Source organism: Salmo salar, chromosome 15 (assembly GCF_965601325.2).
Source record: "Salmo salar chromosome 15, fSalSal1, whole genome shotgun sequence".
NCBI lineage: Eukaryota > Metazoa > Chordata > Actinopteri > Salmoniformes > Salmonidae > Salmo > Salmo salar.
The window spans coordinates 72,239,217-72,305,413 of NC_138305.1; the positions used below are offsets into that span (position 1 = coordinate 72,239,217).

The 66,197-nt window shown below is 44.3% G+C and overlaps 3 protein-coding genes and 1 pseudogene across 5 annotated transcripts; 1 reads left to right on the forward strand and 3 right to left on the reverse strand.

The window, feature by feature from the left end:
• Nucleotides 1-15,024: 15,024 nt before the first annotated feature.
• apeh2 (acylaminoacyl-peptide hydrolase 2) lies at nucleotides 15,025-28,556 on the reverse strand. The gene is made up of 22 exons (XM_014146331.2): nucleotides 28,448-28,556; nucleotides 28,038-28,170; nucleotides 25,643-25,775; nucleotides 25,379-25,466; nucleotides 25,189-25,264; nucleotides 24,859-25,010; nucleotides 24,516-24,650; nucleotides 24,218-24,309; nucleotides 24,049-24,086; nucleotides 23,789-23,910; nucleotides 22,461-22,521; nucleotides 22,197-22,291; nucleotides 22,066-22,117; nucleotides 21,865-21,953; nucleotides 17,980-18,115; nucleotides 17,799-17,882; nucleotides 17,501-17,581; nucleotides 17,325-17,413; nucleotides 16,979-17,187; nucleotides 16,642-16,744; nucleotides 16,444-16,550; nucleotides 15,025-15,299 (listed from the first exon to the last, which is right to left on the reverse strand). Exons 1-22 carry the CDS (start codon nucleotides 28,457-28,459, stop codon nucleotides 15,191-15,193), a joined length of 2,196 nt encoding a protein of 731 aa, XP_014001806.1. The 5' UTR covers nucleotides 28,460-28,556; the 3' UTR covers nucleotides 15,025-15,190.
• Nucleotides 28,557-33,485: 4,929 nt separating this feature from the next.
• On the reverse strand, nucleotides 33,486-50,265 carry LOC106572274 (interferon-related developmental regulator 2). Of its 2 annotated transcripts, XM_014146328.3 has the most exons (13): nucleotides 49,821-50,265; nucleotides 48,435-48,497; nucleotides 43,020-43,136; nucleotides 42,827-42,917; nucleotides 40,464-40,588; nucleotides 39,950-40,107; nucleotides 39,787-39,840; nucleotides 39,447-39,625; nucleotides 39,120-39,228; nucleotides 38,752-38,886; nucleotides 38,454-38,582; nucleotides 38,169-38,261; nucleotides 33,486-34,310 (listed from the first exon to the last, which is right to left on the reverse strand). In XM_014146328.3, exons 1-13 carry the CDS (start codon nucleotides 49,858-49,860, stop codon nucleotides 34,230-34,232), a joined length of 1,374 nt encoding a protein of 457 aa, XP_014001803.1. In that variant the 5' UTR covers nucleotides 49,861-50,265; the 3' UTR covers nucleotides 33,486-34,229. The 2 variants fall into 2 exon arrangements, with proteins under 2 accessions (XP_014001803.1, XP_014001804.1); XM_014146329.3 differs by lacking the exon at nucleotides 48,435-48,497.
• Nucleotides 50,266-50,436: 171 nt separating this feature from the next.
• On the reverse strand, nucleotides 50,437-54,148 carry LOC106572273 (aminomethyltransferase, mitochondrial-like; annotated as a pseudogene). The gene is made up of 8 exons (XR_014380663.1): nucleotides 53,984-54,148; nucleotides 53,809-53,889; nucleotides 53,569-53,700; nucleotides 53,362-53,461; nucleotides 52,977-53,122; nucleotides 52,634-52,807; nucleotides 52,302-52,457; nucleotides 50,437-52,053 (listed from the first exon to the last, which is right to left on the reverse strand). The product of XR_014380663.1 is annotated as an aminomethyltransferase, mitochondrial-like (transcript).
• A 4,171-nt stretch (nucleotides 54,149-58,319) lies between these two features.
• LOC145860902 (uncharacterized) lies at nucleotides 58,320-60,616 on the forward strand. The gene is made up of 4 exons (XM_082962023.1): nucleotides 58,320-58,666; nucleotides 59,223-59,366; nucleotides 59,497-59,688; nucleotides 59,788-60,616. The coding sequence occupies exons 2-4, from the start codon at nucleotides 59,228-59,230 to the stop codon at nucleotides 59,922-59,924; spliced, it is 468 nt and encodes a 155-aa protein (XP_082818149.1). The 5' UTR covers nucleotides 58,320-58,666; nucleotides 59,223-59,227; the 3' UTR covers nucleotides 59,925-60,616.
• The last annotated feature ends 5,581 nt before the right edge of the window (nucleotides 60,617-66,197 follow it).

The following is a 66,197-nucleotide window of genomic DNA, read 5'->3' on the forward strand; positions in this document are numbered from 1 at the left end:
TACTGCCAAGGGATGAGTTGTAGGTGTATCTACCATAGGAGTCTCCTCAAAGCTTACCATTGACTATGTACAGACCCAGCGTGCGACAGAGCTGCAGGAGTTGTGACCCGTTTTTGTTTGTTGTTTTGTCATAGTTGTGTCTAGGGGGGCATATTGTGGGGGGAATACTGTCACCTCCATGTAGGTGTTTGTCCCCCTGTGTGCTGATAGTGCCAGTTTCTTGTTCAGTTCTGACATTTAGGTCGTGTCACGTCCTGACCAGTAAAAGGGGTTATTTGTTATAGTGGTTTGGTCAGGGTGTGGCAGAGGGGTGTTTGTTTTGTGTGTTTGGGGTTTTGATGTATGATCTATATTTTATATTTCTATGTTCATTCTATGTTCCCTATCGAGTTTTTGTATTTCTGTGTTTTGACCTGGTATGGCTCTCAATCAGGGACAGCTGTACTTCGTTGTCGCTGATTGGGAGCCATACTTAGGTAGCCCTTTTTCCACCTGTCTTTTGTGGGAAGTTGATTTTGCATAGCTGTGAGTAGCCTGCAATACTGTTCGTTCGTTGTGTTTTGTTTACTGTTTTGCTGGTTCACGTTAATTAAAATATGATGAACCCAACCCACGCTGCGCCTTGGTCTACTCCTTCAGACGGACGTTACAGGTCACCACAGACTACTGTAGTACATGTCCCTGGGCCTGGAAATGGTTGATCTCCCCCTCTAGGATGGAGAAGCTGTCATCGTTTAAGTATGGCGATTCTATTGGGAGGATATAGGTAGCACACGTGAGGACATTTTTCTCTGAGATAATTTCCTCATTAATTTCTAGCCAGATGTAAAATGTTCATGTTTTGACTAATTTAATAGAGTGGGTTAGGTTTGTTCTCTACCAAATTGGCATACCCCCTGAGTCTCTTCCCTGTTTCACACCTGTAGATTGGTGGATGGGACTACCAGCTCTCTGTAACCTAGAGGGCAACCAGTGGGTCTCGCTCGCTCTCTCATTGAATATCACTTATTGCGTCCTTCACTCTGATTGACTATTATTGCTTTTATCCACTTCACAGACCAACACATTTTTACATTACATTTACATTTTAGTCATTTAGAAGACGCTCTTATCCAGAGCAACTTAGCAAATGCATACATTTCATACATTTTTTCCCCCCGTACTAGTCCCCCGTGGGAATCGAACCCACAACCCTGGTGTTGCAAACACCATGCTCTACCAACTGAACCACACGGAACCACCTCATCACTGTGAAAGAGGAGAGAAAGACAGAAACGTGAGAAGAGCACATGTTTAGCTGTCTCTAACCTATTCCATTCCAGACAAGTGCCAGGTGCCAGGTTGATATACTGTCAGACCATAAACACACGCAAAACATACATACACACACACCAGTGGGTGAAGAATGTGCGAGGCAGCCTGGTGAGTGTGTATATGGTGCTGGAAGAGTGTTCCAGGGAAGGCAGAGATTCCCAAGAGTGACTTTTAAAATGGACATCTATCCATGTCCTGAGGACATTGGGAAATGCCTTCAAAACCAGGCACTAGGGGCAACGTCGGGGGCTATTCCCATCAAGTAGGCTTGGGGTTTGCTAGGGTGATGTGGACAGGGGCAGTGGATAGGTGTAATGCCATGACTCTTGTCCCATGACTCTGGATCAGAAGGTTGAGTGTCGACCCCAGTTCGATCCCAGTGGTGGACACTCGATTCTGGATCAGAAGAGTGTGTGTTCGATCCCAGGGGTGGACACTCGATTCTGGATCAGAAGGCTGTGTGTTCGATCCCGGTGGTGGACGCGCAATTCGTCTAATTCTGCAGTGAGACCGTGAGAGCTAGTTGGAGATTCCAGGGCCATAATGTACCACACATTTACACCCCCGCATCCCCTCTCTCTATCTGAGAAAACAATCATGGCTACTGGGTATTAAAAACCTTTCCCTAGGACTAGAGCCTTTAGTAACACACATAGCAGCTATCACAAATACTTACATAGCAGCTATCACAAATATTTACCATAAACACATAGTAGCTATCACAAATACTTACCACACACACACACACACACACACACAGTAGCTATGACAAATACGTACCACACACACAGTAGCTATGACAAATACGTACCATACACACATAGCAGCTATCACAAATACTTACCATACACACATAGCAGCTATCACAAATACTTAATGTCCACACATAGCAGCTATCACAAATACTTACCATACACACACAGTAGCGATCACAAATACTTACCATACACACATAGTAGCTATCACAAATACTTACCATACACACATAGTAGCTATCACAAATACTTACCATACAAACATAGTAACTATTACAAATACCTACCATACAAACATAGTAACTATTACAAATACTTACCATACACACATAGTAGCTATCACAAATACTTACCATACACACATAGTAGCTATCACAAATACTTACCATACACACATAGCAGCTATCACAAATACTTACCATACACACATAGTAGCTATCACAAATACTTACCATACACACATAGTAGCTATCACAAATACTTACCATACACACATAGTAGCTATCACAAACACTTACCATACAAACATAGTAACTATTACAAATACTTACCATACAAACATAGTAACTATTACAAATACTTACCATACACACATAGTAGCTATCACAAATACTTACCATACACACATAGTAGCTATCACAAATACTTACCATACACACATAGTAGCTATCACAAATACTTACCGTCCACACATAGCAGCTATCACAAATACTTAATGCCCACACATAGCAGCTATCACAAATACTAGAGCATTGCAGTAGTCCAGCCTAGAAGTAACAAAAGCATGGATTAATTTTTCTGCGTCATTTTTGGACAGAAAGTTTCTGATTTTTGCAATGTTACGTAGATGGAAAAAAGCTGTCCTTGAAACAGTCTTGATATGTTCTTCAAAAGAGAGATCAGGGTCCAGAGTAACGCCGAGGTCCTTCACAGTTTTATTTGAGACGACTGTACAACCATCCAGATTAATTGTCAGATTCAACAGAAGATCTCTTTGTTTCTTGGGACCTAGAACAAGCATCTCTGTTTTGTCCGAGTTTAAAAGTAGAAAGTTTGCAGCCATCCACTTCTTTATGTCTGAAACACAGGCTTCTAGCGAGGGCAATTTTGGGGCTTCACCATGTTTCATCACACAGGCAAACACACACACTCACTCACTTCCCTAAACCAGTCAGGAGGAAAGGTGGGGCAGGGTGTCTAAGATGTTTGAACTACGATTTGGCCTCTGTGGCAAAGTGCTGATGTGTTGTGATGTGTTCAAATGTGCTCTGCAGTTGGTTAGTTATTCCTCTCCTCATCTCTCAACACTTCCATCTCCTCCTGCTCTCTCCTTCCTAATATTTCCCTGATTTGTACCTCTTCACCCCATGGTACAGTAACAACCCTACCTTCCATACAGACCCAATCACTCCTGGCACTATTTTTTTTATTTTACCTTTATTTAACTAGTGAAGTCAGTTAAGAACAAATTCTTATTTTCAATGATGGCCTAGGAACAGTGAGTTAACTACCTTGTTCAGGGGCAGAACGACAGATTTTTACCTTGTCAGCTCAGGGATTTGATCTAGCAAGCTTTTGGTTACTGGCCTAACATTCTACCCACTAGGCTACCTGCCACTATAGAGTGCATTCAGAAAGTATTCAGACTCCTTGACTTTTTCCACATTTTGTTACATTACAGCCTTATTCTAAAATTGATTAAATAGTATTTTTTCCTCATCAGTCTACACACAATACCCCATAATGGCAAAGTAAAAGCAGGTTTTTAGAAATATCTGCAAAAAAAACGAAATATCACATTTACGTAAGTATTCAGAGCCTTTACTCAGTACTTTGTTGAAGCACCTTTGGAAGCGATTACAAGTCTTCTTGGGTATGACGCTGCAAGCTTGGCACACCTGTATTTGGGGAGTTTCTCTCATTCTTCTCTGCAGATCCTCTCAAGATCTGTCAGGTTGGATGGGGAGCATCGCTGCACAGCTATTTCAGGTCTCTCCAGAGATGTTCGATGGTGTTCAATTCCGGGCTCTGGCTGGGCCACTCAAGGACATTCAGAGACTTGTCCCAAAGCCACTCCTGCATTGTCTTGGCTATGTTCTTAGGGTTGTTGTCCTGTTGGAAGGTCAACCTTGGCCCCAGTCTGTGGTCCTGAGCGCTCTGGAGCAGGTTTTCATCAAGGATCTCTCTGTCTTTGCTCCATTCATCTTTCCCTCGATCCTGACCAGTCTCCCAGTCCCTGTTGCTGAAAAACATCCCCACAGCATGATGCTGCCACTACCATACTTCACCGTAGGGATGGTGCCTGGTTTACCCCAGACATGACACTTGGCATTCAGTCCAAAGAGTTCAATCTTAGTTTAATCAGACCAAAGAATATTGTTTTTCATGGGCTGAGAGTCCTTTAGGTGCCTTTTGGCAAACTCCAAGTGGGCTGTCATGTGCCTTTTACTGAGGAGTGGCTTCCGCCTGGCCACTCTACCATAAAGGCCATATTGGTGGAGTGCTGCAGAGATGGTTGTCCTTCTGGAAGGTTCTCCCATCTCCACAGAGGAACCCTGGAACTCTGTCAGAGTCACCATAAGGTTCTTGGTCACCTCCCTGACCAAGGCCCTTCTCCTCCAATTGCTCAGTTTGGCCGGTGCGGCCAGCTCTAGCAAGAGTCTTGGTGGTTCCAAACTTCTTCCATTTAATAATTATGGAGGCCACTGTATTCTTGGGGACCTTCAATGCTGCAGAAATGTTTTCGTCCCTTTCCCCAGATCTGTGCCTCAACACAAACCTGTCTCGGAGCTCTACCGACAATTCCTTTGACCTCATGGCTTGGTTTTTGCTCTGACATGCACTGTCAACTGTGGCTCTTGATATAGACAGGTGTGTGCTTTTCCAAATCGTGTCCAATCAAGTGAATTTACTACAGGTGGACTCCAGTCAAGTTGTAGAAACATCTCAAGGATGATCAATGGAAACAGGATGCTGAGCTCAATTACGAGTCTCATTGCAAAGGGTCTGAATACTTATGTAAATAAGGTATTTCTGTTATATTTAATACATTTGCAAAATATATAAAAACCCGTTTTTCTCTTTGTCATTATGGGTTATTGTGTGTAGATTGATGAGGGAAAATGTTGATTTAATCCATTTTAGAATAAGGCTGTAACGTAACAAAATGTGGAAAAATTTAAGGGGTCTGAATACTTTCAGAATGCACTGTATGTGCACAGGAAAATCCTGTCATCCCAAGCCAAACAAATCTAATCCCAAATAACCATTAACAGCTGGAAAATGCTTATGTACAGTAATTATGGAAAGACAGGAAGTAATAAGAGGAGCGAGAGAGAGAGAGAGAGCGAAAGAAAGGAGAGAGAGAGATGAAAAGGCAGTGGGTGAGTGAGAGAAGGAGTGAGAGATTTCTGGGCACCAGGCCGTGGTGAGGGAACCAGAGTTAAAACACAGCTCATCTCACATCTGAGCCCTGCAGCCGGCCTGAATTAAAGGCCATTAATGAAATCAAGACAAGAAAAATAATCAACTACTGCATATAATTACACAGAGTCCTTCCTGTTATAGTGCTGAACTGGCCTCCAACATAAAGAACAGTGGATCAGTGTTCTTATTAAACCTCTTCTGTTTGTTTTAACCCCGCGTGGCTCATTAAGGCCCAATGCTGAGGGATGACTAACAGTTAGCTGTGTTGGTCAGACCCAGAATCACAAGGCTGCTCCTCAAATCTACTGACGGAAACCTGGGAAGCAGCACAAACATTACAGACAGAGGGATGGATGTGTTGAGGGAGCTTCCTAAAGTCAGAGACGATGTGCTGTGTGTCTGTGTGTGTGTGTGTGTGTGTGTGTGTGTGTGTGTGTGTGTGTGTGTGTGTGTGTGTGTGTGTGTGTGTGTGTGTGTGTGTGTGTGTATGTATGTGTGTGTGTGTGTGTGTCTCTCTCTCTCTCACACACACACACACACACACCAGCTCCCAGTCTAAACTTGTCAGGGATACCTCAGGATCTTTTAAACATTTTTCTAACTTTATTCCCTGACCTGGAGACCTGGCAGTGATGAGAGAACGCACACAGCAAACCAAACCAGACCTGCTTCTCCCAGGGTTATATTTAAGATTCTGGCCCTGTATCGATGGGCGATCACGTTACCCAGGTTTGTTATTGTGGTCTCCTTTTGGTTTCCCACTTGGCACCATAACCCCAAGACCCGCGTTGCTCTCAGTACCTACTTTTACAAAACGCCCCGCTGCTGAAAGGAAATGTCAATTGTGTGTGTTGACAAAATATGCACGCTTATTTTCTTTCTCTGGTAAGTACAGTACTTCCCTGGAAAGAGGGAAAGAGAGATGGGTTGAAGGGGAGCCTCTGCACATTTCATCATGTGAATTGAGGATGCTCTTAGAGGCGTGAGAGGGGAACTTTTGGAACCCTTTTTACCTAGGGTTGTGTGTGAGAGATGGCCTCCCCCAATGGTAATGGACTTATGCATTGAGACACAGTCCAAGTGTGCGACACATTGTGTGTGTGTGTGTGTGTGTGTGTGTGTGTGTGTGTGTGTGTGTGTGTGTGTGTGTGTGTGTGTGTGTGTGTGTGTGTGTGTGTGTGTGTGTGTGGTGACTGACTGCCAAAGTGATGTGTCAGAGTATGTATGGTTGGATAAACGAGGTGAGTGGAGGTGGCGCTCAAGGTATAGCACCGAGAATAATCTGGAGTTTACTACAGCTGTTTCCCATACAGCTGTTTCCCATACAGCTGTTTCCTATTCCCCTGAGAGCGGTTACTCCTGCTAGCCTCAGTCTCTCACCCAGATACCCACTGTTATGTATGGTACGACATGCTATACGTCATACTGTACGTTGTTATGGTTATGTATGGTACGACGTGCTGTACGTCATACTGTACGTTGTTATGGTTATGTATGGTACGACGTGCTATATGTCATACTGTACGTTGTTATGGTTATGTATGGTACGACGTGCTGTACGTCATACTGTATGTTGTTATGGTTATGTATGGTACGACATGCTGTACGTCATACTGTACGTTGTTATGGTTATGTATGGTACGACGTGCTGTACGTCATACTGTACGTTATGGTTATGTATGGTACGACATGCTGTACGTCATACTGTACGTTGTTATGGTTATGTATGGTACGACGTGCTGTACGTCATACTGTACGTTGTTATGGTTATGTATGGTACGACATGCTGTACGTCATACTGTACGTTGTTATGGTTATGTATGGTACGACGTGCTGTACGTCATACTGTACGTTGTTATGGTTATGTATGGTACGACATGCTGTACGTCATAATGTACGTTGTTATGGTTATGTATGGTACGACGTGCTGTACGTCATACTGTACGTTGTTATGGTTTACGACAGTGTGCTGCTTTACGGATGAATGGGTTGTCAGAATGAGTTTCACATTGTATATCACTCTGTCGTTTAATGACATGTGCCACTCATTCTGACAACCCTTTCATCCGTAAAGCAGCACACTGTCGTAAACCATAACAACGTACAGTATGACGTACAGCACGTCGTACCATACATAACCATAACAACGTACAGTATGACGTACAGCACGTCGTACCATACATAACCATAACAACGTACAGTATGACGTATAGCATGTCGTACCATACATAACACCCACACCTACTCGTAATTACTATCATTGTCGCACATGAGGAACGAAAAACATTCCGCATTTGCATTTTGTTTTCTCCATCCACCATTTCCTCACGCATAACCAATCTCTGTAATAATTTCCACAATGCTCCATGCGCGAGAAATGCATAAGTCCACCACAGCAGTTGTAACTCATAAACTCATCCACATAAACAAGTGTGACTGGTCAAGGTCGAACCTCTGTTCTTATTTCCCCTCTTTGTCCCACTTCCAAACATAATTGCTGTTTACTGAGTATTCAGCCCACCACTCTACTGGTGGGAGAGGATAAGTGTTAATCCCCATACGCTGACAGTTTGACAGGAGGAAAGAGTCAGACAATCTCTGCATTCCAGCTCAACGTTTTCAACACTTCCCTATGGAACACTAGCCACTGGCCATAGACGTCGGTTCAATATCTAGCTTTGATTTACATTTGGTTGAGTTGTCAACTATGGTGAATTCAACCAAAAATGTCACAATGTCATTGGATTTCGGGTAAAAGTACGGTGAAAAAATACTAAACGCCCTAACATTGATTACTTTTTGTGAATCCAGGGAGTTTTCCATGTTGATTCAACATCATCACATTGATTTTATGGGGGGGGGTTGAAATGACGTGAAAACAACGTTGATTCAACCAGTTTTTTGCCCGGTGGGTACTGACGTCACTGACAATCTGACATTCGTATGTTGGCGGAGATCCCATGGAGTTCATGTCTTCAGAATACATGTGTGTGAGTGTCTGCGTGTGTGTATTCATCGACGCAACTTCACCTCCTTCGCAGGGGACTTGTCCTTTATGGACTGCGTGTCGCAGTCTCGTTGATGTGGACCTGGAGAGGGTAAGAAGAGGACTGAAGAACACAACCGGAGAGGAGTTGAGGGGACTGGGGCTTCTCTCAAACCTACAACTGCAGATTGTGTGCGAGAGCTTTCTTAAAACCCCTCCATCTTGTATGTATCCATTCCCCTTGGCTACTAGCATCGCCTTGAGGGCTGAAGCAGCCCTAGCTAGCACAAACTCCATATGGCCCCAGAGAGATAGAGAGAGTACAATAGACTATATGATTACAGACATTGACCCTTTCTCTCTCAGCTCATTCACTGTCAAGCCACTAACACCTCTGTCTGATCACAGCCAAATTACGTCGTTCCTCAAAAGAACAGACATGGAAACAACCACACATTCACAGCCCAGTAAGCTGTACAACATCAGAAATTCATACAGATGGGCCCAAAACAGCACCCGAAGAACACCAGAAAGCAACCTGTAACCAAAATATCCAAACACTCTTAGATAACTTTCTGGATACCACATTCACTCACAGTAAAGAAGGCATCAATCTAACAGTAAAAAACATCAACTATATATTCAGGCAAATGGCAAAAGAAGCACAATTGAAATTGATAAAAAACACACAAAAAAGACCACAGATGACAACTGGTTTGATGCAGATTGTAAAATTATAAGGAAAAAAACTTAGAACGCTATCTAACCAAAAGCACAGAGAGCCAAATAATGGTGAATTACGCCTTCATTACTGAGACTTTAAAACTATAAATGTACACTCAGAACCAAAAAAGCACAGTACAACAGCAAGCAGCTGACACAAACAACTTGTGGCAAAATTGTAAAAAGCTAAAAAAAATTGAAACGAGGAATTAGCGATACAAAATGGTGACATATGGACAACCAAATCAAATCAAATTTATATAGCCCTTCTTACATCAGCTGATATCTCAAAGTGCTGTACAGAAACCCAGCCTAAAACCCCAAACAGCAAGCAATGCAGGTGTAGAAGCACGGTGGCTAGGAAAAACTCCTTAGAAAGGCCAAAACCTAGGAAGAAACCTAGAGAGGAACCAGGCTATGAGGGGTGGCCAGTCCTCTTCTGGCTGTGCCGGGTGGAGATTATAACAGCACATGGCCAAGATGTTCAAATGTTCATAAATGACCAGCATGGTCAAATAATAATAATCATAGTAGTTGTCGAGGGTGTAAAAAGTCAGCAACTCAAGAGTAAGTGTCAGTTGGCTTTTTCATAGCCGATCTTTGAGAGTATCTCTACCGCTCCTGCTGTCTCTAGAGAGTTGAAAACAGCAGGTCTGGGACAGGTAGCACGTCCGGTGAACAGGTCAGGGTTCCAGCAGGTCTGGGACCGGTAGCACGTCCGGTGAACAGGTCAGGGTTCCATAGCCGCAGGCAGAACAGTTGAATCCATTTTAAAACACTCTACAACACCGTTCAAATTGATACAAACGCAGAACAACGCCAAATACAGGCTCAGTGAGCACAGCCTTGCCATTGAGAAGGGTAGACACAGGAAAGCCTGGCTCCCTGTAGAGGAAAGGCTGTGCAACCACTGAGACAGAGCTGCATTTCCTGACAAAATGTAAAAAATATAAAATAATTAGAGAGTGTCATTTCCCCAAATTTGAAACCCTTATTAAAGGTTTCAAAGACCTCTCTGATGAGAGTAGGCTACCCGTCCTGTTGGGGGAGGACGCAGAGAGCTGTGGGTTGGCAGCGCACTACATTGCTGCCTGCCATAAGATGAGGGACAGTGTCTGACAGACCAATCAACCTCCACATGTCATCTACTGTATGCTTATTGTTATTGTCCAATGTATGGTTATTTTGACTCTTGGTTATTGTTGTTACTGTTGTCCTGTTGACAATTTTGATTCTTATTATTTTCATATTGTAAATATCTAAAGTAAGCTTTGACAATATCTACATTGTTACATGATGCCAATAAAACAAATTGAATTGAAGAGAGAGAGAGAGAGAGAGAGAGAGAGATTCTTAACACATGGCTCTCGCTCCTGTTGTTAAAAACCTTATATGTTCCATCTATCCTCTATGTCCCTCAGATGAAAGATGCTACATTCAGGTCAGAGGTAACACAACAATCGTGAGGCTGGCACTCACTGGTCACAGGTCTTGCTGACCACCTGGTGACCCTGGTCAGCTGGACCAAAGGCTGTGTGGGTTCACAGGCATCCTGTTATGCATGACCTCTGACCTCACAGTGGGTTGGGCCTCAGATGTGTGGACGAGCTACAGGGAGCTGGTCAAAGGTCCAGTCTTCACAGAGCAGTGCTGTGAACCTGAATTAAATTAGGTAGCTGCTGCCCAGTTCCCATCACACTGGCCTTTAAGGCTTTATGGTCACACAGGCCCTTTGGCGAAGCCCACTCTCCCAGACACACACACAGGAGTGTCTGACTCTACAGTATCTCTGACAGTGCGGTTGGTGTATAAGTAGAGAATACAATGGAACAGATTACTGTGGTGTGGAGTTGTGTAGGGAGACCCTGTGGTCATTTCCACAGATTTCTGCCCAGCTGGCACATAACATTCTGAGAACCATATGTTTCTTAGGTGGGAATTTCAGATCATTTGCTACAGGTTTCCTTATGGTTGTATTTCAAGTCGTGTTCTCAAATTGTTCCGAGAACATTAAGAAACAAACAATGTTCTCCTGTGTGAATTTCAGTACTTCAGCACAATGTTTTTCTGCAGGATTCCTCCTGGTTCTAGTTAAAGTCATGTTCTCAGAACATTAAGACAACTTTCCATAAAAACCACAAGAAAACACTAGTAAGAATGTTGTACATCCTCATAGTTGTGTTGAGGTGTGTTGGCCGCGCCCACTAATTGGCCACACCTGATCTTAATGAGTATGTGTTTCTGTATTTGAATAGACTAAAATGAACAGCTTTGTATGAATAAAAATATTAAAAAACACAGAATGCTAGCTCTATCCTAGTGGCACAGTGGACTAATTCTATGAATAGAAAACAGAAAGTCATAGGTTCAAATCTCACTGCCTTAATACAAAAAGTGTTTGCATGATTAATGCCGAAGCAAATTAATTTCCAAGGGTCCCATCTGCGCTTGGAATTAAAAACAGTCAAACTAACCTAGCAGTGTTATTAAAATATGTTCTAAGTACGTTATTTAATTACCTTCAAATAACCTATCATTTCCATTCTCAGAAGGTTAATAAGACAACCCATGAAAATGTTCAGGGACCATAGTAAAACGTTCTCAGAACCTCCCTGCAACCTAAAGATGTACGTTCCCAGAACAGGAGAAATGTTCACTTCCGTTCTCAGAACATTTTTTTTAAAGTTCAGTTTACTCGTCAGGAAACGTATGGCTTTGTTCACAGAACCAATGGGAAACCAAAAATGTTGTTCCCACAATTTCCAAGGAACCAAATGTGTTAACTGGGTACAGACTAAGATTCTGATAAACAATGAGTAACATGCAGGGAGGTATACAAACAGACACTATGAATGACATCAACACATGACACACAACAGACAGTACAGAAACAGCCCTCACACAGGCCGCAGGCCACCATTGAAATACAGAACCGTAACACAAAGGCCAGCGCATAACAGAGCCATATTTCTACAAATCGGCCCACTTCTCTCGCTCTGGGTCCACTCTTGCCCTCCCGACAGTGCTCGTGTTTCCTTCCTTCCGCCTGCCTCTCTCTCTCTACTGGGTTCTGATCTTATGTTTTAGCCATCAGGGTACTACTGCTACCACTCTGCTCAGTATTGACACCAGCCAACATCAACAGCAGAGGTGAGGACACAATGATGACTTAGCCATGCTGCCATGGTCAAAGATAGAGTGGTCTCAGCCAACAGCACCCCCACCCCCTACTGCTCTCTGGTGGTGGATACCAGAACTGCACTGTACTCCACAGGATGGTAAATTGAGATCCGGTTGGATAGATCAGATTAACTAGAACCACATGTTTACAGATGACCATGAAATATGGTTAAGCGATGGCGGCTTGGGTTCAACCCATCATAAATGATAGTAATCTAGAGGTATTGCTGTTTTAGCCCTACAGTAACAGAAACATTCATATTCAAATAAATTTGTCACGAGGAATACATTTTAAACTGCATTTTTTCCCCTATCCTCAGATTCTGTCTCACATTGTTTTGGGTTCTTTCAATCTCACCAAAGGAGGGTTGAAGTATTGGATTCTACATCATCTGCCTGAAAAATACTACTTTACCATGGAGAGAGAGTCAGTGCTATCTTCATACCGAGTGTGAACGGTATCTATGAAGGTGTGGTTGTGCCCCCTGTGTATGTTACGTAATCTGTAGAGGTGCCATTGTTCCCTTGTGGGAGTGAGTGTTGTCTGAACACGGCAGGTATATGTTTTTGTCTGCAGTTGACTATGGTGTTTTGCAGTGTTGGGGAGTAGGGAACTAAATTCAGTAGTTAATGACTTGTGCCATGTAGTAGTGTAGCGAACTACAGAAGCTAACCTACTTTTTTCACAAAAATAAAATATGGGTAAAGTGTGCAATAATTGAGTTTCTTTTTCGGCATCAGACCTGCCGGTAACACCTTACTTGACACCTAGAGTCACAACACTGACAGTCATAACCATGTCATAACTGCAGTTATAACTGCAGACATAGTGTCAGAAGCTGTTATAACACCTTCGTGACACATTTAGACCTGTTGTGCCATATATTGCATTATTTTAGGTCTGGTTATGTCACCTACGTAAGAGTGTCAAACCCACAAAACCTACCACACAAGGAAAAACATTACATCATTATTTTTATTGACCATATTCAATTGTAATTGCGCACACGTCAGACATGCACCTACCCCAAAGCTCAGTTGCTGATGACCGGGATGAATGCAGGAGCAGATTTCAGGAGCTGACAAGACACTCTTTTTGACTGATGTCTGATAGAGGGCATGTACGCGATAGGCTTATATGATGGTCACAATGCTTCTTGACAGTGTCATAGTGTATTTTATTAGTCCAAGTGAAGTGACACAGGATGATCAATATGCTTCTTGAAAGTGTCAAAGTTGATTTCCTACAAGCTACTTAAAACATCAAGAATTCATTACAACAAAGGATTTAAGAAACAAACTTTCAAATTAAAAGAAACTTCATGGCAGGGAGAAAACTCATTTGAATAAATGTGGGTTGACACTTATGTAGGTGTCAGTAACAGCCACAAAACAACGCAATATATGTCACAACAGGTGTAAATATATTGGTCACGACTGTTGACCATATGACAAGTTGTCAGCTGTTATGACCATGTCATAAAGTGTTACGACACTGAGTGTCAAGTGTTAACGACCTGCCTAATTCTCACTTGAAACATTGTGTGTAATAGGATAAATAACACATTATTTTAACATATGACCACAACGTGATCAGTCTTGCAATAGACATTTCCGATTTTCTCATATGAACACACAAAATAATTTGGATGCAGTGAACTACCCAGCTATCACATAACGTTCTGAGAACCATATGTTTCTTAGAGCTTGGTGAGAATGTGGTTGTCCTATGGTTTATTTGTACACAACCTTCCCACAACTTTCTGGGAATGGTGCTGGATAGTTGCTTGGCTTTGGAACATTCTCAGCACATTTAAGGGACTTCACAAAAAAAAGTCATTACTTTAATAGAACGTTCCCTAAAAGTTCAAACAATGTTACATTTCATTTTTGGTAATGTTATAGGAACATTCTCCAACTGGTCTGACATTGGGAATGTTCAAATAGTTCAGAGAACGCTAAGAAACAACGTTGAGGACATTTCTGTATAATGTTTCCCACAGGTTTCCTCATGGTTCTATGTAAAGTCATGTTCTGAAATTGCTCCAAGATCATTAAGAAAACTTCCCATAAAAACTACAAGGAAACTTTAGTAACGTTCAGAGAACGTTAAAAAACGTTCCATAAAAACCACAAGGAAACTTCAGTAACGTTTAGGTGTGTTGGCTGTGCCGACTAATTGGCCACACCTAATCATAATGCGTGTTTGTTTCCTTTGAAATGGGGTTTGTTTGAATAGACAAATGAACAGCCTCGTATGAGTGAAAAAAAACATGGCACGCTAGCTCCATTCTGGTTGTGCAGTAGACTAATTCCATGGATAGGAAACAGAAGATCATAGATTTGAATCTCACTGACGCCGTGTCACAATAAAGAAATGTGTTTTACATGATTAATGCCTAAGCAAATTCATTTCCAAGGGTCCCATCTGTGCTTGGAATTAAAAAGTTATGTCTTGCTTAACTTCTTCCAGTGTGAAGTAATGGGTAGCATGGCAAACTAGATTTTTAGAGTATCGTCCCCAACACTGGTGTTTTGGATGTTTTCCAGACAAATCCACAGGAATCCCACATCTGCAGTTAAGTAAATCATCCATTGCCTCACGGAAGGTTGTACACAATTTACAATCAACGCAAAAGGTTGTCATATTTTCAACAAAACATTTATTGTTGGCATAATGCAACCATAGAAAACACCAGAAGGACCTGGTAACAACTGAAATGTACAAAGGAGTACAGTACACACAAGTGTGGATGTCTTAATTCCACAGTTCCCTGTGTGTGTCCCCAGTCATACCAGTAGAGGCTCAGTGCAGGTAGAGGTGCTGCTGGAACCACAGCACCACGTTGAGGAAGCAGTCAGCCTGAGTGTCCACACGAGCCAGAGAGTGGGCGTCCTCCGCAAACCAAAGCAACCTGCAAGGGCAAGCAGTTGTATTTATTAGCGGACAACGTAGGAAAACAAAAGCAAGCAATTTCTTATTGGACAAGTTCAGGTAGTCCCTCCCTGTTTCAGTTTGTTCCGCTTCCATTAGGTACCTAACAAATACGGCCCAGAGTTCACACAGGTCAACGAACCATCTAATAACAATGCTAAACTAGGACGGCGCTGCAGTGGATAGCTGCCGTCTTACCGGCTTCTGACCAAATTCTGCATCAGAACAGCAATCGCGAACCTCGATTCGCATAGAGATTTCTACTTCAACGAGTCGGCAGCTCTGGTCGTTTACCCCGGACCTGGCCCTGATCCCCGGGACTCGAAAGAGGAAGCAGCGGCGAAAGAGAGGCAAGCGAGGCGGCGTCATGATTAGTCTACGTCGGCGGGCATCTAGACCACTATTGCCGTCTGTTTTGTTGGCGAACGTACAATCACTAGAGAACAAACTGTTGGCGACTATCCTATCAACGGGACCTGAAGAACTGCAATATCCTACATTTCAAGAAGTCTTGCCTGAACAAGGACAATACACCTCACTGGTAAGATCAGAAGACAGCCTCGGGTAAGCTGAGAGGGGGAGGAGTGTCTCAACAGCTGGTGCACAAACTCTAATTTTAAGGAAGTCTCAAGTTTTTGGTCGCCTGAGTACGAATACCTCATGGTAAGCTGCAGATCATAATATGTACCAAGAGCTTTTTCATCGACAGTAACAGTCAAAAGTTTGGACACACCTACTCATTCAAGGGTTTTTCTTTATTTTTACTATTTTCTACATTGTAGAATAATAGTGAAGACATCAAAAGTATGAAATAACACATATTGAATCATGTAACCAAAAAAGTGTTAAACAAATCAAAATATATTTTAACATTTGAGATTCTTCAGAGTAGCCACCCTTTGCCTTGATGCCAGCTTTGCACACTCTTGGCATTCTCTTAACCAGCTTCATGAGGTAGTCACCTGGTATACATTTCAATTAACAGGTGTGTCTTGTTAAAAGTTATTTTGGGGAATTTCTTTCCTTAATGCATTTGAGCCAAATTCTATAGTAAGTACTGTAGTGTTCTATAGTTATTTTTTCATGTGGGCAGGATGATGGATAATATAACAAGCGGTTGTCACCTGACGGGGGAGCCCCTGCTCTTCAGAGAGCGGTACAGCTCCAAACCTTGGTGAGGGGACACTCGCCTGTCTTTACCCCCCAGCATCAGGAGCACTGGGGCCTTGATCTGGACACAGACAGACGAAACCAAATGATATGCTTGTCTCATTGACAGCTATAGGGGAGTGTGTTTGTATTTGTGTGCATGAACCTCAAACCTGAGGTGCGTAGGTGATGGGGGATTTCTGGAGCATGGTGGTGAGAGCCTCTGGGGTGGGCAGCTGGTCATAAGAGTACTGCAGCCCCACACAAGAGTAACGCCTAGGAAAGGTAGAGGGAGACACAGGACAACTATCCATCAACCAACCAATTAATCACATTGTATTTGCATAGTACTTGTATTTTTATGTATTTATTATTTTTACAGCATCTTAAATATGCAGTGCACACACCCTTTCCATCCCCCAACTAGTGCACTACAATTAGTGTTTTACAGTCTCATTTAGGACTCCCCAGTCCTATACACTGATACAGAGACAGAGTGTCAAGTCTCACCAGTCCACGATGTCACTGGTTCCCAGTAAGGTGGCAGCGTTGATGACTGGGTTCCTGACGGCACACGCCTTGTAGAAGTCTGGGAACTGGCCAATCAGGTGGCAGGCCAGGAAGCCTCCGTGGGACCCACCCATCACCACCACTTTATCAGGGTCAAGGGTTAAGAGCTTCTCAGCAGTTTGGTCAGCAAGGGCAGTTAGCACAGCCCTCTGGGAATGATAGTTAGGAAGAGGTTAGTTTAACAAGATGTGTTAGTAGTATTGAGTTAGAACAAAAATTAGCAACCTGACTGACACCCTGGGTTGAAACTGTTGTAGTCATTTTCAGCTGAGAGCTCACTCGGTACCTGCACATCCTTGACGTCTTGGCTGCCGATGTTACCGGCCAGAGAGAGGATGCTGTCCTGGCCAAAGCCAGTGGAACCCCGGTAATTCACTACAAAACACAGAGCGAGAAACAATATTCTATCAGTGGATACCAGTGTGTGTGGGTGTGAGCCAAGGAGGAAGTCCACTATCTTACCCATGAGTACAGCAAAGCCCAGTTTGACCAGGACTGCTGTAGTGACATTCCACTCCGCAAAGAACTGGGAGTGCGGCCCACCTGGGAAAGAACACAAGCTTCAGTGAGTCCTCCGTGATCACTTTCATAGATCAGTTCCCATATACATAAAAGCATCTCAGAATAGGAGTGCCGATCTAGGATCAGTTTTTATACAAATTAAATATACAACGAAGATTTGATCCTAGACCAGTGCTCCTACTACGAGACGCTTTATGAATACGGCCCAGGAGCTAGATTCTCCAGAGGTTTCTCTCACCATGGACAAACACCACCAGAGGAACCTTGGTGCGTGACGGAAGGTGGTTTGACGTAACCAGCAGGGCCCCGAAGTCTAGGCCAGCTACATAAGAGACACACAACTTACTTCATTTTATTGTTCTCAAGGACATGCAGTTATGGCAACCAGACAAGTTGTAAACCACTATTGACTGACTCACAGTACTCTGGGTTCTCCTCCTGGGGCGTAGGGCTGATGTCCAGAACATTGACGATAGCACCACGTAGACACGACTCGCCCAGAGGGTCCCAGGACACCTCCCCCTCCCCCCCGGCCAACGGAAGAAAAGCCACTACCTGCAATGACAATGCATATATAACCAGTATGGGATGGGGGGGGGTGTGTAACCTAAATGACCGGGATGGGGTGGGTGTGTAACCTAAATGACCGGGATGGGGTGGGTGTGTAACCTAAATGACCGGGATGGGGTGGGTGTGTAACCTAAATGACCGGGATGGGGTGGGTGTGTAACCTAAATGACCGGGATGGGGTGGGTGTGTAACCTAAATGACCGGGATGGGGTGGGTGTGTAACCTAAATGACCGGGATGGGGTGGGTGTGTAACCTAAATGACCGGGATGGGGTGGGTGTGTAACCTAAATGACCGGGATGGGGTGGGTGTGTAACCTAAATGACCGGGATGGGGTGGGTGTGTAACCTAAATGACCGGGATGGGGTGGGTGTGTAACCTAAATGACCGGGATGGGGTGGGTGTGTAACCTAAATGACCGGGATGGGGTGGGTGTGTAACCTAAATGACCCGGATGGGGTGGGTGTGTAACCTAAATGACCCGGGATGGGGTGGTGTGTAACCTAAATGACCCGGGATGGGGTGGTGTGTAACCTAAATGACCCGGGATGGGGTGGTGTGTAACCTAAATGACCCGGGATGGGGTGGTGTGTAACCTAAATGACCCGGGATGGGGTGGTGTGTAACCTAAATGACCCGGGATGGGGTGGTGTGTAACCTAAATGACCGGGATGGGGTGGTGTAACCTAAATGACCGGGATGGGGTGGTGTAACCGAAATGACCGGTATAGGGGGGTAACCTAAATGACCGGTATAGGGGGGGTAACCTAAATGACCGGTATAGGGGGGGGGTAACCTAAATGACCGGTATAGGGGGGGTAACCTAAATGACCAGTATAGGGGGGTAACCTAAATGACCAGTATAGGGGGGGTAACCTAAATGACCAGTATAGGGGGGGTAACCTAAATGACCAGTATAGGGGGGGTAACCTAAATGACCAGTATAGGGGGGGTAACCTAAATGACCAGTATAGGGGGGGGTAACCTAAATGACCAGTATAGGGGGGGGGGTAACCTAAATGACCAGTATAGGGGGGGTAACCTAAATGACCAGTATAGGGGGGGTAACCTAAATGACCAGTATAGGGGGGGTAACCTAAATGACCAGTATAGGGGGGGTAACCTAAATGACCAGTATAGGGGGGGTAACCTAAATGACCAGTATAGGGGGGGTAACCTAAATGACCAGTATAGGGGGGGTAACCTAAATGACCAGTATAGGGGGGGTAACCTAAATGACCAGTATAGGGGGGGTAACCTAAATGACCAGTATAGGGGGGGTAACCTAAATGACCAGTATAGGGGGGTAACCTAAATGACCAGTATAGGGGGGTAACCTACATGTTTTCCACAAGCACATGGAGTTGCTAACTAAATATAAACATTTACTTTTTAACGAGACGTGTTGGTGTATTAGCAGCACAATTTCTAACTTGTTTACATTTGTTTTTACTTACACTTGACTCCATATTGACCTTGAGGTTTTGGCTGACTTTTCTTAGCGGATGTACCATCATCGCAAATTGAATTATGGGGCATTTCAGGCCCCGAAGTGAACATAATTGCACACCTGCAAATTCCATTAAAAACGAGGGCTGAGGGGCTTACGTTGCAAACTTCCCTTGCTTGGCTAATCATTTGGACTGACAAATATGGCCACGGGGATTCCCCCAAGGGCATAAGGCAAGGGTAAGTGGACGAGGGTGTGTCTTTTATATGTTTGAAACGCAGCCATTGAGTTACATTAGAAGTGTCCATCCAAGAAGGCTCAAGGTCATTGGCCACAGATAAAGTGACGTCAAATCACATATCTGCCGTAGCTTTGATTGGACTGATCATGTCAACATCATACTTAGCTAGCAGTCATCATGAATTAAGTCTACAATCTACTGGCAAATCCTTGTCATATGAGAAATTATGATAAAACTTATCGGTGCTTGTCGGCCATTGGACATAAACGTTACACACCAAGTTGGAAATCGCTAATTCAACAATGAGTGGTTTGGAAGGAATCAGTGGCTAACTGCAAGCGTCGCAAAGCAATTACTAGCCTGATATTCAGTGGGGTGGGTGTTTAAAAAGGATAAACATTGAACACGATGGGCTTGAAAAGGTTGAATACATTGGCCATGCTGTCAATCCAGCGTTACTTCTGCAGCATTCAAAACAACTGGAAACTCGGAACTGGAAAATCTCAGACATGTTTGTTTAAGCAAGTCAGCCATATCAGCTATTATTTTTTAAAGGCAGTAAATGAGGCTGAATGAACGGTTTCGCTGCCAGACAAGGATCCGCTGATAGCCAGGTGTAGCAGTGGTAAGGATTCACTCTGTGGTGCTGAAAAGAAAGCTCTATAGTTGGTACAGCTTTATGTAGGTCTTAACCATGTGTGGGCACTGTTGGTCACCGTTATAGTGCAATTCATGTACTGTTTAGTGTAGTGGCTTTGCTAACATGCACCGAAAATAAAAAAAATTGGAGTTTGCCCCACCAAGATTTACATGCTAAAATCGCCACTGAGCATGCGAAAGAAAATAAATTAATGTGCCACGACTCATCGTTACCACATTATATGGGACGTGCAAATTGACTCCCAGACAAAGAAGGAGCATCATGCGCTCTCAGAGGAGGCTGGTAGTAGGAGCTACAGGAAGACGGGCTCATCGTAATGGCTGGTACGGAATTCATGTAACGGTATCAAACAAACACATGGAAACCACATGTTTGACTGTTCCATTTATTCCATTCATTACAATGAGCCCGTCCTCCTATAGCTCCAGCCACCATCCTCCTCTGTGCTCTCTCCCACCGTGTAAAGAAATGTGACTGCAAGCACAGTGTACACAACATACACACCCAGGAGGTACAGAGAGACAGTCAACCCAGCAGACAGTCAACCCAGCAGACAGTCAACCCAGCAGACAGTCAACCCAGCAGACAGTCAACCCAGCAGACAGTCTCCCTGTCGTCGCTCACTTTCTGACTGACACGCGCTATAAGATGCATATCATTCATTTTAGTGGGAGAGGGCTCGTGAACTTTTTTTTTATGACTTGTGAATTGTAAAAAGTAGCATAGTTAATTTAAGTGGAAAAAGTACCCGGCTGAAAATGAGTGTAACCGGCTGTACAGCCAACAGCCGGCGCTAATGGAAAACACTAACCTGAATGCCCAGACCTCTGTATAGGGGTAACCTGAATGCCCAGACCTCTGTATAGGGGTAACCTGAATGCCCAGACCTCTGTATAGGGGTAACCTGAATGCCCAGACCTCTGTATAGGGGTAACCTGAATGCCCAGACCTCTGTATAGGGGTAACCTGAATGCCCAGACCTCTGTATAGGGGTAACCTGAATGCCCAGACCTCTGTATAGGGGTAACCTGAATGCCCAGACCTCTGTATAGGGGTAACCTGAATGCCCAGACCTCTGTATAGGGGTAACCTGAATGCCCAGACCTCTGTATAGGGGTAACCTGAATGCCCAGACCTCTGTATAGGGGTAACCTGAATGCCCAGACCTCTGTATAGGGGTAACCTGAATGCCCAGACCTCTGTATAGGGGTAACCTGAATGCCCAGACCTCTGTATAGGGGTAACCTGAATGCCCAGACCTCTGTATAGGGGTAACCTGAATGCCCAGACCTCTGTATAGGGGTAACCTGAATGCCCAGACCTCTGTATAGGGGTAACCTGAATGCCCAGAGCGATATATGAATGACCACAATACTGTATTACCAGGCGTGGGGCCTCGTTCAGATGGGAACAGTGGACCACCATGAGGTCATTCTGGATGGTGAGCAGCTTCCAGCTCCCAAATTTCTCAGCTGAGGGGAGAGAGAAAGATTGAACGGTTTTGCTACAGCTCGGACTAGTTTCAGTTGAAGAAGCTGGAGATGAAAACCCAACAGACTAATAATCATATAAAGGAGAGCTTACAGTCAGACATGCGGGTTACTCTCCTAGTGGTCCTGTCCACTACAAAGAGGTCCTGGGACAGAGGGAGAGATGGGAAAGTGAGATCATGGAGTACAAAGTTGTGTCCGCTTGTGTGCATGTTCACACTATACCCGCCAGTTCCTCCGGGCACTACTGAAGACCACTCTCTGGCTGTCTGACGCCCAGCATCGAGGTGGCAGAGCCTCATACAGCCCAGCAAACTCATCTAGGGACAGACAAAAAGGGGGGGGGGGGGCGGCACAGGAACGGGAATTGATAGATTGGGTCCGGGAAGGAAATGGGTGAGAAGCAAGAGATGGAAAGTGCAGTAGGAAATGGGGTGCCATTCTATGTCAAGTTCAAAATGTTGCGTTAAAGTTATTCAAATTCTGTACCTTTCTTTGGCCTATTGACTACGTCCACCAGCACCGAGATCTTCCTTGTCTCCAGGTCATACTGCGGACAGAGAGAAGGTAAGGATATAACAGTATAACAGTGCAGAATACCACCAGCGAAGCATAAGCAGCACCCCCCACTGACCTCCAGACCATCCTTGCTTCTTTCTGATAAGGCGGTAACGCTGAGGACTAGGCTGGGAGCGGGAGGTAACGCTGAGGACTAGGCTGGGAGCGGGAGGTAACGCTGAGGACTAGGCTGGGAGCGGGAGGTAACGCTGAGGACTAGGCTGGGAGCGGGAGGTAACGCTGAGGACTAGGCTGGGAGCGGGAGGTAACGCTGAGGACTAGGCTGGGAGCGGGAGGTAACGCTGAGGACTAGGCTGGGAGCGGGAGGTAACGCTGAGGACTAGGCTGGGAGCGGGAGGTAACGCTGAGGACTAGGCTGGGAGCGGGAGGTAACGCTGAGGACTAGGCTGGGAGCGGGAGGTAACGCTGAGGACTAGGCTGGGAGCGGGAGGTAACGCTGAGGACTAGGCTGGGAGCGGGAGGTAACGCTGAGGACTAGGCTGGGAGCGGGAGGTAACGCTGAGGACTAGGCTGGGAGCGGGAGGTAACGCTGAGGACTAGGCTGGGAGCGGGAGGTAACGCTGAGGACTAGGCTGGGAGCGGGAGGTAACGCTGAGGACTAGGCTGGGAGCGGGAGGTAACGCTGAGGACTAGGCTGGGAGCGGGAGGTAACGCTGAGGACTAGGCTGGGAGCGGGAGGTAACGCTGAGGACTAGGCTGGGAGCGGGAGGTAACGCTGAGGACTAGGCTGGGAGCGGGAGGTAACGCTGAGGACTAGGCTGGGAGCGGGAGGTAACGCTGAGGACTAGGCTGGGAGCGGGAGGTAACGCTGAGGACTAGGCTGGGAGCGGGAGGTAACGCTGAGGACTAGGCTGGGAGCGGGAGGTAACGCTGAGGACTAGGCTGGGAGCGGGAGGTAACGCTGAGGACTAGGCTGGGAGCGGGAGGTAACGCTGAGGACTAGGCTGGGAGCGGGAGGTAACGCTGAGGACTAGGCTGGGAGCGGGAGGTAACGCTGAGGACTAGGCTGGGAGCGGGAGGTAACGCTGAGGACTAGGCTGGGAGCGGGAGGTAACGCTGAGGACTAGGCTGGGAGCGGGAGGTAACGCTGAGGACTAGGCTGGGAGCGGGAGGTAACGCTGAGGACTAGGCTGGGAGCGGGGGTCTGGAGGTCACGCTGAGGACTAGGGGCTAGGCTGGGAGTGGGGTCTGGACTGGGGTCTGGGAGTTGGGAGGCTGGAGGTCGGGCTGGGACTCACCTGCTGCATGCTGAGACACTGGCTGTGGGGGCCAAACACCTGTCCCTCCAGGTACACCAGGTAGCGTCCATCAGGGCTCAGACGGGGGGACGAGACTGAGCTGGTGTCCCCAGACAGACACTCTGTGTAAGGAGAGACAAGAAGGGGTTGCAGGTTGGAGGTTTGAGAGGAGGAAAGAGAAGCTTTGTTGTTAATTCGCTGTGAATTCATGGTGAATTAACAAGTTGATTACCATGACAATGAACACAGGAAATACTCACCACAGTTTCCTTCCAGGTCCAGACAAAACAGAGCTGACCTGAAACCAGAAGCTCTCATTTTAGTCTTACTAAAATAACACATAAGGGCATATCTTGATCAGTCTATTACTCTGGAATATTGATTAGTGAGACGACGTAAACATAGTAGACTACACAGGCTGTTCCTTACCTCCTATTGGAGCAGAACCTCAGGCCCAGTCTGAAGGGCTCATGCCACCAGCCCACAAAAAACACAGACTCGCCATCATGGGCCCAGAGACCCTGTGTTAACCAGACAGACAATCAGCATGACAACAATTACTGTACATTTACATTTCATGGCATAACATGATATTACATAGAATTACATGACCACAAGACATGTCATGTGACTGGTGATCTTTACAGTGAAGTTGCAAATACCATACGATGCTCTGCTAATGCCTTTATTGGTGGGTGTGGGTGTGTGAGGCCCCGTTTTTGCTCACCTGGCCTGGGGACACGTGTGACGGGACACCCTGCAGCACTGTTACTGTGCCCTTGGCCACGTCGGCCACACACAGCACTGGGACACTTTTACTGGTCAAGCCTTCCCCCCAGTCCTCCCAGTACACACTCTTATCCTGATGCACAACAGGGGAAAGGAAGGGTGTTGAAGCCATGAAAAAAAGAATATAAATAAACACTGGATCATGTTTACACATAGCAGCCATCCTAAGAGTACTTCCAGAACCACCCGAATGTCACTTTAAGGACTACATCCAACTGAATGCATGGCTAAAAATACAAAGACAAGTAATAGAGGAGAAGTGATCAGGGTGTTTCTGATACCTTCTCAGAAGGGCCTTCCGAGGGCCCTGCTCTTGGCTCTCCAGCTGATGGGCTGGAGGCTGAAGCGTATGACTCTCCTATAGACCTTTTCCCCTCAGCAACATACAGCAGCCTGCTCTCACATGTAGACCAGGCCAGGCAGCCAAACTGAGCTGCACACAAAGACAGACAGACGGCGAACAAGAGACAAAGACAGACCGACATGGAGAGAGAGTGTGGCTGATGAATTCAAGCAAATGGCGCCGATTAGGTCCACAGTGGACAGGTCTAGCATCGGACAGAATACTCAGAGCGCCATAGGCATTAAAACCACCCAGGAAAAGGCCTTACCATCCTCATACACTCTCCCATGTTTGTTGAGAGCTGTGAGATCGAGGATCTTTTTTAAACAGCTGTTGCTCCATACCTGAAAATGAACAGACCCTATAAAAGTTAAAGCAAACCAGTATGCACCGTATCAGGGTGGGTGAAGGAATTTAGCCAAATGATGACGGACACACCCAGACTACTCCATCCTTACCTCCAGGAACTGTTGTACTACAACCTGACCGCTGGTTACCCTGACAACCGCCTTCAGATCTCCAGACAGGGAATAGGAACTCAGAAATCTATTTGAGCAGGAAGGAAGAAAGCATTGAAAATGGTAGCTCAGAGAAGGACCTCTCGTAATCTTTATTAAATACCTCCCCTATATAATCAGCTTACACATTACGTCATCAACACCAGACACTGGGATGGAGAATGAGTGGTGAGGGAGTGTTAATGTGTCCGTCTGTCTACTTACTCGCTGTGTAAAAGGCTGCAGGGGCTTGGTGGTTGGATGTCTATGTCGGTCTCTTTACTGTAGTTTTGAATCAGCGTCCACTGCTGGGCATAGTGCAGTCTGGCTCCCCGGACCGTCTCAGTCTGACTCCACTCTGATAGGCACAGGTGAAGGAGAGGTTAATAACTAGGATATTCCCCCCCCCCCCCCCCCCCCCATCAAAAGATTTAAAAAGTAATCCAAACAATTTTTTTCCCAACCAAGCAAACATGATAGCACACGAGCAGTCAAAAAAAACAAATACACTTCCAGGTTTATAAATATCATAAATCAGGGAGAACTGCTTGTCTGCATATGTTTTTTATGGGTACCAATTTGTCTGCTGTTCAGTGTTCTTCAGTGCGTGTGCGTGTGTGTGTGTGTGTGTGATGTATAGAGGGCTAATGCCCAAAAGCCTGTTAAAGCATGGGCAGCACCACTGAGGCCTTTCAGAATGATAGAGGCCTCTAGTGACCAAAAGGTAGCATTGAAGGCTTCCGCCATTTTAACGTCAGCAACTGGGTGGTACTTCACACTTAATTGGCTGATCCTGTTGGAGTCATGTCCATCCAGGTCATCAGGAGGGATCCAGCCAATCGTGAAGAAAATTGACTACTTCAAAATGGAGATAGCCTCAATGGCGCTGCCCATGCTGTCATAGACGCTATTGTCACATATAGAACAATGAGTCAGATATTTCCCTGGATGTATAAATGTGAAGCATCCGGTTGGCGTTTCCACACACTACCAAATATGGTAGTGAGGAAGCCCAGCACTGGGAAAAGACGGCGCAAGATGGATTTTGGCCAAAATTATGCAAATATTCTCATCAATGAAACATTTGATCGCCATACAGTTTTCTGTTTCCAAAACTAGAATCTGTAACAAACAGAGTGGACTGCATTTGGTAGACTTTACCCTTTGCCAAAAATGATGTTGTTTAGAAGGAGTGTAGGGGTGAATTGAGTTATTGCACACTCACACAACAAAGTAGGCATTCCTTAACGGAAATACGCTAATAAATACTAGAGCGAGCCAATAGGATCTTACTAGCTCGTGCTTGGCTCTGCCCACTATGATTAATTTGCTCAAATTGGAAATGACCAAAAAATTGGGGGGAGTTTGCCCCACCAAGATTTACATGCTAAAATCGCCAATGAGCATGAGAAAGAATATAAATTAATGTTCCAGAAAATGTACTAAGTGGATTTCGACTCATCGTTACCACATTATATGGGACGTGCAAATTGACTCCCAGACAATGAAGGAGCATCATGCTCTCTCAGAGGAGGCTGGTAGTAGGAGCTACAGGAAGACGGGCTCATCGTAATGGCTGGTACGGAATTCATGTAACGGTATCAAACAAACACATGGAAACCACATGTTTGACTGTTCCATTTATTCCATTCATTACAATGAGCCCGTCCTCCTATAGCTCCAGCCACCATCCTCCTCTGTGCTCTCTCCCACCGTGTAAAGAAATGTGACTGCAAGCACAGTGTACACAACATACACACCCAGGAGGTACAGAGAGAGTCAACCCAGCAGACAGTCAACCCAGCAGACAGTCAACCCAGCAGACAGTCAACCCAGCAGACTGTCAAACCAGCAGACTGTCAAACCAGCAGACTGTCAAACCAGCAGACTGTCAAACCAGCAGACTGTCTCCCTGTCGTCGCTCACTTTGACTGACACACACTATAAGATGCATATCATTCATTTTAGTGGGAGGGGGCTCGTGAACTTTTTTTTCTGATTTGTGAATTGTAAAAAAGTAGCATAGTTAAATTCAAGTGGAAAAAGTACCCAGCTGAAAATTAGTGTAACCGGCTGTACAGCCGACGCTAATGGAAAACACTAACCTAAATGAGCACAGTGTATATAGGGGTAACCTGAATGTCCAGAGCTCTGTAGAGGCGTAACCTGAATGTCCAGAGCTCTGTAGAGGCGTAACCTGAATGACTAGAGTGGTGGAAATGACATGCTCTGGTCTATCTTGGGTTAGTTATGAAATGTTTGCTATAATGGCACAGACACAAGATGAGTCCTCTATGTATCTCTATGGTAGCAGCAGACACAGAGGAAGCGAGAAACCCCACACCCTAATTGTTTCTGGTTACATTACAGTCAGTCATTGTAAATAAGAATTTGTTCTTAACTGATTTGCCAAGTTAAATAAAGGTTAAATAAAAAAAATATATGAAAATACACCCTTTCAGTTTGTTAACCAACTCAGAAGCAGATGAAAATTGACTACTTCAAAATGGTGATGGCCTCAGGCGCTACCTGTGGTTTCACAGACACCATAGTGGGACAGTTACAACGTTGCGATCTCTATACATCTCTATTGTGTGCGTGTGTGTGTGCAGTGTCTCACCTGTACATAAAGTGAAACTCGTGCCGTTTAATAGTGCCATGTAGTCATTCGCCGTCACGAAGGCAGAAATAGGGGTGGGATACCCACTATATTCGCGATACAAAGTGCTGATAGCGTCGGGTTCCATTCGTGCCTAGGTGCAGTAGCGTTAGTTAGACATGCCGCTATAAACTGTTTTTGGGAACACTTTTACAGTACATTAGCTAGCTAACTAATCACTTTCATCGATTGCAGGTGATAATAAAGCCATGTGACTGCATGCGTTCAACAAACGAACATTATGTATCAGCTTCATTTTAACGGTTAGATAGACGAATGTTAAGATAAACGTAGATGGAACACAAATGTCCATTTTGAGCTAAAGTGGTACTTATAAATCTGTGAAAAAAATAACAATAGTTGTCTTTTACCAGGAACTCCATGTCGACACGACGGCCGATACCATTTCATACAGGGGCTGATGGAAGAGACCAAACGCAAGGCGGCAGCAGCAACACATTTTGTAGGATTCACAAAGGAAGTGATTAATGGCGCCTTGGGATTTCACCCCAACTCTGACGTCATCCCATTGAAGTTGAAATTTAAAACGATCGGGAGGTCCAAAGAATCCCAGATAGCACTAACCATTCAAAAAAATAAACATCTCCTGCCCCATCCAATCCCACCATTTGAATCCCAAAGATAATTTGTAAAAATCCAAATAACTTCACAGATCTTCATTGTAAAGGGTTTAAACACTGTGTCCCATGCTTGTTCAAGGAACCATAAACAATTAATGAACACGCACCTGTGGAACGGTTGTTAAGACACTAACAGTTTACAGACGGTAGGCAATTAAGGTCTTAGTTATGAAAACTTAGGACACTAAAGAGGCTTGTCTACTGACTCTGGAAAAACACCAGAAGAAAGATGCCCAGGGTCCCTGCTCATCTGCGTGAATGTGCCTTAGGCATGCTGCAAGGAGGCCTGAGGACTGCCGATGTGGCCAGGGCAATAAATTGCAATGTCCGTACTGTGAGACGCCTAAGACAGCGCTTACAGGGAGACCGGACGGAAGGCTGATCGTCCTCGCAGTGGAAGACCACGTGTAACAATACCTGCACAGGATCGGTACATCCGAACATCACACCTGCGGGACAGGTACAGGATGGCAACAACAGCCTGAGTTACACCAGGAATGCACAATCCCTCCATCAGTGCTCAGACTGTCCACAATAGGCTGAGAGGCTGGACTGAGGGCTTGTAGGCCTGTTGTAAGGCAGGTCCTCACCAGACATCACCGGCAACAACGTCGCCTATGGGCACAAACCCACTGTCGCTAGACCAGACAGGACTGGCAAAAAGTGCTCTCACACAAGTCGCGGTTTTGTCTCACCAGGGGTGATGGTCGGATTCGCGTTTATCTTCGAAGGAATGAGCGTTACACCAAGCCCTGTACTCTGGAGCGCGATCAATTTGGAGGTGGAGGGTCCATCATGGTCTGGGTCGGTGTGTCACAGCATCATCGGACTGAGCTTGTCGTCATTGCAGGCAATCTCAACGCTGTGCGTTACAGGGAAGACCTCCTCCCTCATGTGGTACCCTTCCTTGCAGGCTCACCCTGACATTACCCTCCATCATGACAATGCCACCAGCCATACTGCTCGTTCTGTGCATGATTTCCTGCAAGACATGAATGTCAGTGTTCTGCCATGGCCAGCGAAGAGCCTGGATCTCAATCCCATTGAGCACGTCTCGGATCTGTTGGATCGGAGGGTGAGGGCTAGGGCCATTCCCCCAGAAATGTCCGGGAATTTGCAGGTGCCTTGGTGGAAGAGTGGGGTAACATCTCACAGCAAGAACTGGCAAAGTCCATGAGAATATGCACTGCTCCTCTCCCAGTTTCATGAATTAGTCCCTCAATTGCAAATATGGAACAAACTACAGTTAACAACCTTTCTGCAATTCCTAGATTATTGTCCAATCACCGTATTGCGAATACTACTCACATGCAGAGAGGTATTGTTAGTAGTAATCTTGTCCCCATAAAATTGAGCTCTGTCAATAGCTCGAAAATGGTTTATTGCTCATCCAGTGCAGCTTCAGGTGCTACCTTGGATACTCCATCTGATATGAATTCCTGTAGCAATGGCATTGGAATAATTCATTTGAATGCTAGAAGCCTGATACAAAAGTTGGACTTTATTGAAATTTTGGTCTCACAATCAAATGTTGACGTATTGGTTGTATCTGAATCGTGGCTGTGTGATTCTGTGCCTGATTCAGATGTTAAGTTGATTGGGTACAATATTTATAGAGCTGATAGAGTTAGAGGTGGTGGTATCGCGATTTATGTAAAATGCTGCTTAAATGTTTCTGTGTCCATATCAACCTCTGTCCCAAAGCAATATGAATGTCTAGTTTTAAATTTGGTACTTGGTAATAATGCTCGTTTAACTCTAGGAGGGGTATATCGCCCCCCCTCAGCTCCTCCTTGTACTCTATGCAAATTATCTGATATACTGTCTAATTATGCAAACTCTGAATTACTGATTTTGGGAGATTTTAACCTGGATTGGCTTTCACCAGTATCCGATAAATTAAAAGACATTTGTACTGAGCTAAATCTAACTCAGCTGATAACTAAACCAACCCGTCCCAACTTTAAGAACCCAGTAAAATCTACTCTACTAGACATTATTCTAACAAACACCCCCCATAAATACACAGCCAGTGGGGTTTTTGCAAATGATATCAGTGACCACTGCCCTATTGCTTGTATTAGAGATACCAGGCTGAAACACTCTGATCCCTGTATAATCTCTAAGAGAAATTATAAACATTTCTCACAGCAAGCTTTTACCCTTGACTTATATCACTCTGAGTTTTTATCCACTTGCTGCTTTCTGGACCCGGTTTTAGCCCTTGCTTTTTTCTCTTCTATTGTTACCTCTATGTCTGATAAACATGCCCCGCTTAAGAATCACAGAGTAAGAAACCGAACCAGTTCTTGGTTCTCTCCTGAATTGTCAGGTCTTTTCCTGCAAAAGAATCGGGCCTGGGCCTTGGCGAGGAAAACAGGTACTCCAGCTGATTGGCTGTTTTTTAGGCAATTGAGAAATAAATGTACTGCAGCTGTCAAAAAGGCAAAATCAAATTACTTCCTTAATGCTATGACAGATTCTGCAGGAGATCCTGCAAAATTCTGTAAAACCGTTAATTCACTGAAACGGGGGAATTCTTCTGTTTCTCTTCCTAAGCAAATTACCTCAGATTCCTGTATCCTAAGTGAAAAAAAATGATATTTGTGATGCTTTTAATAAGCATATCATCTCTGCTGGTTTTTTATTTGAAAGGAAAAGTGGCCATTGTGGTACTGGCCAGTTAGTTGATTTTTCGTCTTGCTTTTCAACCGTTACTCTGAAAAATGGTAACCCTGTTTTTAGTTTCCAGAAAATAACCGAAGCAGAGGTTCTAGCTGCCCTGTGTGCCATTGATACTAAGAAATCCTTAGGCGCTGACAATTTAGACCCGTTCTTACTTAAGTGTGCTGCACCTATCATTGCTGGTTCAGTGACACACATTTTTAATCTAACATTAAGCACAGGAATTATCCCTAAGGTGTGGAAAGCAGCTTTTGTTCTGCCATTACATAAGGGAGGTGACGGTAGTGATTTGGATAACTATCGACCCATCTCTAGGCTCCCTTGTCTGGCAAAGATCCTAGAATCTATAGTCAACAAACAGTTACAGTCTTTTCTTTCTGCTAACAGTATTCTTAGCACTAATCAATCTGGTTTTAGATCTAAACACAGTACCACATCGGCCACTATGCTTGTTGTAAATGATATTGCAAATGACTTAGATTATAGAAAGCACTGTGCTGCGTTGTTTGTAGATTTGTCAAAAGCTTTTGACACTGTAGACCATGCTATCCTTTTGAGTAAGCTGTCATCTATAGGAGTGGGCACTGATGCCTGCCGATGGTTTTATGACTATCTTAAAGATAGAACTCAGGCCGTCATGGTCGACGGGGTCAAGTCTGACTCCTTACAGTTACTTAAAGGGGTGCCTCAGGGTTCAATAATTGGCCCACTATTGTTCTCACTTTATATAAACAACATTGGTGATGATGTCAAATATTGTAAATTCCATTTATATGCAGATGACACAGTGATGTACTCTATTGCTCCAACAGCGGACCAAGCTTTAATGCAGTTGGAGTCTGATTTTAGGATACTACAGGGGTCTCTTTTACAGCTTAAACTTGTTTTAAACGCTAAGAAAACAAATGTCATGTTTTTTTCTAGGTCTAAACTCTGTTAGAAACACTTTTGTAATCACTAGCTTGGATGGTACTCAAATCAAACAGGTCTCTGCATATAAATATTTAGGGGTATGGTTAGATAAGCTTTCTTTTAAAAAACATGTTACTGAATTGGGAAAAAAGCTCAAATTCAAGATAGGGTTCCTTTACAGAAACAGGGCTTGTCTGTCCTTTGTAAATAGAAAACAAATTGTGCAGGCTACTTTTATGTCCGTTTTAGATTATGGTGATATTATCTATATGCATGCATCGGCAAACACATTAAAACCACTGGATGCTATTTACCATTGTGCACTCAGGTTTATCACGGTGATAGTTACAAAACTCATCACTGTATCCTATATCAATATCAACATGTGGGTTGGGCCTCTCTATCTGTGAGGCGAGAGCAACATGCTCTCTTGTTTATTTATAAAGCGCTTCTTTTAAAACTACCTCCATGTATATCATTAATTTCCACTAGATATACAAATTTTAAAACCAGATCACAGATGTGGATTAAATTAGAGACTCCTGCGGTCTCCACAGAGTTGGGTAGGACTGCCTTTAGTTCCTTTGCGCCTTATTTATGGAACAAACTGCAGATCCAACTTAAGTTAGACACTCTGGTGTCCCTTGCCCATTTTAAAAATGTTATGGAGGATCAATATGATGTTGTCTGTGATTGTTTCTGTTGAATTGTGTCTTTGTTTTGTATGTTTGAAATGTTCTTGTCTGTATGCCTAAAACTGTACATGTCAACATGTTTACACAGGGCACAGCCGTAAAAGAGATCCAGGTCTCAGTCTGTTTTCCCTGTTAAAATAAAGATAAAAAATAAATAAAAAAATAAATGCAGCTGGTGGCCACACCAGATAGTTACTTTTGACCCCCCCTTTGTTCAGGGACACATTCAATTTCTGTTAAGTCACATTTGTGGAACTTGTTGAGTTTGTCTTAATTGCTGAATCTTATGTTCATACAAATATTTACACATGTTAAGTTCGCTGAAAATAAACGCAGTTGACAGTGAGAGGACGTTTCTTTTTTTGCTGAGTTTAATTGGTACCTTCTCATGCCTCGCCTTTGGTATCTGCATTACAATGTCAACATTCAAATATATTTTTTAAACCCACTTAAGGAAAATAATGAACAGATACAGCCTTGGTGTGAGTGTTTATTACATTTAATTTATCCATAATCAATTAATATGCCTAACCCTTTGGGTTATTACATAGCATTGCTTGTCAAAATACATCTCCATTGTTAAATGCACTCCTTGAATACATACATATGCATTTGTATATTCACATATGCATTATTATGCACAACCAACCTGCATAAAAATATACATGAAAAATGACACCTTAATTCTCTTTGTCCTTTTCCCATATTTGAAGTCTAAAAATAACTTAATTTAAAAATCATACTGTTCTCCCACTTTCAATAAATTAGAAAGTAAAATACATTACCAAAAATGGTTTAGATGATCTTCCAAAATATTAATTAAAAAAAGGTACAATAAACTACCTTTTTGTTTTATTTTCAGGCATCTCATAGGTCAGTTTTATTGTGGTGTTAAATAAAATAAAAACACACGTTTGCATTGTCTGCAAAGTCCCTGTTTTGGCAGCAGCCACTGGGTCCTGTGAGACGACGGGCACGGAGCAGGATGACAATTTGGGCCAGGGGGCTGTACAGGAGGGTGCAACGTCACAGAAGGTTCACTATAGAAATGTACTGTGTAAAACAGATAGGATTGTCTGCCATTTTGAATAGGAAATCATGTCAGCTCTATTCATTACATTGGTCTCCAACATTCCAGACCTTTTGCGTCAATGAATACACCCCAGTCTTCTTCTCCTCGGGCTTCGTCCTATATGGCTACGGCACGTTCCATCAATTCCTCACATCACATCTGCTCTCTTGTCCCTCACTTTGTTCCTTAGTTTAGTCCTGGCTTTGAATGCCGCTGAGTTGAACAGATGCTGTGAGAGGAAAATAAATCAACAGGTTAGACTTACACCCTTCAAAATAAAGAATGACAATATGGAGGGCAGTCTTGTGAAGACTAGGCAAACTTATAACATTTCATGGTACTGCTAAATCAAAACGGACCAGTACATTTTGTTTAACCGACATGCATTTACACTGAACAAAAATAAACGCAACATGTAAAATGTTGGTCCCATGTTTCATGAGCTGAAATAAAAAATCCCAGACATTTTCCATTTGCACAAAAAGCTTATTTCTCTCAAATTCTGTGCAATTAATACAATTATTTTTTTTTTTTACATCCCTGTTAGTGAGCCCTTCTCCTTTGCAGAAATAATCTTTCTACCTGACCGGTGTGGCATATAAAGAAGCCGATTAAACAGCATGATCATTACGCAGGTGCACCTTGTGCTAGCGACAATAAAAAGCCACTTTAACCTGTTGGGGCTAGGGGGCAGTATTTGCACGGCCGGATAAAAAAAACGTACCCGATTTAAACTGGTTACTACTCTTGCCCAGAAACGAGAATATGCATATAATTAGTAGATTTAGATAGAAACTTTAGAATGTTTTCTAAAACTGTTTGAATGGTGTCTGAGTATAACAGAACTCATATGGCAGGCCAAAACCTGAGAAGATTCCATACAGGAAGTGCCCTGTCTGACAACTTGTTCTCCTTCTGTGGCATCTCTATCGAAAATACAGCATCTCTGCTGTAACGTGAAATTTTCTAAGGCTTCCATTGGCTCTCAGAAGGCACCAGAAAGTGTAATGGGGTGTCTGCAGTCTCTGGGCGAAGTACAGCAGCTCTGTTTGTGAGTGGTCAGGCTGGGAACAGTGAGACTGAGAAGCGCGTTCATGAGAATTCTCCATTTTTTTCTTTCAGCCTTTGAATGAATACAACGTCGCCCGGTTGGAATATTATCGCTATTTTACGAGAAAGATAGCATAAAAATGTATTTTAAACAGCGTTTGACATGCTTCGAAGTACGGTAATGGAATATTGTGACATTTTTTGTCACGAAATGCGCTCGCGCGTCACCCTTCGGATACTGACCTGAACGCACGAACAAAACGCCGCTATTTGAATATAACTATGGATTATTTGGAACCAAAACAACATTTGTTGTTGAAGTAGAAGTCCTGGGAGTGCATTCTGACGAAGAACAGCAAAGGTAATCCAAATTTTCTTATAGTAAATCTGAGTTTGGTGAGGGCCAAACTTTGTGGGTGTCAAATTAGCTAGCCGTGATGGCCAGGCTATGTACTCAGAATATTGCAAAATGTGCTTTCGCCGAAAAGCTATTTTAAAATCTGACACCGCGATTGCGTAAAGGAGTTCTGTATCTATAATTCTTAACCTGTTATGGCTAGGGGGCAGTATTTTCACAGCCGGATAAAAAACGTACCCGATTTAATCTGATTATTACTCCTGCCCAGAAACTAGAATATGCATATAATTATTAGCTCTGGATAGAAAACACTCCAAAGTTTCTAAAACTGTTTGAATGGTGTCTGTGAGTATAACAGAACTCATTTGGCAGGCCAAAACCTGAGAAGATTCCATGCAGGAAGTGGCCTGTTTGACAATTTCTTGCCCTTCTTGATTATCTCTATCCATTACAGAGGATCTCTGCTGTTACGTGACACTTCCTACGGCTCCCATGGGCTCTCAGAAGGCGGCAAAAAGCTGAATCGTGGCTTTGCAGGCTCTGGCTGAAAAAAAAGTAGCGTGTTTGGGTAGTGGCTGGTTACAGTACTGTGAGACTTAGGCGCGTGCCCGCGTCGACCCCATGCCTTGTTTTCTTTCGTCTGTTTACCTAAACGCAGATTCCCGGTCGGAATATTATCGCTTTTTTACGAGAAAAATGGCATAAAAATTGATTTTAAACAGCGGTTGACATGCTTCGAAGTACGGTAATGGAATATTTAGAAATCTTTTGTCACGAATTGCGCCATGCTCGTGACCCTTATTTACACTTCGGATAGTGTCTTGAACGCACGAACAAAACGCCGCTATTTGGATATAACGATGGATTATTTTGAACCAAACCAACATTTGTTATTGAAGTAGCAGTCCTGGGAGTGCATTCTGACGAAGACCACCAAAGGTAATCAAACTTTTGTAATAGTAAATCGGAGTTTGGTCAGGGCTAAACTTGGTCGGTGTCTAAATGGCTAGCCGTGATGGCTGGGCTATCTAGTGAGAATATTGCAAAATGTGCTTTCACCGAAAAGCTATTTTAAAATCGGACATATCGAGTGCATAGAGGAGTTCTGCATCTATAATTCTTAAAATAATTGTTATGTTTTTTGTGAACGTTTATCGTGAGTAATTTAGTAAATTCACCGGATGTTTGCGGGGGGGTATGCTAGTTCTGAACGTCACATGCTAATGTAAAAAAGCTGGTTTTTGATATAAATATGAACTTGATTGAACAAAAAATGGGTGTCTGATTATTTCTGGCTGGGTACTCTGCTGACATAATCTAATGTTTTGCTTTCGCTGTAAAGCCTTTTTGAAATCGGACAGTGTGGTTAGATTAACGAGAGTCTTGTCTTTAAAATGCTGTAAAATAGTCATATGTTTGAAAAATGGAAGTGTTCGGATTTTAGAGGAGTTTGTATTTCGCGCCACGCCCATCATTGGATATTGGAGCAGGTGTTCCGCTAGCGGAACGTCTAGATGTAAGAGGTTAAAATAATTATGTATTTTGTGAACGTTAAATCGTGAGTAATTTAGCAAATTCACCAGAAGTTTGCGGTGGGTATGCTAGTTTTGAACATCACATGCTAATGTAAAAAGCTGGTTTTTGATATAAATATGAACTTGATTGAACAAAACATGCATGTATTGTATAACATAATGTCCTAGGAGTGTCATCTGATGAAGATCATCAAGGTTAGTGCTGCATTTAGCTGTGGTTTTGGTTTTTGTGACATATATGCTTGCTTTGAAAATGGCTGTGTGATTATTTTTTTCAGGGTACTCTCCTGACAATCTAATGTTTTGCTTTCGCTGTAAAGCCTTTTTGAAATCGGACAATGTGATTAGATTAACGAGAGTCTTGTCTTTAAAATGGTGTAAAATAGTCATATGTTTGAGAAATTGAAGTTATAGCATTTTTGAGGTATTTGTATTTCGCGCCACGCGATTCCACTGGCTGTTGACTAGGTGGGACGCAAACCTCCCACCTTGCCCAGGGAGGTTAAAATGTGCAGTTTTGTCACAACGCAATGCCACAGATTTTTCAATTGGCATGCTCACTGCAGGAATGTCCACCAGAGCTGGTGCCAGAGAATTGAATAATTTCTCTACCATAAGCTTCCTCCAACGCTGTTTTAGAGAATTTAGCAGTACGTCCGACCGGCCTCACAACTGCAGAGCACGTGTAACTACGCCAGCCCAGGGCGTCTTCATGTAGTGGATCGTCAATGAGGGGCTGCTAAGGAGTATTTCTGTCTGTAATAAAGTTATTTTGTGGGGAAAAACTCATTCCGATTGGCTAAGCCTGGCTCCCCAATGGGTGGGCCTATGCCCTCCAAGGCCCACCCACTTGGCTGCACCCCTGCCCAGTCATGTGAAATCCATAGATTAGAGCCTAATGAAATTATTTTAATTGATTGATTTTCCTTAAATGAACTGTAACTCAGTAAAATGTTTGAAATTGTTGCATGGTAAGTTGATATTTTTGTTCAGTATAATTAGACAGTGGAGCTCTCACATGAAATGCACCATATGGTTGTTGAACAGGTTAAGTGGGTATTTGTCAGTGGTCGTGGTTTCATGACGAGGGGTTATGTGCCGGTGGGAGGTGTGTTTGGAGACAGTCATAGGTCATGGGGGTCACCTTCTCGAAACGGGAGATCTTGCTGGATTTGACAGACGAGTCCAGTATCAGGGGGGGTCCCAGGCCAAATATGTCCCTCAGCAGCGGGTTAAACTAGAGAGACAAGACCAGGCACACCATTTAAAAACTAGCCATTTCCAAAGGATAATTAAGAGGCAAGCAAGCATCACAAACCTTCCAGAAAGATTTTATTAGAACATGCTGGTTGCAGAGATAGTCTCTTTATAGCATAGATATCAACTATATCCTACCAACACAGTTATAGACCTAGATGTTTGTTCAAACCTGAAGATGGTGTCTCACTCCAGACTCCAGCACCTCTTTGAAGGCGTCGTAGACCCTCCTGCGCATCCAGCTGTCGATGTAGATGCCCTCCACACCAAAGCGGATCTTCTCCTCGGAGAAGTCCTCGTTCTGCACGACATCGGGCAAAAATGTCAATCAAAATCAACATTTCATATTTCTCTCAGTGACTGACCAACGGTCTCCAGTTACAGTGACTGGTCTGGTGTCATTTAAAAACCCTCGAGCAACGTTAGAACCTTGCACCGGTTAATGTTCAGGGTGAATCGTGGTTCCTCACCTCTATGTAATGTAGCACCTCTCTGAATATGGTGCGCTGTTTCCTCCTGTCGTTCTTGGCACGGTGCTTGTTCCCATCGGTGGCCAGGCCCTTCAGGCACTCACACAGCGTGTCGCTGTCTTCAAACTCAAATTCCTACATAGAAAAACAAGGATCAGCAGGGATATTTCCCCCACTTCCTCTCCATGGGCTCTGCATTGCCTCCATATTGTGTTTGAGCTGCCGAGCGAGTAGAACCAGGGCCTGTATTTACATGTCCATGTAATCATATTCATTGTGGTCTAGAAGGCAAAACGGATCCTAAATCAGCACTCCTACTCAGATGCTTGATGCCTACAGCCCCTGGTTGTTCATTAGGCAAAACATACCCTGTCTATATCTCTTCCCAGTTCAACCAGCAAGGCTATGGTCTCCCCCACAGCTATCCTGTAGTTCACGTCGCTGCTCTCCAGGCAGGCCTGTAGCTTGGGTAGATGTCTGAGCACAAGAGGAGACCGAGGACGTGAGCTGAGCAACGTGGCAGGTTATATATTCAGATCCCGGTTGTGTCTCATATAGCACCCTATTCCCCATGTAGTGGCCATACAGTGCACTTCTTTAGTCAAATATGCAGTACAGGACTACGGCACTAAATGGGGAACGGGGGTGTCATTTAAGACGCAGCCCCTGTGTGTGTGTGTGTGTCTGTCACTCACAGGTCCAGCAGCACAGTAAGGCGGGATGCGGGGCAGAGGGTGACGAGCAGGGCCCAGGCATGCAGGGCAGCGCTGTGGAGCCCTGGGGCACCGGCATTGGGGGTGGGCAGGGTGCCCTCGCGGTTGGGGTACGACATGGTGAATACACTCTCCAGGTGACTCATGGATTTCACCAAGTCCTGCCACAGAGGGAGAGTGGAAAAAATAATGACAGAGACAAAAAGCGAGAGAGAAAGAGTTAACCATGCATTGACTCAATTTCTTGATCTTGATTTTCCATACTACATCTCTTTCCCAGCTACAGAGAAATAGAATGAAAAGGATTTCTAGAGAACCTCACCTCTCCGTCTTCCGCAGCAGAAACGTAGCAGCACATACCCAGCGCTCGGGCACACTGCAAGAGGGATGTACAACTTAAAAACGGCGACTTACAAGAATGCACTCTTAGTGGAAAAACTGCCGTCGACAACAGGAGTGTGACGAAGGCCAATGGTGACACTCACGCTCTGGCGGGCGGACACACTGGCACAGCCGTCAATCATGATGGCGCTGAGGACGGGCCGGAGGATCTTGAAACCCTCCTCACCCTCGTCCCCCCCGCCGAGCTGCACGCACAGCTGGGCGCACACTGTGGCCGCTGCAGCCTGCTCCTCTCCACCACCTGAGAGAGAAGAACGGAGAGAAGGGACAGAAACAGAGTAGAGGGATGGAAAAGGGTGGAGGGGTAAGATCCCTTTTTACAAGCTCGACAAGAGAAGTCAGGCTATCGCGGGACTTGGTCAATCAGAAGATTAACTGAATTCGTAGAGCCTAAATTCAGACTCGACGAAGGTCCATTCTGGATAGAAATAGTTAAATTTCAAGCCAAATAAAGGTACGGTAGAGTAATAGTGTAAGTCCTAATCATCTTTTCAAGTTTTGACTCAGGCCAGCACCACCTAAAGTGATGTACGTTTGACTACATTTACCACCGTAATTCATAGACCCCAACCCACACACAGTGCTGTGGCGTCTCACCCTTGCGCAGGCTCCGCTCCAAGCAGTCGCTGACTGTGAGGCGTCTCTCTATCAGGAAGTCATAGAGCAGCTTGGAGGAAAAGGCCCCTCCCAGAGAGTCTAGGGCTGCCAGGCGCGTCTTTGCACTAAGAGGGACGGGAGGAAGGGCCACGTCAGTACGTCTCTACACAGCTCTGCCTTATCGCTGTCGTTACGAGAGGACAACTCTTACACCGTTGTTGACGTATTCGCACCACGTTTTTACAGAGTGGGATTAAAATGGACTTGTCATTTGTTTTTTGTCAACGATCTACACAAAATACTCTCTCATTGGAAAATTTGATTAAAAAAATTAAAATCTACATATCATGAAAAATAAAACACTAATATATCTTGATTAGATTAGTATGGAGTCAATACATGTTAGAATCACCTTTGGCAGTGATTATAGCTGTGTCTTTCTGGGTAAGTCTAAGAGCTTTGCACACCTGGATTGTACAATATTTGCACATTAGCTTTAAAATTCTTTAAGCTCTCAAGTTGTTGTTGATCATGCTAGACCGCCATTTTCAAGTCTTGCCATCGATTTTCAAGCAGATTTAAGTCCAAACTGTAACTAGGCCACTCAAAAACATTCAATGTCATCTTGGTAAGCAACTCCAGTGTACATTTGGCCTTGTGTCTTAGGTTACTGTCCTGTGGAAGGGTGAATTTGACTCCTGGTGTCTGTTGGAAAGCAACAAACAACCAGGTTTTCCTCTAGAATTTTGCCTGTGCCTAGCTCCATACCCCTAACACCATGCAGCCACCACCATGCTGATGTGTTGTGTTGCCCCAAACATAATGCTTTATGTGCAGGACAAAGTCAATTTCCGTGCTACATTTTTTGCAGTTTTACTTTAGTGTCTTATTGCAAACAGGATGCATGTTTTGTAATATTTTTTATTCTGTACAGGCTTCCTTCTTTTCACTCTGTCAATTAGGTTAGCATTGTGGAGTAACTACAATGTTCTTGATCCATCCTCAGTTTTCTCCTATCATAGCCATTCAACTGTTTTAAAGTCACCATTGGCCTCATGGTGAAATCCCTGAGAGGTTTTCTTCCTCTCCGGCAACTCGGTTAGGAAGGACACCTGTATCTTTGTAGTGACTGGCTATACAGTCAGACTGTTCTCTCTACTACCGCATGGCAAGCGGTACCGGAGTGCCAAGTCTAGGACAAAAAGGCTTCTCAACAGTTTTTACCCCCAAGCCATAAGACTCCTGAACAGGTAACCAAATGGTTACCCGGACTATTTGCATTGTGTGCCCCCCCCCCCAACCCCTCTTTTACGCTGCTGCTACTCTCTGTTTATCATATATGCATAGTCACTAACTATACATTCATGTACATACCACCTCAATTGGCTCGACCAACCAGTGTTCCCGCACATTAGCCCGGTTAGCCATCTGCATTGTGTCCCACCACCCGACAACCCCTCTTTTTACGCTACTGCTACTCTCTGTTCATCATATATGTATAGTCACTTTAACCATACCTACATGTACATACTACCTCAATAAGCCTGACTAACCGGTGTCTGTATATAGCCTTGCTACTGTTATTTTCAAATGTCTTTTTACTGTTGTTTTATTTCTTCACTTACCGACACACACACCTTTTTTTCGCACTATTTGTTAGAGCCTGGTAGTAAGCATTTCACCTGTTGTATTCGGCACACGTGACAAATAAACTTTGATTTGATATTGATACACCATCCAAAGCGTAATTAATAACTTCACCATGCTCAAATGGATATTCAATGTCTGTTTTTTTTTATTATTTTTTTTAACCCATCTACCAATAGGTACCCTTCTTTGCAGGGCATTGGAAAACCTCCCTGTTCTTTGTTGTTGAATCTATTTTTGAAATTCACTGCTCAACCAAGGGACCTTACAGATAATTGTATGTGTGGGGTACAGAGATGAGGTAGTCATTCAAAAATCATGTTAAACACTATTATTGCACACAGTCCATGCAACTTAAAGCACATGTTTACTCCTGAACTTATTTAGGCTAGCCATAACAAAAGAGGTTGAATACTTATTGACTCAAGACATTTCATTTTTTATTAATTTGTAAACATAATTCCACTTTGACATTACGGGATATTATTGTGTGTAGGCCAATGGCAAACAATGTAAATTAAATCAATTTCGAATTCAGGCTTTAACGACAAAACGTGGAAAAAGTCAAGAGGTTTGAAAACTTTCTGAAGACACCCCATGTTCCTAATGTCCATTTAGGCAAGTACTAGCAACATCGGTGGCTTTCCTTTTTTGTGCAGTTAGAATGTGTACAATAAGTCCTTTCATAAAAACCTTTTAAATCCTGTGAGACGCACCTTTTGTCCATCAGGTTATCTATGCATTGTTTCAGCTTGTCCTCCGTCTCCTCCTGGGCAGTCTGTTCATCTACTGGTTCACCACCTCCCCCTGTGGTGGACAAGATAATAATGATGCTGTGTGTGTGTGTGTGTGTGTGTGTGTGTGTGTGTGTGTGTGTGTGTGTGTGTGTGTGTGTGTGTGCGCACCCACCAGTGGCCTCGTCCACGACTGAAGCGCTCTCGCTGGCGCTGCTGTAGTGACTGAGCACGTCAGACGCCAGCTCATCATCACTGGCACCCGACTCGCCCTTTACCCCATTCCTCCCGCCTACGAGAACGAGAGAAGGAATTGAGGACAGAGAGGAGAGGAAGTGAGAGCAGGACAGAGGGACCGGAGGGGAGGGAGGGGGGAGAAGAAGAGTGAGCTCGAAGTGAACCTTGTCTCTGTCTGTGGCTCAGCTGTTGGTGTCCGTCAGTAATGATATCCCAGGAACCGCTCCTTATAGAGAGCAGGGTCTATTCTGCCCACGGTGCTGACACGAGCACATTCATGTAGCTAAACTGGGAATGCTGGTCGCGTTGTTCCTGCGCCCAAGAAAGCGAAGGAAACTGAACTAAATGACTATCGCCCCGCACCACTCAGGTCTGTCACTATGAAGTGCTTTGAGAGGCGAGTTAGGGACCATATCACCTCCTTACACCCTAGACAAAGGGTTCTTAAACTTTTTCAGCTTGATACCCAAATGAGAAACTAACCGTCCATCCGTGTCCCAAATCGTCCTCCATAGGCCCAAACTAAGAAATAATTGTGTGATTATAGATGTATTCTCATAACTCGTGACCCACCTCTAACATGCCTAGGGCTCACTTTGATTCCCGAACCATAGTTTATGAAATCGCCAGTGCACTGCACACTGCCCTATCCCACTTGGACAAGAGAAATACCTATATAAGAATGCTGTTCATCGACTATAGCTCGGCCTTCAACACCACAGTACCCTCTAAACTCATCACTACGCTCAGGGCCATGGGTCAGAACCCGTCCCTGTGCAACTGGGTCCTGAACTTCCTGACGGTCCGACACCAAGTGGTGAAGGTAGGCAACCACACTGATCCCCAACACAGAGGCCCCACAAGGGTGGCGTGTTCAGCCCCCCTCCTGTAAACCCTGTTCATCCATGACCGCGCACTTCTCAAACAAAATCATCAAGTTTGCTGACGACACAACCGTGGTAGGCCTGGTTACCAACAACAATGAGGAGACTGTCTATAGGGAGTACATGAGAGCCCTGGCAGACCGGTGGAAGGAAAATAACCTCAGCCTCAACAAAAGGAAGGATTGTGGACTACAGGAGACAGCAGAAAGCATGCCCCCATCCACAGACGTGGCCGCAGCGGAGAGGGTCAAAAGCGTCAAGTTTCTCGGTGTGCTAATCATTAACAACCTGAAAACGGTCCCTTCACACAGTGTGGTGAAGAAGGGCCAACAGCGCCTCTTCAAACTCAGGAGGCTGAAGACTTGGCTCGGGCCCTAAGACCCTCACAAACTTCTACAGATGCACAATTGAGAGCATCCTGTCAGCCTGTATCACCGCCTGGTACGGAAATTGCACCATCCGCAACCGCAGTGGCACCCCAAAGGGTGGTACGGTCAGCCCGACGCGTCACCGGAGGCACACTTCCTGCCCTCCAAGAAGATCAAAGGACCTCAGCTACCGAGCAAAAGCCTTTCCACCCCGCTACCATCTAGACGGCGGAGACAGAGCCGGGACCGAGTGACTGAGAAGCAGCTTCCATCTCCAGACCATCAGGCTGTTAAGCAGTCAACACTTGCAGCACTCCGCCCAGTACCCTGCCCTGAAGCTTGAGACGACTGCCCTATGGACATACAGTCACGGAACACTGCTCGCTTAAATGTTTTACATACTACACTCTAGTCATGGCTCATCCTTTGTAACTTAGAATTTTTCGGGATTATGTGTATCGTTTTTGTTGTTGCTAGGTATTACTGCATAGTTGGAGCTGGAAGCACAAGGATTTCGCTGCACCTGCGATAACATCTGCAAATCTGTGAATGCAATAAATGAATAACCTTTGATTTGATTCGACTGGCACTGCCAGTAGCACAGCTACCGGACGGTGTCCCTAACCTGACAGGTGGCAGAAACACCATAGTCTCCATTACATTATTAACATTTGACTGGTTCTGCATTGTCTGCTATTAAACTACAGATACCAACTGTTGGGAAAATGTTGATTTCCTGCCTGAATTCAAAGTGAGGGACGGCTCTTCAGGACAAGCTCTCACAAGTCTTTCAACTTGTACATGTTCTTCAATTAAAATCAACAGTATTTCTGGTAAATTGGATAACATTTGACTTGTATTTTTCCATCTTGATTTGACAGTTCGTCTACCATGGAGGGCTTTATGGATATCAATGAGATCCATGACCTCAGTGGCCCTGACACAGGTATGACCTTTCCTCTTCCTACAGTACTGTTCCCTGTAGACGCCAGTTTCCATGTTCCACAGTGAGGTTGTACCCTCTGGGTCACACTGACACGACCTGCCTGACCCCCATCCCACACAATGACCGGCCGGCTCAATGCAACGACTATGTGACGGGCCCACGGTAATCCTGACAACATTAGAAAGCCCTGAGGCAGCATGGGAGCCTAACCCAGTCCTGGCCAGGCTGACCCCCCCACCCCCCTACCTATATCTCTGTCCCACTAGCCAAGCCAGTCATCTGGCCTGCCCCAGCAGAGAGAGCTTTACTGGAGGAAAGTTCACCGGGCTGACAGACCTGGACAGAGGGAATCCAGCAATACAATCCCCTTCCTGTTCAATGGCTGTAGGGCTAGGGGAAGCCTTTAAAATGACATGTCTGAGAATAACTTGGCTAAAAACACAGGAGGAACTTTGAGGCATGAGCTGACGAGTATTGTAGTGTCCACAGGCTTGTATAATAGTATGACCTCCAGGCTTATATAATGTGGGCTCCCGAGTGGTGCAGCGGTCTAAGGCACTACATCTCAGTGTACAAGGCATAACTACAGACCCTGGTTCGATGATATGCTGTATCACAACCAGACGTGATTGGGAGCCCTATAGGGCGGTGCACAATTGGCCCAGCGTCGTCCGAGTTAGGGTTTGGCCAATTTGTTCTTAACTGACTTGCCTAGTTTAAAAAAAATAATAATAATAATAGTATTAATAGTATGAAGTCCAAAGATAAACAATGGCTTCCAGAAAACATGTCCATTCATTTAGTTTCTATTCTAGCTACATCTAATTCAATAAGTGTCCCTCATCTCACCACTCTGTTCCTAGTGATCCTGAGTGGGCCTTTATCAGTCACATGACTTACTGGTGAGCAACCTTGACCCCCCCCCCCCCCCCCCGGGGAGTGCATGCCTGTGTTCCGAACCACCATGCACGTGTCAGCCCATAGCGATCACTCAACGTTTCCACAACTGTCTGCACTGCACCTCAGTCATGCCAAGGGGAGGTGCTTGAGTGGCAGGGCTTCTCTTCTCTCCATACGTCCAGTGAGAGGAAAGGGTGGGACCTCATTGCCATCACCACGCCCCCCCCCCCTTACTTGGGACTATACTGTCTCTCACATACCAGCATGGGCTTCCTGTGCCCACATATAGACTTAGTCTTGGCCAATCGGGTCTTTAACACAGATTTTCATAAGCAATTTCCCAGCTGCTCAAGGTTAAAAACTAAGTCAGATTCTGGCACATCACAACATGACTGGAATTACAAACAGGTTTCTCTGAGGAAAGAACCTGAACCATAGAGCATCAAAACAACACGGGGTGTATGCGATAGGAAAGCTGACGAATGGTAATGCTATGGTTTTGAGAGAGTGCCATGCAGCATTCTGAATGAAGCCTCTATGAGAAGAGTGAGGTCAGTGAGTTAGCTAACATGGCATCACAATCAGGGGAGGGGTGCAGAGGGGAGGGTGGAGCTGGGAGTATCCATCTGGTGATACAGTGTTAGCATGACAGAGGGGGAGAGAACGCTGGGAATCCTGGGACATGAGACCAGCTGAGGTGATGTGAGGCAGGGAAAAACATATGGCAGTCAACTCCCAGAAGACAAGAGCTGTGTACAAATACTCATACTAAACACACTAACCATACTATTTGTGACATAAATTGAGTATGTAGTACTGGTGATAGTACAGATATAGTTAGCACGCCAAAAGTTCCCGGATGTTGTTCTAAATTCGCCAAAATATGAAGTATACAAGCATGTGGACACTATTTCCGTGATTTTAGGGCCCATAATGCATTTCTTCAGCAAATGGACACGGCTTCACAATTCTCAGATTTGAAGAAAAACGGCAGAAATTATGCAGCCAAAGTCCGACGAGAGAATGGTTAGAAATTCATTGCTTTAACTAATTATGACAAACGTTAAGAAAATGTTGAGCAATGTAATAAAGTAATGAATTTTCAAATTAGCTGAATTTGTTAGCTACGCTATCCTTATGAACCACATAGCATTACTGCAGTAATATGTACCGGTATGTTGTTAGCTAGTTACCTAAAGTTAGTTGACTACTAATACTTTGAACTTGCCCGGCAGGCATATTCATTATAATCTAACTACCCAACGTTTATTGACTTGATCATTCAAGTCATTCTTAGCTAAGTGGTATAGCCGTTGTGCGTTCTCAATGGACATTGTTAATTCTGGCCATCTACTCCAATTTCAGAGCACTCTCTTCTGAGTGTGCCAGAGTGCAGAATAATGGATGAATTTACAAACGTTCAACACCCGTTGAATATATGTCAGTAAATGTTGTCAAAAGAAAGCGTAATTAAATTGTTGCCAGCAGCACAGTTACGGTCACCAACACTGTGGATAACAGTCTAACCAGCTCTGCTAGGGCGAGTAAAGTGGTCAGAGTTCTCTCCTCTCATTCGTGTCTGGAAATAGCTAGCAAGCTAGCCAACTTAGGAAGTTAGCTTGGGTGCTTGACTGCCATTGTGAGGTCAGAAAGCTCGGATCAACCCTACTCCTCGGCCAGAGAGTGAAACACTCTGAATTTACTAAACGGACAATCTGACAACGCTCTGGATTTACAAAATGCCCAGAGCGCGCTCTGGCACTCCATATTGAATTTATGTACACACTCGAAATCGTAAAATGTCTAGCTAGTCATTTGTTATGCTGACAAGCTAGCAAGAGGTTGCATAGCAACAGCATCAAATTCCAGGTAGACAGGTGAAGCGCTAGTACGCTCAACTGAAATGATACCGATGGTTTACTGTATACTAAAATTAACTAATAGTATACAGTATGTAGTATTTACCCATTAAGTATGTAGTATACACTATGCTAGTATGGGTATTTGAACACAGCTATGGTTAGGAATGGTTGAAAGTAGCTACTACACCTGTAACGTCATGGGCCATGCAAGACCATATTAATAGTGACAATGACGTCTAATGGTAAAGAGGAGTTAAGTGGGTGTGGAAGTATTGGGATGTGATGGTCAAACAGGAATAGTTGACAGATGGCCATAGGCATAAAATGGGTCCAGGTGACAAAATGAGGAGTTAGGTTTGAAGCAGGCCAGGGATTGGAGCTCTGCTGCGTTACCTTTGAGAGACAGGGGGCCCTTGGCTGACAGCTGCAATTGTAGAACCTCATGTCGGAGAGAGCCTGTAAAAGGGGTTCAGGTGGAGAGGGGAGGGGTGGATGGATAGCAAGTTGGCCATGGGTGAAGGAAGAGACTTTTAGACAGACTGAACTTCCTCATGTTGCTTTCAGAAATGTATCTCTTGCTTCCCCCAGACAGTCTTCTCTGTAAACCCGTCAGGACATTTTCTACAGTTTGATAATTCTCATAAATGGAACAAGATGAATTCTGCCATCTTTAGTATTGTCATATGGAGAGTTGTGTGTAAGTGTAATATCTACTACGAGATTAGTCTGTGGTTGTGATAAACCTGGATTTTACTTGGAGATAGCTAGCTAGCTAATGCATTCTAGTTGAGCAGAAGTTAATTTATGATCCATAATTTGGAGGTTTCCACCACACTACTGACATTTGGCCACCTGTACATCTGGCAAAACTGAGTTTCAGCATCAGCAATCCGACACAGAGAAGAACCCAATGGCATGCTCCTCTTCTCCCCCTCGTCATATCCTCCTCAAAACCCATTGGATGAGAAAGCCAGAGGTCCCTCCCCTCCGATCTTCTCCTCCAATGGGTTTTGAGAAGGAGACGAGGACGTGAGGAGTACGCAATTGAAATCTCTGCCGAGTCCACCGGGGATGTGTTGCGTCAGCATGTGATGTGCACTACCCACATCAAACCGCAATTGACCAGGGGCGGCGAGCAGAACGCCCTGCTAGGTACATAGCTACAAGCTCTGGCAAACCTGTGGTCGGCACAAAATAGGCATAACGAAAAGCGCACACACAAGCATTGTAACTATGTCCCTGATTCCGATCTAAACGTGTGAAATATGACAGCATTGCCGGTCAAAGGACCAGGCTCGAGTCGTGTTGCATCACAGGCAAATGACCTCACTTTGAGACATTTTCAGAGACTGACACGAGCCCTGCTAAAAAAGAACATCTCAGGGACAAGCGTTGTACCATTCATGCTTGTCTCGCTTTAAAGCAGACTTGCCACTAACGTTACACTATGTTGTAATGTCACTTTGAATGATCAAGTGGTAAATCAAGTTAACTAAGGCAAGATAAATTGGCTAGCTAGGAATGCAAAAATATAACAATGCATAGCATACAGATATGTCTTATAGCCGTTATGTGTTAGTATCAAAGAAATTGACATTCAATAAGAAAGTAACGTTACTATAATAGCTAGTAAATGTATTCCATATGCAGATCAATTCTGGCAGTTGCACACTTAGCTTACTAGCTATGCCATCTTAGTTTGTCCAGTATAGAAGTAATTAGCCCTTCTACTACAGGATCGTGTGTTGGTAAAAAAGAAAAGGTTAGCAGTTAGCTTACACTTGTTCGAACCACGTTTCCCTTTTTTAATCCTTGGCATGTCGCCAGTCAGGTTTCTTCACCTCCAATTGTCAGCAGGGCACCACCGGTGTCAGTCTTTTGAACACAATCCCAGAGGATATTCAAGCTCTTAGTTTGTGCGATGACACCCGATTTCCAAAACTTGGCTAGCCAAACTAACAATACCCCCCACGTCGTGTTTTCAGTGGCACCACGTTTCAGCCACCAAGGCAGACAATATCATTGAGTTAGCTGTACAACTCGATGAATGTCGTTTTCTTCAATGTTTCAGAATATATTATCTGTGATTGTCTCCGGGTAGCCGATATCTAATGCCAGGTTGAGATAGAAAATATTTTTCAAAGTGTTTGGGACAGAGTATCGAGCACATTACTGTTTCAAATTCCACCATCTTCTCCTCAGTAACCGCTTTCCAGACCGGACATGCTCCACCTCTTTTTAGATATTGTAGGCGAAGCTGGGTATTGTAGTCATATGATGATTCTCGCTCAAGTACCCAAAGCATGAATTCATCTTCGATTAAGCTACAGTGCCCACAATCCCATACATTTAATGAAGCCGTTTGGATTGTCTGTCTGAGGAATGTAAATAACACTAGCGGTTTGAAACTCATTTATTGGTTTATTTTGTGCCTTTTATCGTGTTTAATTATTTATAGAATCATTTATAAACAACCCAATCTCAGTTAAAAGGACAAAAACACAGTGCATGAATCAATCTCCATGGACTAATGCATGAATAAACAGTGAATATAGTCCATACAAATATGGCAATCGTACTCGTACTCATTTTAGCAAATGAGATCAGCGAAAGATAATATTTAACTTCGATCTAGTGGAGTCATATGATGACATGAAAATAGTGACCTCCAAAAATGCAAAGCAATTTCTACAAAGTTAAGGCATTCCACAACATAGGGAAAGGCGTATTATATTGTGAATTACACCCTATATTACAAGGAAAATATAAGGGTGCTAGATACAAAAACGACATAATTACCTAGCTGTACAAATGAAGGCATTCACACGTCAATCCCAAAACAATGAGACAATATTTCAGTAGTACAGTGGAGATGCAAGACCACGAACACCTCGAAGTTACTTTACAATAGTCCCACTTCTAGTTTCTAAAGCTTTCTTTTAAGATTTTTGGCCATGTTACTGCATATCATCAGTGATGTAGTGATGAAAAATCCTAGGTGTGTAAACCGATCGCCGGTCCCTGTGAAAAAAGTAAAGGTCTCTATACTTTCAATGAATTTTTCCGTAAAAGGTGGGCCATTTGTTGAAGGAAAAAGAAACGGATGAGCTGCGTTTACCCTCCACTACACACCATGTATTGTATTGTTAAGTTTCAGTTTGTTGGGACTGTAACAACTAAGATCATTGTACAAGCCTAATGACATATAATATCACAATTTGGAATCATATGGAGAGTTTGGTCCTGTTGATATATAGTATTAAGTTAGCAATTAGTGAACATTTATGTAACACACACGTCATTGGGTCACTAAGCCTGCAAAATGCTCGTTTAAATTCAACATCTAATTAGTATTAGAAAGGAGAAAACAAGTTTTGCACACTAGTCCTGTTCAAGCGACATCCTGCTTTGTCTCTTGGTTTACATAGCACGTTATGCTGCTTTTGAGGACCAGTCAGCGATTTCCCTTTCCTGTCCTTCCAACCGTATGGCTCATTCATACAACTCACAGTGGTCTGAGGACCATTAACACGCTTCAGATAACAGGAGTGAAAAGCCTCATCATCAAGGGTTCAGCTGTGTTTATAGTTGTGTTGAGTATGGCTGCAGGCAAGGCAACACACACTCATAACCCGTTCTCTGTTGCTAAAGAAGCCTTGCAGTCCTTCAGGTTTGAGTGTCACTGCTCGAGGTAAACACAAGGGGGCAGCATTGCTCTGATAGACTGATAGACTGATCTCTGGTGGTCAGTGGGAGAAGGTCTGTCTAGTCAGGTTACTGTCCACTGGCACGCAGGCTGATTGCATAAGCTGGGTGTCCATTGAGAGACAGATCTACTGGCCAGAGTAGTAGTTTATAGGCATAAAGGGCATCTGGTTGACCACCGCCTTCACTCACTTCTTCCTCACCTCCACCTGAATGGGAGTTCCATTCTTGGCGTATGGCGCATCCACGTAACCCATGGCGATGTTCTGCTTCAGGCAGGGGGAGGGGCAACCACTGGTGACCTCACCTGAAGAAAAAAAACAGATGAAATGAAAGTTGAATCTAATCTCAAAAGCAATCCACACACAGCTGCATTTCAATGGAACAGCGGGCCAGTTGGGCCTAAATAACACTACAGTGAGGCCTACTGAAAGCATCCTGATCCTAAGTAGGTATGATCACATTTTTACATATGATTATTCAAACCTCACCACAGTGAGAATACATAGATTGTTCTTGTATTTTGTCGTAGCTAGTAGAGATCCTCTAACTGACCTATGACCTTTCCCTCTGGGCTGAGGATGGGGGTGTGCTGTCTGACAGGGGGTCCCGAGGACACCAGGCCCACACGCTTCCTCGCTGTCTTCGCCTTTATCTGGGGGAGAATGATCTCCGCACCGGGGAAATCCTTCGCCTGACGCCGCCGCTTTCCTGCAAGTCCATCAAACAACCCAATTAGCACAAACAGAGACACAAACGCAGACATACACCAACACAAACACTGATGCACACACACACACACACACACACACACAGACCCACACACCCATACAAACACACACACACTAATATGCTCTATAGGGGAGTGTATAATTTTGAGGAGTCACCTATAGTCCACAACAGGGTTGCCTCCACAGGGGTAGTAGTCTCATCGATGTCATTGCCATAGAGACAGAGGCCTGCCTCAGACTGTCTCGCGCCCCCAGTCCGGCCAGCTTGACCTCACTGTTGGCCAACAGGTGCTCAGTCAGGGCCACCACGCCAGACTTAGGCACTGAGATCTGAGCAGGAGGAGGAGGAAATGTCTGATACTTTAAAGGTTGCTTCACAGGGAAATAAACACATTCTTGTTTACAAAGGCCTACTGCTTTCAGACAAAGGATACTTGAAGTAAATGCACACAAGAACATCCACCTCTACTGAAGTACTAAGAAAGAGTGAAAGAGACACCTCCACTCCATCCTCTCTGGTGTAGCCACAGCGGGTCAGCCTGCAGCCCTGGATCCCAAACACTGTGGCCAAGGTGCTGGTCATGAAGGTCAGCTTGCTGAGGTCATCTGTCAGACCCGACTGGAGCACCTGGGCCATGCAGGGACCTGAGGAGGACATGTACAGGGTTGTATTCATTAGTGCACACCGTAGAAAAATGTTTTTCAAATGGAAAACAAGTGTTTCTTATTGGACAAGTTCAGTTACTCGCTCCCTGTTTCACACTGTTTTCTTCCATTTGGTGCCTAATGAATACGACTCAGGTCAAACACTACTTTAACACAGGGCCACGTTCAGGAGGGCACAATGTTGTGGAACCTTCCGATATAAACATATTGAGTAGAACTGTTGCCATAAGAAAACTTCCCTTGAACAGCAATCAAACATTCCCCCAGAAACTCCAGATCCACACCATGGTCAGCAGCATTAAACTCTGCCAGTCTAGCCTACAGCAAGCACAGAAAGTATCAGATAAATGAAACACATACAGACATGACATATTATCAAAGCATTACAAATCCATCCACAACTTGGATGTTTGCAGACTACTGACCTTCATGTTGGCGGAGTCCTTGTCTGCACAGCCAGCGTTGGACACCACGTAGAGGTAGCCTTGGTCTGTCTTGGTGACGATGAGATCATCATTAATTCCTCCCTTGTCATTGGTGAAGAGGGTGAGCGTGCCCTGGAGATAAAAAAAAAGTGGGAGGAGTGTGTGTGTGTTATGTGTGCCTGCGTCTGTGTGTGGGCATGCATGCACATGTGTGCCTTTGCTTTCAGACATTTTTCTCACCTGGTTGTCCTTCAGCTCTGCTACGTCTCCAACAATCATAGACTCCATGAATTTCCCTCTGTCTCTCCCATGGACTTTGCTCTGATAGAGAGACACAGAAATGGATGCTATAGCCAATACAATAACCACCGGATATCTGACAGTTCCCAAATCGGCATAGTGAAATCCCTCTCACCTGTAACATGTGACTAGACGTCGAAGATGGAGCAGTGCTGGCGAGTGTGCATATGGGAGTTGATGGGGCTGTCTTTGTACTGGACAGGCATGCTCCAGCCAGCAAACTCCACCATCTTACCTCCCCGGTCCAGATGGAAGTCAAACAGAGCAGTCTTCCTCATAGAGGCCTGGTTCAGAAAGAAAACACTCGTTATTGTTGTACGACTCGTTGTCACTGCTATAATGCCACTACTGTAATGTTATCAGTCCTGTAAGACTAATGGATGTTCACGTAACTGATACATACAATGGATTATCATATAATTGTAGGTGAGAACACATAACTGGGTGGAGGACAGCAGCAGGTCTGACTGGAAAGATGAATGTTATCATCATGACCATAACATAACCGTAAAAAATACAGGCAATAGTCCTAAAATATATAACAGTAATAATGTTGGTGATAAATTAGTCTCTTTCGTCAGCCACAGTGTACAGTATGAGTCTGGTGCGCGATAGAAATAAATACACCCAGGTTATTGCGTAGACTACTCTACTGCAACTAGTGTCATCTTTGACCTTTAACCCAGCCACTGTTTGCTCTTATCACTGGGCAGTGAGCAGTGCTTGCTTACAGGTCTTTTGCGAAACAAATCCAAGTCACCTCCCTCACTCTCTGCAGTCTAAACGAACACTGCTAATATCTACTGCTTGATAGGTACGATGTGCTCAGTGTTCAGGATGCCTACCAACCTATTCTTATTAATTTACTGTAAAGAGTGAACAACAGTCCTACATACATTCTTTACAATGGTAAATAGCAGTGAGAGGTGTAAACAAGGCCTAAACAAAACACAAAATGCCACTCTTAAAACTTCAAACTAGTACTCAACCCCTAACTTTTTCACAGGGATACTATTAATCCAAGGAAGATTTCAGTGAAGGACCCTGACTTGCAGTGGGCTACTGTTGCCTTAACATTTGACAGTAAAGCTCCAGCAGCCTAAATGATGAAATGAAATCTCAGTAGAACTGAGAATCGGGACTATGAATGGAATGGATTGTTCATTCAAATAGATTAGTTCTAGAGATAAGTGTTCTGAGGCAGGGCTATCAATAATCCCCATACAGAAGCCACTACTCTCATGCTTTAAATAAAATCCTCATCTGCAGCAGCCAGTCAAGTGAGGGCATCTGTGCAGGCTCAGGGGCATTCAGCTGGGACAGATGTAGATTTGACTTGCATGACCAAGTGTGCCACAAATAAGACAAGGAAAAAGCATTGAGCAAGAAAACCATGATCACTCTTCTGTCATATTGCAATAGTTTATGCATCAAAATAAGAACAAAATCAAGGTTTGATAACAAAATCAAGGTTTTATAACAAAATATATCGAAATCTTATACAGTTGAAGTCAGTTGAAGTCAAAAACTATAGTTTTGGCAATTCGGGTAGGATATCTACTTTGTGCATGACACAAGTCATTTTTCCAACAATTGTTTAGACAGATTATTTCACTTATAATTCACTGTATCACAATTCCAGTGGGTCAGAAGTTTACATACACTAAGTTGACTGTGCCTTTAAACAGCTTGGAAAAGCTTCTGATAAGCTAATTGACATCATTTGAGTCAATTGGAGGTGTACCTGTGGATGTATTGCAAGGTCTACCTTCAAACTCAATCTTTGCTTGACATCATGGGAAAATCAAAATAAATCAGCCAAGACCTCAGAAAAAAAATTGGTTCATCCTTGGGAGCAATTTCCAAACGCCTGAAGGTACCACGTTCATCTGTACAAACAATAGTACGCAAGTATAAACACCATGGGACCACGCAGCCGTCATACCACTCAGGAAGGAGACGCGTTCTGACTCCTAGAGAGGAACGTACTTTGGTGCAAAAAGTGCAAATCAATCCCAGAACAACAGCAAAGGACCTTGTGAAGATGCTGGAGGAAACAGGTACAAAAGTATCTATATCCACAGTAAAACGAGCCCTATATTGACATAACCTGAAAGGCCGCTCAGCAAGGAAGAAGCCACTGCTCCAAAACCACCATTAAAAAGCCAGACTACGGTTTGCAACTGCACATGGGGACAAAGATTGTACTTTTTTGGAGAAATGTCCTCTGGTCTGATGAAACAAAAATAGAACTGTTTGGCCATAACGACCATTGTTATGTTTGGAGGAAAAAGGGGGAGGCTTGCAAACCAAAGAACACCATCCCAACCGTGAAGCACAGGGGTGGCAGCATCATGTTGTGGGGGTGCTTTGCTGCAGGAGGGACTGGTGCACTTCACAAAATAGATGGCATCATGAGGAAAGAAAATTATGTGGATATTTTGAAGCAACATCTCAAGACAGCAGTCAGGAAGTTAAAGCTTGGTCGCAAACGGGTCTTCCAAATGGACAATGACCACAAGTATACTTCCAAAGTTGTGGCAAAATGGCTTAAGGACAGCAAAGTCAAGGTATTGGAGTGGGCATCACAAAGCCCTGACCTCAATCCTATAGAAAATGTGTGGGCAGAACTGTAAAAGCGTGGACGAGCAAGGAGGCCTACAAACCTGATTCAGTTACACCAGCTCTGTCAAAAGGAATGGGCCAAAATTCACCCAACTTATTGTGGGAAGCTTGTGGAAGGCTATCCAAAACGTTTGACCAAAGTTAAACAATTTAAAGGAAATGCTACCAAATACTAATTGAGTGTATGTAAACTTCTGACCCATGGGGAATGTGATGAAATAAATAAAAGTTGAAATAAATCATTCTCTCTACTGTTATTCTGACATTTCACATTCTTAAAATAAAGTGGTGAACCTAACTGACCTAAAACAGGGAATTTTTACTAGGATTAAATGTTAGGAATTGTGAAAAACTGAGTTTAAATGTATTTGGCTAAGATGTATGTAAACTTCCGACTTCAACTGTATATGAAAAAATAATCCAAAAAAAGGTTCAAATGAATATTCAATATTTCCAAGCACAATGCCAACTGCATATACAAATCCTTTAGAATTGTTACGTTTTGGGTGGCTTTTAGTGAGCTGCATACATTTGCCCTGCAGGTTCATGGAACAGTACCTCTGAATTTGAAGCATGCCTCTCCTGCCTCGCCGCTAATCCGAGTCCAGCGCTCTGTAGACACTCCCTCCGGACTCGGAAGCCGAATCAGAACCCGCGGCCGCCAGACAGCACCCGAGCCCACATCGTATCTTCCTTGCAGACGAAATCACGTTATATAAACACCTTGCCGTCGCCAACTCTTTAGACTCCGTACTCAGAATTCTGCTTTCTCTGCAAACAGCAACCATGGTCAGAGCAATGCATTTTGGGAAATGTAGTTGATTAAATTACAGATTCTTCAAACATTTGGAGAAAAACACTACACAGGCGGGGATTGTGTATCAACACTAAAATGTTGCTGTCATGAACAAAGAAAGATAGTAAATGAATGTTTTCTACACTTTTCTTTCTTTCTTTCTATACATAAATAGTATGCATATTGTAATAATTTATTATTGTATAGTAATGATTATGTTATAACAACATTTTCACACAAGCTCTGTCTTACTGTCTTTGCCTATTTTTTAAAAAGTGAATAGGCCCACTGTCAGCACACATTCAAAACACAACAATCTCTGTCAGGAGGCCTGGACTTTCATGGCACAGATAGTAGACCTACGCTGAAGTCTCGCATAAGGTCCAGGGATATGGAACTAGTTGCCGAGGGGAATTTCCAAATTTGGTTCCGCATCAACAGTTTTTCTCTTGTTATGTCAGTGACTGATAGTCAGGCAATTAGCCATAGGTCAGCAAAAAAAAAAGTGATTGGTACATTACTCTAGCAGCCAGCAGAGAGGCTCCCATTGATTTTGTTTGTCAGTCTCACTCAGCTACCACATTAAAAAAGGCAAACATTTCTTTCCACCCCATGGCAAAAGGAGTGGAATTGCATCAAATGAGTTATAAAATTGCTAAATCTTATCTCCGCCCCATTGCAAAATGTGTAGAATTGCAGCAAACTTGCTCAACACTGTATCATTTCTGGACCCGGGGTGATGGTACAGTAGCCTACCTCTCAAGCAGTAGCAATGTGTTACACTATATTGTGCCTCCTCATCCACTTCAATATAGCCTGATGCGTCTCATATTGAATAGATAAACTGTTAGCTTTACACTGTCATTGGATCGCTTGTTGAATTGCATATTCATAACATATTAACACACTAAAAAGCAGTCTATTCGGGGACCTTTCACTTTGCTCTGGGTTCTGTTGCTTGCTGTGTCTCCTCTGCCCCTGATGGATAATTGAATGATCCTATGGTCCAGTAGCAGCTATTAATACCACCTTAGTTCCAGCTTCTATTTTAGGGTCGAAGCTGTTAGGGTAGGGGCTAGCAGCAGGGAACAGGGCAGGGTTCGGGGTCACAAGACACAGACACAAAACACTGGGACTGGACTCACTTCCGTGTGACGAGGCAGTATTTCAGCCTGGACTCTATGCAGAAGGCTAATACAGTTGTGGATTAATATTCTGTTTGTGTGTATCATGGTCCTGCACATTCACCTCACTTTTTCCATCATTCGTTGTCGACGTGTATTGGGAACTTATTGAAGCAGCTTTCTGTTCTTGTGGAGACACACACTCAGAGACACGTGAATTCAGTATCTTTCTCCTGTTTCATCTTAACAGAAGGTAAGAACAGAGAGAGGGAAGAACGCAAGGTGGCTGATTTTGGTGGATGGCACTAGCTGGACACTTGATTGATTGTGTGGACATTGTGTCCCGAAAGTGTTTGGGTGAAGCCCGGATACCAGAATAGAAAAAGGGGTAGATATGCTTGGTTTGATGAATCATGCATGTGTTTTTGTGTGTGTGAAAGTATTTAATGTGTCCCTTACATCATCAAAATAATAGTGCCTGCCTATCAATGCCATCATGCCAATATGTAGCAGCTTAGTGTGCTTATAGCATTGTTGTACAGTACATTTGTTCTGATATCAACTAGGCTCCATGGCTAAAATGGCTTCTTATTCTGGCTTGACATGTGGAAAAAATCACAGTCGGACAAAGGGCCTGTTCTCAATCAACTCTCCACTGGTCTTAGCCCTGAGTCCAAATTCCACGTTTCAGATAACAGTTTTATATAGATTTACAGCAATAACATTTAGAAACCTGGTGTCCATGACAGGCCAAGTGGGTTCAATTTTGTCGCCCTCTTCTCTCTCTCTCTCTCCCTCCTTCCCTCAAGGGGAAATGGCAAAACCCCCTCCATCCCCTACCACTCCAGTATTCTTTACCCGGATCAGTGACCGGGACCTAACTGAGATCGAGCTACATTCCGTGGAGTCCATCAACGACCTACACCGAACCCACCCAGAATACAACCACAAAGGTACTACACATTGCCGTGCTGTATCATACAGCTATAGACTTGCATCCAAAGGCACCACTGAAATGTGCTGCTCATTGCTCCCCATTGGTTACAGTCGCTGTAATCTCCACTGTCTCTATGGTCTCTTCAGGCACCAGACGACCTCCTCTTCCTCCTGCTCCCTCCACCAATGGGAACCTCCATCTCAGGGACAGTCAGACGGGGCATCCAATGACAAGTCGATGGCAGAGGACGTTCCGAGACCTGTTGACACCCACCTGGTTTCGATACACCATGATAGCGCTGATGCTATTGATGCTACTTCTTATCTTCTATTTCTTAGGTAAAGCTATTCATTTGCTCTTTCTCAATCCAACGGTGCCTGCATGTTTTGCCTTGGTGTCCCTTTGTGTGACTGTGTTTCTGCGTCCCCCCCCTCCAGTGCAGCAGGGCAGCACTCTCCGGTCCCTGACTAAGGCAGTGAGGGAGAGACAGGCTGCAGCCCTAGAGATCTCCCAACTCATCCAGGAGCTGCAGGCGCTGCGCCATAACCTCTCAGCCATCACGGAAGGACTCTGAGGAGCAGAGGTCACTGAAAGGAACACCCTTCACCCACTGGCCCCCGAGGGACCTGTCCTACAGGCCCCATGGACAATGAGACTGTAACACCAACATCAAGTCAAATCCCTTCCCTGCACATGGTATTGGACCTTGGGCCCATCCAGAAACAACCCTTAGCCCCTACCCCCATATGAGCAGAGCCCAGGTGTTATAAAACCCACGAGAATGTTTCCTTATACTGGATATTTATACGTTGTTTGATTTGGTAGACATATAACACAAAGAAGATACTCATCCGGTATGAATGGCAGGGTACTGAACACTTTATAGCGTCTATAGGTACCGCACTCTTGAACTGACAATGAATGTACTCACACAACTGCACTGGGATACAGACATGGTTCAGGTTGGAGATGCCCATGTGATCTAACTTTTAGAAGTGGTATTCTTTTGCATTTATGCATTTGACAGTAAATGCACGATGTAATGTCACACCCATTCTGTTACCTGAAACACTGTGCCAATTTGGGAAATTCTGTCTGACTATCACAACTTCCACATGTCACGAGTGGAACGGAATTGTATTTAATGAATACGCCGAGGAAGTGCCTTAGCATGGCGAATGCCACTGTTCTCAATTTGATACACTTGGTGGAATTGCAATGATGCCACCGTACACCAACTAAATAAACAAAAGAGGTCTTATTATATATTGGTGATCGAGGCTATCCTTTCCTGACACTCCTCACCCGCCCAGTCCTGATAGCACTGGAACAGGAAGTTAGTGAGAAGGCGACTGAGGTCATGACACGGGTCAGGGAGGAAGTTGGAGAAGGGGTCAGAAAGGAGGATCATGTGGTCAGAGTATGGGTCCTGTCTGGCACAACAATCGTTGCCATGGCATCGCTCTTCGCTGCACCCCTCTCTTCAGGGTGCTGATGTACTCTCCCAGTTCAGAATGAATGTAGTCCCTCAGTATCACACACTGACACTGCCGAGAGGGAGAGAGAGATTCATTCACAAATACAAAAAGAATCTAATAGAAACTGAACTGCATACACAGTCAAGGTAATAATGGCTGTAGAGGTATGTATGCGTACAATAAATGTACATTATAGTGGATGTTCATGCACAGACTGAGGTCTCTAGGATCTGATCTTTGACTTAGCGAACCTCAGCTCCCCCCACAACACCGCTCCTGCTTTCCCCAGCGCTGCACTCTCTCCCAGTGTGTGCTCCAGGTCCGTCTGCACACATGCACGCGCACACACACACACACACACACACCCCACAGGAGGTTGGTGGCACCTTAATTGGGGAGAACAGGCTCGTGGTAATGACTGGAGTGGAATCCGTGGAATGGTATCAAACACAGGGTTTCCAGGTGTTTGATGCCATTTCATTTGCTCTCTTCTGGCCATTTCTATGAGCTGTTCTCCCCTCAGCAGTCTCCACTGACACACACACACACACACACACACACACACACACACACACACACACACACACACACACTGAAATGAACAGAATATCTTTCCTGGCATCTCCTGCCAGGTGTGCCCATATGTCACTGTCAACATGCCCAGATTAATGGGAGACCAACTTGATTACTTTACCTAAAACGTAGGTTCATATCATCCATGAGAATAGTACATTCTGCCAGATATTATATCAAAGACGGTATAATATTCATAACATAAGAGCATCAGTGTCACGCCCTGACCTTAGAGAGCCTTTTTATTCTCTATTTTGGTTAGGTCAGGGTGTGACTAGTGTGGGTACTCTAGTTTTTGTATTTCTATGTTGGCCGGGTATGGTTCCCAATCAGAGGCAGCTGTCTATTGTTGTCTCTAATTGGGGATCATATTTAGGCAGCCTTTTCCCACCTGTTGTTTGTGGGATCTTGATTTTTGTATTGTTGCTTTTTAGCCCTACAAAGCTGTACGTTTTGTTGGTTTTCTGTTTTCTTGTTTTGTTGCTGGTTCACCTTAATAAAAGATGATGAACCCAAACCACGCTGCGCCTTGGTCCGACCATTCTTCCAACGATGTTCGTTACAATCAGTGGTAGTGGGTTTTTCAGAAGTGATTATAACTGTAAAAACACAGTAATGTTATACTTTACCTTGTTGAGTAAGTGGAGGGTGTGGACGAATGCCAGTCTGGCATAGGACAGTACATGGGTGGCAGTGGGGTATTGGTTCGCCCCCCCTCGGGGCTTCCAGGGGAGCCTATGCCTGACCAGGAGTGTGGCTTGAGCTGATCACTAGCAAGTACCAATCTTAAAACGGTGACTCATAGAAAACATGTAACAAGACACTTAAATACACAGTTCTGTATTTCAACACCAAAACAATTGAAACATGAGGCACAAAATATAGCTCCAGTGATAATTATTTAGTTAACCATTAAATTCATATGTTTTCTCTTTCACGACAAGAAGAAAAACTACTTTGGAACTTTGGTCAAGTACTTTCTCAGTCTACAGCAGCAAGAATATCTCTGTTAGGTCTTAGGGACTACACAGTTCACCAGAGAGCCAGCCAGACCCATAAAATACCCTTCCGTCTCAGTCTGTCAAACCCTACAGGATGTGCTACTACTAAATAGCCCAGAGGGACTGACCTTTCCCCTATGAACTTTGACCTCTGTCCTGAGCAGGTGTGTGTAATGCTGAGTGACATGGGTGAATGGCCTGTGGTCAGCCAGGCCCCAAACTCAGATGTCCTTCTGCGTCCAGAAGATAGGAACTCCTTTAGACTTCTCGGTAGGGTGTCTCCTCAAGGGTCTGAACCACCATCCGGGCCGGACACTGAGAAGGAAGAGGAGGAATAGAGGGAGGAGGAGGTGGAGGAGGTAGACAATAGGGAGGAGGTGGAGGAGGGGGTATAAAGGGAGGATGAGCTGATAGAGTAGGAAGACTAGAAAGAGGAGGAAGAGGGGGAACACTAGGTGTGAGGGGGAACACCCTGGGTGTTGTCTGTCCCTGGGAGCCCGGAGAACCTCTCCTGCACATCCATGGGCATGAAGGAACCCATGACCCCAGCATTCTGCACCGGTGTGGACAGCACATAGCCCAGGAGGGCGTAGAAGTACTGCTTGTCATGGGTGGTCAGACACAGCCTCTTGAACCCTCGGGTCTTAGCGTAACGCTCTGTCTCCTGCATCAGTGTACGACCATAGCCCTTCCCCCTCTGGACCTTGGAGACCATCACTGACTCCACAAAGAGGCTCCCGGGGCGGAACACCAGGCGGGGCGGAACACCAGGCGGGACAGCTGGATGTGCCCCTCGTCCCCACCGTCCCTGTCCCCAGAGCCCTGCAGCAGCACCAGGGCCACAGGGAACTCCTGGAAAGACTTCCGGAGGGCGTGGACCCGGGCACCGCTGCTCCTTGCTGTTCACCAAGTCAGCACAGGGCTCCAACAGGTCTGGGCGCTGGTGTAGAGGGATCACCCACCCCCCCTCCCCCCGACACACCTGTGACCCCCCAGACATCAGGGAACAGCCAGGGTCAGAACACACAGAGGAAAGGGATCCATCTTCATGCACCTGGTTACGTCATTAGACGACTGCACTGGGAACTACTAAATTCCCCCGGTGTGTCACAAAGTACAGTTACTTATGACACAGCATTTATCTGATAGACACCCAATATGACCTCTAACAGTTGATTGGCATCATAGATCATAGACACAACCTCAGCAGAACTCAGGTAGTCTATTCTTGCACTGATCTTGGTCTTTACTGACAATCCACGGGCTCATCGCTGGGTGAAATAAAACCCACATCAGCCAGGATAAAAGTAGAGATTTTTAATCTCGCTTTCTTCATCCCTTCCCTCCCCTGTGACCTCTGCCCGCCTCTTGTCTATGACACTGAGGGTCAAAGGACACCCTGTTTCACTGCACCTACAGTAGAGCTACACACCACATACACACCAGCGTGTCTATAACACCAGTATACGTGTAACCGATGTGAAATGGCTAGCTAGTTAGCAGGGTGCGCGCTAATAGCGTTTCAATTGGTGACGTCACTCGCTCTGAGCCCTTGAAGTAGTTGTTCCCCTTGCTCTGCAAGGGCCGTGGCTTTTGTGGCGCGATGGGTAACGATGCTTTGTGGGAGGCAGTTGTCCCTGGTTCAAGGCGAAGAGAGGGACGGAAGCTATACTGTTACATACGCATACCATCTCTCTCGGACAGAAATGGGGAAGCCATTGCTCCACTGTGTTTCTTGATAATAGGTGGAATCACACCTAACCCACTCATTTTTGAGATACATGTTGCTGTAATGTACATAACGTTCTCCACAGAAAATGGGGTGTGTTGCATCATTACCATTCCAATTGACCACTGAGGAAAGCATGTTTCCTCTCCTCACCCTGGTGATTGGAAGAGAGAAGCTGACTGGACTAGTTGAGAATATCTGATTCATCAAGACCTGTGGCTGCCAGCTTGTCAGTTTATGACTCTAAAAATGATCTGCGAGTTGTGTTGTATGGCTAAAACCAACTTGGTTTAAAAACATTACTGCGAAAACAACAATGCAGATAAACTCAAGTAAAAGTAAGAAAATATGTTTCATCTTTATATGTTCATTCAGTTTGTGGTCATTTCTTGGTACAGAACATCAGCTAAAATACAAGATGATGTGAATAATATTATCATTATAGAAAGCTCATAATGTAGTCTACTCCTCAATGAATGCTATTATATTTCCAGTATCTCAATAGCATTGTTAGAAATGCTGCTAGAATGATGATATTGCACATTTTCTACTAGTTCTATCATTTATCAGAGCAACATCCTTTACAACTTTGCAAATCGCTCTTTCAGACCATCTCATGACTTGTAGTAAGTAGTTGAAAAGTTGCTAATTAGCTCGAATGCTAAAGTTGTCCATGATTAGATTCGAATACGCAACCTTTGGGTTGCTAGACGGTCGCGTTATACGCCCACTGTCCTTTCGTTTTTGCGGTAAGTAACCTTCTGTCTTATGAAACCATACCAAATGTAACATATCATACTAATTTGAGCATCCCGGATTTATCTTACTATGTCACGTCACTATGTTACGTCTTGTTTATGAGACCAGGCTGCAAAACTGGGTAGCTGTGAACAGGAGCCCCACCATCCCTTAAATCAGCATTTCCCAAACCCAGCTGATTAAAATAATCAGCTAATCATCAAGCTTTGATTATTTGAATCAGCTGTGTGGTGCTCGGGCATAGACCAAAATGTGCACCCCTTAGGGTCCAGACAACAGAGTTAGGGAAACACTGCCTTACATGCAGTGTATTTGCTGAGCATGACATATTATAGACGTGGGCTAAGGAAAAACGTATGCAGCTATGTTTAAAACACATATTTGTAGTATACTAGGTCTATAACCAAGAAAATGTCAAAAGAAACAGCACGCCCTAGCAATGGCCAGCATCTTACCTGGTGCCAAGTTCTGCTAGCAAAGAGGACTAGTGACGGGCAGGCAGAGAGGAAAGAGTATGTCATAGCCTAATGACATGACACTGAACATACTACTGTAGACATAAAACAACAGGAAATACATGAGTTATGACAGCAGCTCAACCACAAACTCATTATCTCATCAAGTGTTAAATAACACTCTTCCTTAGTGACAAACATAGCAAGAGCTGATTCTTCCAGTAAATTGTTAGTGGGTTAATGTCTGCTGATGCGTAGCTACAAATTAGATGTCTAAACAAGCACTGTTAAATTGTTGGCCTATACTTTTCCAAATAACATGGAATTTAGTGGGGAGATGTAATTATGATCTGTACACTATATGGTATTTTACAATAAAGCCACTGCTAAATGTATGTGGATACAGGTTTTAATTAAGCTGCAGGTATGGAATTTTTGTCTTTAAAACTGGGTGTTGGGAAATAAAACATACAACTGGGTGAAATAATGAGAAACATGGTCTATTTAAGCAATAAGGTCCGAGGGGGTGTGGTATATGGCCAATATACCACGGCTAAGGGCTGTTCTTAGGCGCAAAGCAGAGTGCCTGGACACAGCCCTTAGCTGTGGTATATTAGCCATATATCACAAACCCCAGAGATGCCTTATTGCTTAATTAGACCATGTTTCTAATTATTTCACCCAGTGGTATGTTTTATTTCCCAACACCCAGTTTTAAAGACAAAAATTATCATTATTGCTTAACTATACCACGGCTGTCAGCCAATAAGCATTCTGGCTCGATCTACCCAGTTTATAATGAAAAATGACAGGAGGATAGGCGCTACAATACACAGTAGGTACAAACTGACA

Excerpts from the sequence above, each read along its gene's own strand:
- LOC106572274 (XM_014146328.3), bottom strand. The coding sequence starts at position 49,860 with ATGCCAAGGATTAAAAAAGGGAAACGTGGTTCGAACAAGT. Across the intron at positions 38,887-39,119 it reads TGGGAAGAGATATAGACAGG|GAATTTGAGTTTGAAGACAG; the intron begins GTATGTTTTGCC and ends TTTTCTATGTAG. Across the intron at positions 38,262-38,453 it reads GAGTGAGACACCATCTTCAG|TTTAACCCGCTGCTGAGGGA; the intron begins GTTTGAACAAAC and ends TTGTCTCTCTAG.
- LOC145860902 (XM_082962023.1), top strand. The coding sequence starts at position 59,228 with ATGGCAAAACCCCCTCCATCCCCTACCACTCCAGTATTCTTTACCCGG. Across the intron at positions 59,367-59,496 it reads CCCAGAATACAACCACAAAG|GCACCAGACGACCTCCTCTT; the intron begins GTACTACACATT and ends TGGTCTCTTCAG. Across the intron at positions 59,689-59,787 it reads TCTTATCTTCTATTTCTTAG|TGCAGCAGGGCAGCACTCTC; the intron begins GTAAAGCTATTC and ends CCCCCCCTCCAG.
- apeh2 (XM_014146331.2), bottom strand. Across the intron at positions 25,265-25,378 it reads TAGTACAACAGTTCCTGGAG|GTATGGAGCAACAGCTGTTT; the intron begins GTAAGGATGGAG and ends GTTCATTTTCAG. Across the intron at positions 22,522-23,788 it reads AGTGTCTCAGCATGCAGCAG|TATGACCTGGAGACAAGGAA; the intron begins GTGAGTCCCAGC and ends CTCTGTCCGCAG.